Source organism: Camellia sinensis, chromosome 11, assembly GCF_055761805.1.
Source record: "Camellia sinensis isolate YWXY chromosome 11, ASM5576180v1, whole genome shotgun sequence".
NCBI classification, from domain to species: domain Eukaryota; kingdom Viridiplantae; phylum Streptophyta; class Magnoliopsida; order Ericales; family Theaceae; genus Camellia; species Camellia sinensis.
In genome coordinates, this window is record NC_138971.1 from 1,244,730 (window position 1) to 1,316,818 (window position 72,089).

Consider the following 72,089-nt stretch of genomic DNA (forward strand, 5'->3'; position numbering starts at 1 on the left):
GCGCAAGAAATGGTATGTAAACCCCGTATTTACATATCTGCCACTGTGCAGGAGAATCCGTATAGGTGTTTGAGTGTTCGAACCGTAATGCGCAAGAAATGGTACCGAAACCCCGTATTTACATATCTGCCACTGTGCAGGAGAATCCGGATAGGTGTTCGAGTGTTCGAACCGTATTGCACAAGAAATGGTATGTAAACCCCGTATTTAGATATCCGCCACTGTGCAGGAGAATCCGTATAGGTGTTCGAGTGTTCGAACCGTAATGCGCAAGAAATGGTATGGAAACCCCGTATTTACATATCTGCCACTGTGCAGGAGAATCCGTATAGGTGTTCGAGTGTTCGAACCGTAATGCGCAAGAAATGGTACGGAAACCCCGTATTTACATATCTGCCACTGTGCAGGAGAATCCGTATAGGTGTTCGAGTGTTCGAACCGTAATGCGCAAGAAATGGTGCCGAAACCCTGTATTTACATATCTGCCACTGTGCAGGAGAATCCGCATAGGTGTTCGAGTGTTCGAACCGTAATGCGCAAGAAATGGTATGTAAACCCCGTATTTACATATCTGCCACTGTGCAGGAGAATCCGTATAGGTGTTCGAGTGTTCGAACCGTAATGCGCAAGAAATGGTACGGAAACCCCGTATTTACATATCTGCCACTGTGCAGGAGAATCCGCATAGGTGTTCGAGTGTTCGAACCGTAATGCGCAAGAAATGGTATGTAAACCCCGTATTTACATATCTGCCACTGTGCAGGAGAATCCGCATAGGTGTTCGAGTGTTCGAACCGTAATGCGCAAGAAATGGTACGGAAACCCCGTATTTACATATCTGCCACTGTGCAGGAGAATCCGTATAGGTGTTCGAGTGTTCCAACCGTAATGCGCAAGAAATGGTACCGAAACCCCGTATTTACATATCTGCCACTGTGCAGGAGAATCCGTATAGGTGTTCGAGTGTTCGAACCGTAATGCGCAAGAAATGGTACCGAAACCCCGTATTTACATATCTGCCACTGTGCAGGAGAATCCACATAGGTGTTCTAGTGTTCGAACCGTAATGCGCAAGAAATGGTATGTAAACCCCGTATTTACATATCTGCCACTGTGCAGGAGAATCCGTATAGGTGTTCGAGTGTTCGAACCGTAATGCGCAAGAAATGGTACCGAAACCCCGTATTTACATATCTGCCACTGTGCAGGAGAATCCGTATAGGTGTTCGAGTGTTCGAACCGTAATGCGCAAGAAATGGTACCGAAACCCCGTATTTACATATCTGCCACTGTGCAGGAGAATCCACATAGGTGTTCGAGTGTTCGAACCGTAATGCGCAAGAAATGGTATGTAAACCCCGTATTTACATATCTGCCACTGTGCAGGAGAATCCGTATAGGTGTTCGAGTGTTCGAACCGTAATGCGCAAGAAATGGTACGGAAACCCCGTATTTACATATCTGCCACTGTGCAGGAGAATCCGCATAGGTGTTCGAGTGTTCGAACCGTAATGCGCAAGAAATGGTATGTAAACCCCGTATTTACATATCTGCCACTGTGTAGGAGAATCCGCATAGGTGTTCGAGTGTTTGAACCGTAATGCGCAAGAAATGGTATGTAAACCCCGTATTTACATATCTGCCACTGTGCAGGAGAATCCGTATAGGTGTTCGAGTGTTCGAACCGTAATGCGCAAGAAATGGTACCGAAACCCCGTATTTACATATCTGCCACTGTTTAGGAGAATCCGTATAGGTGTTCGAGTGTTCGAACCGTAATGCGCAAGAAATGGTACCGAAACCCCGTATTTACATATCTGCCACTGTGCAGGAGAATCCGCATAGGTGTTCGAGTGTTCGAACCGTAATGCGCAAGAAATGGTACGGAAACCCCGTATTTACATATCTGCCACTGTGCAGGAGAATCCGCATAGGTGTTCGAGTGTTCGAACCGTAATGCGCAAGAAATGGTATGTAAACCCCGTATTTACATATCTGCCACTGTGCAGGAGAATCCGTATAGGTGTTCGAGTGTTCGAACCGTAATGCGCAAGAAATGGTACCGAAACCCCGTATTTACATATCTGCCACTGTTTAGGAGAATCCGTATAGGTGTTCGAGTGTTCGAACCGTAATGCGCAAGAAATGGTACCGAAACCCCGTATTTACATATCTGCCACTGTGCAGGAGAATCCGGATAGGTGTTCGAGTGTCCGAACCGTAATGCGCAAGAAACGGTACCGAAACCCCGTATTTACATATCTGCCACTGTGCAGGAGAATCCGCATAGGTGTTCGAGTGTTCGAACCGTAATGCGCCAGAAATGGTATGTAAACCCCGTATTTACATATCTGCCACTGTGCAGGAGAATCCGCATAGGTGTTCGAGTGTTAGAACCGTAATGCGCAAGAAATGATATGTAAACCCCGTATTTACATATCTGCCACTGTGCAGGAGAATCCGTATAGGTGTTCGAGTGTTCGAACCGTAATGCGCAAGAAATGGTGCCGAAACCCTGTATTTACATATCTGCCACTGTGCAGGAGAATCCGCATAGGTGTTCGAGTGTTCGAACCGTAATGCGCAAGAAATGGTATGTAAACCCCGTATTTACATATCTGCCACTGTGCAGGAGAATCCGTATAGGTGTTCGAGTGTTCGAACCGTAATGCGCAAGAAATGGTACGGAAACCCCGTATTTACATATCTGCCACTGTGCAGGAGAATCCGCATAGGTGTTCGAGTGTTCGAACCGTAATGCGCAAGAAATGGTATGTAAACCCCGTATTTACATATCTGCCACTGTGCAGGAGAATCCGCATAGGTGTTCGAGTGTTCGAACCGTAATGCGCAAGAAATGGTACGGAAACCCCGTATTTACATATCTGCCACTGTGCAGGAGAATCCGTATAGGTGTTCGAGTGTTCCAACCGTAATGCGCAAGAAATGGTACCGAAACCCCGTATTTACATATCTGCCACTGTGCAGGAGAATCCGTATAGGTGTTCGAGTGTTCGAACCGTAATGCGCAAGAAATGGTACCGAAACCCCGTATTTACATATCTGCCACTGTGCAGGAGAATCCACATAGGTGTTCTAGTGTTCGAACCGTAATGCGCAAGAAATGGTATGTAAACCCCGTATTTACATATCTGCCACTGTGCAGGAGAATCCGTATAGGTGTTCGAGTGTTCGAACCGTAATGCGCAAGAAATGGTACCGAAACCCCGTATTTACATATCTGCCACTGTGCAGGAGAATCCGTATAGGTGTTCGAGTGTTCGAACCGTAATGCGCAAGAAATGGTACGGAAACCCCGTATTTACATATCTGCCACTGTGCTGGAGAATCCGCATAGGTGTTCGAGTGTTCGAACCGTAATACGCAAGAAATGGTATGTAAACCCCGTATTTACATATCTGCCACTGTGCAGGAGAATCCGCATAGGTGTTCGAGTGTTCGAACCGTAATGCGCAAGAAATGGTATGTAAACCCCGTATTTACATATCTGCCACTGTGCAGGAGAATCCGTATAGGTGTCCGAGTGTTCCAACCGTAATGCGCAAGAAATGGTACCGAAACCCCGTATTTACATATCTGCCACTGTGCAGGAGAATCCGTATAGGTGTTCGAGTGTTCGAACCGTAATGCGCAAGAAATGGTACCGAAACCCCGTATTTACATATCTGCCACTGTGCAGGAGAATCCGGATAGGTGTTTGAGTGTTCGAACCGTAATGCGCAAGAAATGGTACCGAAACCCCGTATTTACATATCTGCCACTGTGCAGGAGAATCCGCATAGGTGTTCGAGTGTTCGAACCGTAATGCGCAAGAAATGGTATGTAAACCCCGTATTTACATAGCTGCCACTGTGCAGGAGAATCCGCATAAGTGTCCGAGTGTTCCAACCGTAATGCGCAAGAAATTGTACCGAAACCCCGTATTTACATATCTGCCACTGTGCAGGAGAATCCGTATAGGTGTTCGAGTGTTCAAACCGTAATGCGGAAGAAATGGTGCCGAAACCCCGTATTTACATATCTGCCACTGTGCAGGAGAATCCGCATAGGTGTTCGAGTGTTCGAACCGTAATGCGCAAGAAATGGTATGTAAACCCCGTATTTACATATCTGCCACTATGCAGGAGAATCCGCATAGGTGTTCGAGTGTTCGAACCGTAATGCGAAAGAAATGGTACGGAAACCCCGTATTTACATATCTGCCACTGTTTAGGAGAATCCGCATAGGTGTTCGAGTGTTCGAACCGTAATGCGCAAGAAATGGTACCGAAACCCCGTATTTACATATCTGCCACTGTGCAGGAGAATCCGTATAGGTGTTCGAGTGTTCGAACCGTAATGCGCAAGAAATGGTACCGAAACCCCGTATTTACATATCTGCCACTGTGCAGGAGAATCCGCATAGGTGTTCGAGTGTTCGAACCGTATTGCGCAAGAAATGGTTTGTAAACCCCGTATTTACATATCTGCCACTATGCAGGAGAATCCGTATAGGTTTTCGAGTGTTCGAACCGTAATGCGCAAGAAATGGTACGGAAACCCCGTATTTACATATCTGCCACTGTGCAGGAGAATCCGCATAGGTGTTCGAGTGTTCGAACCGTAATGCGCAAGAAATGGTATGTAAACCCCGTATTTACATATCTGCCACTGTGCAGGAGAATCCGTATAGGTGTTCGAGTGTTCGAACCGTAATGCGCAAGAAATGGTACCGAAACCCCGTATTTACATATCTGCCACTGTTTAGGAGAATCCGTATAGGTGTTCGAGTGTTCGAACCGTAATGCGCAAGAAATGGTACCGAAACCCCGTATTTACATATCTGCCACTGTGCAGGAGAATCCGCATAGGTGTTCGAGTGTTCGAACCGTAATGCGCAAGAAATGGTACGGAAACCCCGTATTTACATATCTGCCACTGTGCAGGAGAATCCGCATAGGTGTTCGAGTGTTCGAACCGTAATGCGCAAGAAATGGTATGTAAACCCCGTATTTACATATCTGCCACTGTGCAGGAGAATCCGCATAGGTGTTCGAGTGTTCTAACCGTAATGCGCAAGAAATGGTGCCGAAACCCCGTATTTACATATCTGCCACTGTGCAGGAGAATCCGCATAGGTGTTCGAGTGTTCGAACCGTAATGCGCAAGAAATGGTATGTAAACCCCGTATTTACATATCTGCCACTATGCAGGAGAATCCGCATAGGTGTTCGAGTGTTCGAACCGTAATGCGCAAGAAATGGTACGGAAACCCCGTATTTACATATCTGCCACTGTTTAGGAGAATCCGCATAGGTGTTCGAGTGTTCGAACCGTAATGCGCAAGAAATGGTACCGAAACCCCGTATTTACATATCTGCCACTGTGCAGGAGAATCCGTATAGGTGTTCGAGTGTTCGAACCGTAATGCGCAAGAAATGGTACCGAAACCCCGTATTTACATATCTGCCACTGTGCAGGAGAATCCGCATAGGTGTTCGAGTGTTCGAACCGTATTGCGCAAGAAATGGTTTGTAAACCCCGTATTTACATATCTGCCACTATGCAGGAGAATCCGTATAGGTTTTCGAGTGTTCGAACCGTAATGCGCAAGAAATGGTACGGAAACCCCGTATTTACATATCTGCCACTGTGCAGGAGAATCCGCATAGGTGTTCGAGTGTTCAAACCGTAATGCGCAAGAAATGGTATGTAAACCCCGTATTTACATATCTGCCACTGTGCAGGAGAATCCGTATAGGTGTTCGAGTGTTCGAACCGTAATGCGCAAGAAATGGTACCGAAACCCCGTATTTACATATCTGCCACTGTTTAGGAGAATCCGCATAGGTGTTCGAGTGTTCGAACCGTAATGCGCAAGAAATGGTACCGAAACCCCGTATTTACATATCTGCCACTGTGCAGGAGAATCCGTATAGGTGTTCGAGTGTTCGAACCGTAATGCGCAAGAAATGGTACCGAAACCCCGTATTTACATATCTGCCACTGTGCAGGAGAATCCGCATAGGTGTTCGAGTGTTCGAACCGTATTGCGCAAGAAATGGTTTGTAAACCCCGTATTTACATATCTGCCACTATGCAGGAGAATCCGTATAGGTTTTCGAGTGTTCGAACCGTAATGCGCAAGAAATGGTACGGAAACCCCGTATTTACATATCTGCCACTGTGCAGGAGAATCCGCATAGGTGTTCGAGTGTTCAAACCGTAATGCGCAAGAAATGGTATGTAAACCCCGTATTTACATATCTGCCACTGTGCAGGAGAATCCGTATAGGTGTTCGAGTGTTCGAACCGTAATGCGCAAGAAATGGTACCGAAACCCCGTATTTACATATCTGCCACTGTGCAGGAGAATCCGTATAGGTGTTCGAGTGTTCGAACCGTAATGCGCAAGAAATGGTACCGAAACCCCGTATTTACATATCTGCCACTGTGCAGGAGAATCCGGATAGGTGTTTGAGTGTTCGAACCGTAATGCGCAAGAAATGGTACCGAAACCCCGTATTTACATATCTGCCACTGTGCAGGAGAATCCGCATAGGTGTTCGAGTGTTCGAACCGTAATGCGCAAGAAATGGTATGTAAACCCCGTATTTACATAGCTGCCACTGTGCAGGAGAATCCGCATAAGTGTCCGAGTGTTCCAACCGTAATGCGCAAGAAATTGTACCGAAACCCCGTATTTACATATCTGCCACTGTGCAGGAGAATCCGTATAGGTGTTCGAGTGTTCAAACCGTAATGCGGAAGAAATGGTGCCGAAACCCCGTATTTACATATCTGCCACTGTGCAGGAGAATCCGCATAGGTGTTCGAGTGTTCGAACCGTAATGCGCAAGAAATGGTATGTAAACCCCGTATTTACATATCTGCCACTATGCAGGAGAATCCGCATAGGTGTTCGAGTGTTCGAACCGTAATGCGAAAGAAATGGTACGGAAACCCCGTATTTACATATCTGCCACTGTTTAGGAGAATCCGCATAGGTGTTCGAGTGTTCGAACCGTAATGCGCAAGAAATGGTACCGAAACCCCGTATTTACATATCTGCCACTGTGCAGGAGAATCCGTATAGGTGTTCGAGTGTTCGAACCGTAATGCGCAAGAAATGGTACCGAAACCCCGTATTTACATATCTGCCACTGTGCAGGAGAATCCGCATAGGTGTTCGAGTGTTCGAACCGTATTGCGCAAGAAATGGTTTGTAAACCCCGTATTTACATATCTGCCACTATGCAGGAGAATCCGTATAGGTTTTCGAGTGTTCGAACCGTAATGCGCAAGAAATGGTACGGAAACCCCGTATTTACATATCTGCCACTGTGCAGGAGAATCCGCATAGGTGTTCGAGTGTTCGAACCGTAATGCGCAAGAAATGGTATGTAAACCCCGTATTTACATATCTGCCACTGTGCAGGAGAATCCGTATAGGTGTTCGAGTGTTCGAACCGTAATGCGCAAGAAATGGTACCGAAACCCCGTATTTACATATCTGCCACTGTTTAGGAGAATCCGTATAGGTGTTCGAGTGTTCGAACCGTAATGCGCAAGAAATGGTACCGAAACCCCGTATTTACATATCTGCCACTGTGCAGGAGAATCCGCATAGGTGTTCGAGTGTTCGAACCGTAATGCGCAAGAAATGGTACGGAAACCCCGTATTTACATATCTGCCACTGTGCAGGAGAATCCGCATAGGTGTTCGAGTGTTCGAACCGTAATGCGCAAGAAATGGTATGTAAACCCCGTATTTACATATCTGCCACTGTGCAGGAGAATCCGCATAGGTGTTCGAGTGTTCTAACCGTAATGCGCAAGAAATGGTGCCGAAACCCCGTATTTACATATCTGCCACTGTGCAGGAGAATCCGCATAGGTGTTCGAGTGTTCGAACCGTAATGCGCAAGAAATGGTATGTAAACCCCGTATTTACATATCTGCCACTATGCAGGAGAATCCGCATAGGTGTTCGAGTGTTCGAACCGTAATGCGCAAGAAATGGTACGGAAACCCCGTATTTACATATCTGCCACTGTTTAGGAGAATCCGCATAGGTGTTCGAGTGTTCGAACCGTAATGCGCAAGAAATGGTACCGAAACCCCGTATTTACATATCTGCCACTGTGCAGGAGAATCCGTATAGGTGTTCGAGTGTTCGAACCGTAATGCGCAAGAAATGGTACCGAAACCCCGTATTTACATATCTGCCACTGTGCAGGAGAATCCGCATAGGTGTTCGAGTGTTCGAACCGTATTGCGCAAGAAATGGTTTGTAAACCCCGTATTTACATATCTGCCACTATGCAGGAGAATCCGTATAGGTTTTCGAGTGTTCGAACCGTAATGCGCAAGAAATGGTACGGAAACCCCGTATTTACATATCTGCCACTGTGCAGGAGAATCCGCATAGGTGTTCGAGTGTTCAAACCGTAATGCGCAAGAAATGGTATGTAAACCCCGTATTTACATATCTGCCACTGTGCAGGAGAATCCGTATAGGTGTTCGAGTGTTCGAACCGTAATGCGCAAGAAATGGTACCGAAACCCCGTATTTACATATCTGCCACTGTTTAGGAGAATCCGTATAGGTGTTCGAGTGTTCGAACCGTAATGCGCAAGAAATGGTACCGAAACCCCGTATTTACATATCTGCCACTGTGCAGGAGAATCCGCATAGGTGTTCGAGTGTTCGAACCGTAATGCGCAAGAAATGGTACGGAAACCCCGTATTTACATATCTGCCACTGTGCAGGAGAATCCGCATAGGTGTTCGAGTGTTCGAACCGTAATGCGCAAGAAATGGTATGTAAACCCCGTATTTACATATCTGCCACTGTGCAGGAGAATCCGCATAGGTGTTCGAGTGTTCGAACCGTAATGCGCAAGAAATGGTATGTAAACCCCGTATTTACATATCTGCCACTGTGCAGGAGAATCCGTATAGGTGTTTGAGTGTTCGAACCGTAATGCGCAAGAAATGGTACCGAAACCCCGTATTTACATATCTGCCACTGTGCAGGAGAATCCGGATAGGTGTTCGAGTGTTCGAACCGTATTGCACAAGAAATGGTATGTAAACCCCGTATTTAGATATCCGCCACTGTGCAGGAGAATCCGTATAGGTGTTCGAGTGTTCGAACCGTAATGCGCAAGAAATGGTATGGAAACCCCGTATTTACATATCTGCCACTGTGCAGGAGAATCCGTATAGGTGTTCGAGTGTTCGAACCGTAATGCGCAAGAAATGGTACGGAAACCCCGTATTTACATATCTGCCACTGTGCAGGAGAATCCGTATAGGTGTTCGAGTGTTCGAACCGTAATGCGCAAGAAATGGTGCCGAAACCCTGTATTTACATATCTGCCACTGTGCAGGAGAATCCGCATAGGTGTTCGAGTGTTCGAACCGTAATGCGCAAGAAATGGTATGTAAACCCCGTATTTACATATCTGCCACTGTGCAGGAGAATCCGTATAGGTGTTCGAGTGTTCGAACCGTAATGCGCAAGAAATGGTACGGAAACCCCGTATTTACATATCTGCCACTGTGCAGGAGAATCCGCATAGGTGTTCGAGTGTTCGAACCGTAATGCGCAAGAAATGGTATGTAAACCCCGTATTTACATATCTGCCACTGTGCAGGAGAATCCGCATAGGTGTTCGAGTGTTCGAACCGTAATGCGCAAGAAATGGTACGGAAACCCCGTATTTACATATCTGCCACTGTGCAGGAGAATCCGTATAGGTGTTCGAGTGTTCCAACCGTAATGCGCAAGAAATGGTACCGAAACCCCGTATTTACATATCTGCCACTGTGCAGGAGAATCCGTATAGGTGTTCGAGTGTTCGAACCGTAATGCGCAAGAAATGGTACCGAAACCCCGTATTTACATATCTGCCACTGTGCAGGAGAATCCACATAGGTGTTCTAGTGTTCGAACCGTAATGCGCAAGAAATGGTATGTAAACCCCGTATTTACATATCTGCCACTGTGCAGGAGAATCCGTATAGGTGTTCGAGTGTTCGAACCGTAATGCGCAAGAAATGGTACCGAAACCCCGTATTTACATATCTGCCACTGTGCAGGAGAATCCGTATAGGTGTTCGAGTGTTCGAACCGTAATGCGCAAGAAATGGTACCGAAACCCCGTATTTACATATCTGCCACTGTGCAGGAGAATCCACATAGGTGTTCGAGTGTTCGAACCGTAATGCGCAAGAAATGGTATGTAAACCCCGTATTTACATATCTGCCACTGTGCAGGAGAATCCGTATAGGTGTTCGAGTGTTCGAACCGTAATGCGCAAGAAATGGTACGGAAACCCCGTATTTACATATCTGCCACTGTGCAGGAGAATCCGCATAGGTGTTCGAGTGTTCGAACCGTAATGCGCAAGAAATGGTATGTAAACCCCGTATTTACATATCTGCCACTGTGTAGGAGAATCCGCATAGGTGTTCGAGTGTTTGAACCGTAATGCGCAAGAAATGGTATGTAAACCCCGTATTTACATATCTGCCACTGTGCAGGAGAATCCGTATAGGTGTTCGAGTGTTCGAACCGTAATGCGCAAGAAATGGTACCGAAACCCCGTATTTACATATCTGCCACTGTTTAGGAGAATCCGTATAGGTGTTCGAGTGTTCGAACCGTAATGCGCAAGAAATGGTACCGAAACCCCGTATTTACATATCTGCCACTGTGCAGGAGAATCCGCATAGGTGTTCGAGTGTTCGAACCGTAATGCGCAAGAAATGGTACGGAAACCCCGTATTTACATATCTGCCACTGTGCAGGAGAATCCGCATAGGTGTTCGAGTGTTCGAACCGTAATGCGCAAGAAATGGTATGTAAACCCCGTATTTACATATCTGCCACTGTGCAGGAGAATCCGTATAGGTGTTCGAGTGTTCGAACCGTAATGCGCAAGAAATGGTACCGAAACCCCGTATTTACATATCTGCCACTGTTTAGGAGAATCCGTATAGGTGTTCGAGTGTTCGAACCGTAATGCGCAAGAAATGGTACCGAAACCCCGTATTTACATATCTGCCACTGTGCAGGAGAATCCGGATAGGTGTTCGAGTGTCCGAACCGTAATGCGCAAGAAACGGTACCGAAACCCCGTATTTACATATCTGCCACTGTGCAGGAGAATCCGCATAGGTGTTCGAGTGTTCGAACCGTAATGCGCCAGAAATGGTATGTAAACCCCGTATTTACATATCTGCCACTGTGCAGGAGAATCCGCATAGGTGTTCGAGTGTTAGAACCGTAATGCGCAAGAAATGATATGTAAACCCCGTATTTACATATCTGCCACTGTGCAGGAGAATCCGTATAGGTGTTCGAGTGTTCGAACCGTAATGCGCAAGAAATGGTGCCGAAACCCTGTATTTACATATCTGCCACTGTGCAGGAGAATCCGCATAGGTGTTCGAGTGTTCGAACCGTAATGCGCAAGAAATGGTATGTAAACCCCGTATTTACATATCTGCCACTGTGCAGGAGAATCCGTATAGGTGTTCGAGTGTTCGAACCGTAATGCGCAAGAAATGGTACGGAAACCCCGTATTTACATATCTGCCACTGTGCAGGAGAATCCGCATAGGTGTTCGAGTGTTCGAACCGTAATGCGCAAGAAATGGTATGTAAACCCCGTATTTACATATCTGCCACTGTGCAGGAGAATCCGTATAGGTGTTCGAGTGTTCCAACCGTAATGCGCAAGAAATGGTACCGAAACCCCGTATTTACATATCTGCCACTGTGCAGGAGAATCCGTATAGGTGTTCGAGTGTTCGAACCGTAATGCGCAAGAAATGGTACCGAAACCCCGTATTTACATATCTGCCACTGTGCAGGAGAATCCACATAGGTGTTCTAGTGTTCGAACCGTAATGCGCAAGAAATGGTATGTAAACCCCGTATTTACATATCTGCCACTGTGCAGGAGAATCCGTATAGGTGTTCGAGTGTTCGAACCGTAATGCGCAAGAAATGGTACCGAAACCCCGTATTTACATATCTGCCACTGTGCAGGAGAATCCGTATAGGTGTTCGAGTGTTCGAACCGTAATGCGCAAGAAATGGTACGGAAACCCCGTATTTACATATCTGCCACTGTGCTGGAGAATCCGCATAGGTGTTCGAGTGTTCGAACCGTAATACGCAAGAAATGGTATGTAAACCCCGTATTTACATATCTGCCACTGTGCAGGAGAATCCGCATAGGTGTTCGAGTGTTCGAACCGTAATGCGCAAGAAATGGTATGTAAACCCCGTATTTACATATCTGCCACTGTGCAGGAGAATCCGTATAGGTGTCCGAGTGTTCCAACCGTAATGCGCAAGAAATGGTACCGAAACCCCGTATTTACATATCTGCCACTGTGCAGGAGAATCCGTATAGGTGTTCGAGTGTTCGAACCGTAATGCGCAAGAAATGGTACCGAAACCCCGTATTTACATATCTGCCACTGTGCAGGAGAATCCGGATAGGTGTTTGAGTGTTCGAACCGTAATGCGCAAGAAATGGTACCGAAACCCCGTATTTACATATCTGCCACTGTGCAGGAGAATCCGCATAGGTGTTCGAGTTTTCGAACCGTAATGCGCAAGAAATGGTATGTAAACCCCGTATTTACATAGCTGCCACTGTGCAGGAGAATCCGCATAAGTGTCCGAGTGTTCCAACCGTAATGCGCAAGAAATTGTACCGAAACCCCGTATTTACATATCTGCCACTGTGCAGGAGAATCCGTATAGGTGTTCGAGTGTTCAAACCGTAATGCGGAAGAAATGGTGCCGAAACCCCGTATTTACATATCTGCCACTGTGCAGGAGAATCTGCATAGGTGTTCGAGTGTTCGAACCGTAATGCGCAAGAAATGGTATGTAAACCCCGTATTTACATATCTGCCACTATGCAGGAGAATCCGCATAGGTGTTCGAGTGTTCGAACCGTAATGCGAAAGAAATGGTACGGAAACCCCGTATTTACATATCTGCCACAGTTTAGGAGAATCCGCATAGGTGTTCGAGTGTTCGAACCGTAATGCGCAAGAAATGGTACCGAAACCCCGTATTTACATATCTGCCACTGTGCAGGAGAATCCGTATAGGTGTTCGAGTGTTCGAACCGTAATGCGCAAGAAATGGTACCGAAACCCCGTATTTACATATCTGCCACTGTGCAGGAGAATCCGCATAGGTGTTCGAGTGTTCGAACCGTATTGCGCAAGAAATGGTTTGTAAACCCCGTATTTACATATCTGCCACTATGCAGGAGAATCCGTATAGGTTTTCGAGTGTTCGAACCGTAATGCGCAAGAAATGGTACGGAAACCCCGTATTTACATATCTGCCACTGTGCAGGAGAATCCGCATAGGTGTTCGAGTGTTCGAACCGTAATGCGCAAGAAATGGTATGTAAACCCCGTATTTACATATCTGCCACTGTGCAGGAGAATCCGTATAGGTGTTCGAGTGTTCGAACCGTAATGCGCAAGAAATGGTACCGAAACCCCGTATTTACATATCTGCCACTGTTTAGGAGAATCCGTATAGGTGTTCGAGTGTTCGAACCGTAATGCGCAAGAAATGGTACCGAAACCCCGTATTTACATATCTGCCACTGTGCAGGAGAATCCGCATAGGTGTTCGAGTGTTCGAACCGTAATGCGCAAGAAATGGTACGGAAACCCCGTATTTACATATCTGCCACTGTGCAGGAGAATCCGCATAGGTGTTCGAGTGTTCGAACCGTAATGCGCAAGAAATGGTATGTAAACCCCGTATTTACATATCTGCCACTGTGCAGGAGAATCCGCATAGGTGTTCGAGTGTTCTAACCGTAATGCGCAAGAAATGGTATGTAAACCCCGTATTTACATATCTGCCACTGTGCAGGAGAATCCGTATAGGTGTTTGAGTGTTCGAACCGTAATGCGCAAGAAATGGTACCGAAACCCCGTATTTACATATCTGCCACTGTGCAGGAGAATCCGGATAGGTGTTCGAGTGTTCGAACCGTATTGCACAGGAAATGGTATGTAAACCCCGTATTTAGATATCCGCCACTGTGCAGGAGAATCCGTATAGGTGTTCGAGTGTTCGAACCGTAATGCGCAAGAAATGGTATGGAAACCCCGTATTTACATATCTGCCACTGTGCAGGAGAATCCGTATAGGTGTTCGAGTGTTCGAACCGTAATGCGCAAGAAATGGTACGGAAACCCCGTATTTACATATCTGCCACTGTGCAGGAGAATCCGTATAGGTGTTCGAGTGTTCGAACCGTAATGCGCAAGAAATGGTGCCGAAACCCTGTATTTACATATCTGCCACTGTGCAGGAGAATCCGCATAGGTGTTCGAGTGTTCGAACCGTAATGCGCAAGAAATGGTATGTAAACCCCGTATTTACATATCTGCCACTGTGCAGGAGAATCCGTATAGGTGTTCGAGTGTTCGAACCGTAATGCGCAAGAAATGGTACGGAAACCCCGTATTTACATATCTGCCACTGTGCAGGAGAATCCGCATAGGTGTTCGAGTGTTCGAACCGTAATGCGCAAGAAATGGTATGTAAACCCCGTATTTACATATCTGCCACTGTGCAGGAGAATCCGTATAGGTGTTCGAGTGTTCGAACCGTAATGCGCAAGAAATGGTACCGAAACCCCGTATTTACATATCTGCCACTGTGCAGGAGAATCCGCATAGGTGTTCGAGTGTTCGAACCGTAATGCGCAAGAAATGGTACGGAAACCCCGTATTTACATATCTGCCACTGTGCAGGAGAATCCGCATAGGTGTTCGAGTGTTCGAACCGTAATGCGCAAGAAATGGTATGTAAACCCCGTATTTACATATCTGCCACTGTGCAGGAGAATCCGTATAGGTGTTCGAGTGTTCGAACCGTAATGCGCAAGAAATGGTACCGAAACCCCGTATTTACATATCTGCCACTGTGCAGGAGAATCCGCATAGGTGTTCGAGTGTTCGAACCGTAATGCGCAAGAAATGGTACGGAAACCCCGTATTTACATATCTGCCACTGTGCAGGAGAATCCGCATAGGTGTTCGAGTGTTCGAACCGTAATGCGCAAGAAATGGTATGTAAACCCCGTATTTACATATCTGCCACTGTGCAGGAGAATCCGCATAGGTGTTCGAGTGTTCTAACCGTAATGCGCAAGAAATGGTATGTAAACCCCGTATTTACATATCTGCCACTGTGCAGGAGAATCCGTATAGGTGTTTGAGTGTTCGAACCGTAATGCGCAAGAAATGGTACCGAAACCCCGTATTTACATATCTGCCACTGTGCAGGAGAATCCGGATAGGTGTTCGAGTGTTCGAACCGTATTGCACAGGAAATGGTATGTAAACCCCGTATTTAGATATCCGCCACTGTGCAGGAGAATCCGTATAGGTGTTCGAGTGTTCGAACCGTAATGCGCAAGAAATGGTATGGAAACCCCGTATTTACATATCTGCCACTGTGCAGGAGAATCCGTATAGGTGTTCGAGTGTTCGAACCGTAATGCGCAAGAAATGGTACGGAAACCCCGTATTTACATATCTGCCACTGTGCAGGAGAATCCGTATAGGTGTTCGAGTGTTCGAACCGTAATGCGCAAGAAATGGTGCCGAAACCCTGTATTTACATATCTGCCACTGTGCAGGAGAATCCGCATAGGTGTTCGAGTGTTCGAACCGTAATGCGCAAGAAATGGTATGTAAACCCCGTATTTACATATCTGCCACTGTGCAGGAGAATCCGTATAGGTGTTCGAGTGTTCGAACCGTAATGCGCAAGAAATGGTACGGAAACCCCGTATTTACATATCTGCCACTGTGCAGGAGAATCCGCATAGGTGTTCGAGTGTTCGAACCGTAATGCGCAAGAAATGGTATGTAAACCCCGTATTTACATATCTGCCACTGTGCAGGAGAATCCGTATAGGTGTTCGAGTGTTCGAACCGTAATGCGCAAGAAATGGTACCGAAACCCCGTATTTACATATCTGCCACTGTGCAGGAGAATCCGTATAGGTGTTCGAGTGTTCGAACCGTAATGCGCAAGAAATGGTACGGAAACCCCGTATTTACATATCTGCCACTGTGCTGGAGAATCCGCATAGGTGTTCGAGTGTTCGAACCGTAATACGCAAGAAATGGTATGTAAACCCCGTATTTACATATCTGCCACTGTGCAGGAGAATCCGCATAGGTGTTCGAGTGTTCGAACCGTAATGCGCAAGAAATGGTATGTAAACCCCGTATTTACATATCTGCCACTGTGCAGGAGAATCCGTATAGGTGTCCGAGTGTTCCAACCGTAATGCGCAAGAAATGGTACCGAAACCCCGTATTTACATATCTGCCACTGTGCAGGAGAATCCGTATAGGTGTTCGAGTGTTCGAACCGTAATGCGCAAGAAATGGTACCGAAATCCCGTATTTACATATCTGCCACTGTGCAGGAGAATCCGGATTGGTGTTTGAGTGTTCGAACCGTAATGCGCAAGAAATGGTACCGAAACCCCGTATTTACATATCTGCCACTGTGCAGGAGAATCCGCATAGGTGTTCGAGTGTTCGAACCGTAATGCGCAAGAAATGGTATGTAAACCCCGTATTTACATAGCTGCCACTGTGCAGGAGAATCCGCATAAGTGTCCGAGTGTTCCAACCGTAATGCGCAAGAAATTGTACCGAAACCCCGTATTTACATATCTGCCACTGTGCAGGAGAATCCGTATAGGTGTTCGAGTGTTCAAACCGTAATGCGGAAGAAATGGTGCCGAAATCCCGTATTTACATATCTGCCACTGTGCAGGAGAATCCGCATAGGTGTTCGAGTGTTCGAACCGTAATGCGCAAGAAATGGTATGTAAACCCCGTATTTACATATCTGCCACTATGCAGGAGAATCCGCATAGGTGTTCGAGTGTTCGAACCGTAATGCGAAAGAAATGGTACGGAAACCCCGTATTTACATATCTGCCACTGTTTAGGAGAATCCGCATAGGTGTTCGAGTGTTCGAACCGTAATGCGCAAGAAATGGTACCGAAACCCCGTATTTACATATCTGCCACTGTGCAGGAGAATCCGTATAGGTGTTCGAGTGTTCGAACCGTAATGCGCAAGAAATGGTACCGAAACCCCGTATTTACATATCTGCCACTGTGCAGGAGAATCCGCATAGGTGTTCGAGTGTTCGAACCGTATTGCGCAAGAAATGGTTTGTAAACCCCGTATTTACATATCTGCCACTATGCAGGAGAATCCGTATAGGTTTTCGAGTGTTCGAACCGTAATGCGCAAGAAATGGTACGGAAACCCCGTATTTACATATCTGCCACTGTGCAGGAGAATCCGCATAGGTGTTCGAGTGTTCGAACCGTAATGCGCAAGAAATGGTATGTAAACCCCGTATTTACATATCTGCCACTGTGCAGGAGAATCCGTATAGGTGTTCGAGTGTTCGAACCGTAATGCGCAAGAAATGGTACCGAAACCCCGTATTTACATATCTGCCACTGTTTAGGAGAATCCGTATAGGTGTTCGAGTGTTCGAACCGTAATGCGCAAGAAATGGTACCGAAACCCCGTATTTACATATCTGCCACTGTGCAGGAGAATCCGCATAGGTGTTCGAGTGTTCGAACCGTAATGCGCAAGAAATGGTACGGAAACCCCGTATTTACATATCTGCCACTGTGCAGGAGAATCCGCATAGGTGTTCGAGTGTTCGAACCGTAATGCGCAAGAAATGGTATGTAAACCCCGTATTTACATATCTGCCACTGTGCAGGAGAATCCGCATAGGTGTTCGAGTGTTCGAACCGTAATGCGCAAGAAATGGTATGTAAACCCCGTATTTACATATCTGCCACTGTGCAGGAGAATCCGTATAGGTGTTTGAGTGTTCGAACCGTAATGCGCAAGAAATGGTACCGAAACCCCGTATTTACATATCTGCCACTGTGCAGGAGAATCCGGATAGGTGTTCGAGTGTTCGAACCGTATTGCACAGGAAATGGTATGTAAACCCCGTATTTAGATATCCGCCACTGTGCAGGAGAATCCGTATAGGTGTTCGAGTGTTCGAACCGTAATGCGCAAGAAATGGTATGGAAACCCCGTATTTACATATCTGCCACTGTGCAGGAGAATCCGTATAGGTGTTCGAGTGTTCGAACCGTAATGCGCAAGAAATGGTACGGAAACCCCGTATTTACATATCTGCCACTGTGCAGGAGAATCCGTATAGGTGTTCGAGTGTTCGAACCGTAATGCGCAAGAAATGGTGCCGAAACCCTGTATTTACATATCTGCCACTGTGCAGGAGAATCCGCATAGGTGTTCGAGTGTTCGAACCGTAATGCGCAAGAAATGGTATGTAAACCCCGTATTTACATATCTGCCACTGTGCAGGAGAATCCGTATAGGTGTTCGAGTGTTCGAACCGTAATGCGCAAGAAATGGTACGGAAACCCCGTATTTACATATCTGCCACTGTGCAGGAGAATCCGCATAGGTGTTCGAGTGTTCGAACCGTAATGCGCAAGAAATGGTATGTAAACCCCGTATTTACATATCTGCCACTGTGCAGTAGAATCCGCATAGGTGTTCGAGTGTTCGAACCGTAATGCGCAAGAAATGGTACGGAAACCCCGTATTTACATATCTGCCACTGTGCAGGAGAATCCGTATAGGTGTTCGAGTGTTCCAACCGTAATGCGCAAGAAATGGTACCGAAACCCCGTATTTACATATCTGCCACTGTGCAGGAGAATCCGTATAGGTGTTCGAGTGTTCGAACCGTAATGCGCAAGAAATGGTACCGAAACCCCGTATTTACATATCTGCCACTGTGCAGGAGAATCCACATAGGTGTTCTAGTGTTCGAACCGTAATGCGCAAGAAATGGTATGTAAACCCCGTATTTACATATCTGCCACTGTGCAGGAGAATCCGTATAGGTGTTCGAGTGTTCGAACCGTAATGCGCAAGAAATGGTACCGAAACCCCGTATTTACATATCTGCCACTGTGCAGGAGAATCCGTATAGGTGTTCGAGTGTTCGAACCGTAATGCGCAAGAAATGGTATCGAAACCCCGTATTTACATATCTGCCACTGTGCAGGAGAATCCGTATAGGTGTTCGAGTGTTCGAACCGTAATGCGCAAGAAATGGTACCGAAACCCCGTATTTACATATCTGCCACTGTGCAGGAGAATCCACATAGGTGTTCGAGTGTTCGAACCGTAATGCGCAAGAAATGGTATGTAAACCCCGTATTTACATATCTGCCACTGTGCAGGAGAATCCGTATAGGTGTTCGAGTGTTCGAACCGTAATGCGCAAGAAATGGTACGGAAACCCCGTATTTACATATCTGCCACTGTGCAGGAGAATCCGCATAGGTGTTCGAGTGTTCGAACCGTAATGCGCAAGAAATGGTATGTAAACCCCGTATTTACATATCTGCCACTGTGTAGGAGAATCCGCATAGGTGTTCGAGTGTTCGAACCGTAATGCGCAAGAAATGGTATGTAAACCCCGTATTTACATATCTGCCACTGTGCAGGAGAATCCGTATAGGTGTTCGAGTGTTCGAACCGTAATGCACAAGAAATGGTACCGAAACCCCGTATTTACATATCTGCCACTGTGCAGTAGAATCCGCATAGTTGTTCGAGTGTTCGAACCGTATTGCGCAAGAAATGGTATGTAAACCCCGTATTTACATATCTGCCACTGTGCAGGAGAATCCGTATAGGTGTTCGAGTGTTCGAACCGTAATGCGCAAGAAAAGGTATGGAAACCCCGTATTTACATATCTGCCACTGTGCAGGAGAATCCGTATAGGTGTTCGAGTGTTCGAACCGTAATGCGCAAGAAATGGTACCGAAACCCCGTATTTACATATCTGCCACTGTGCAGGAGAATCCACATAGGTGTTCGAGTGTTCGAACCGTAATGCGCAAGAAATGGTATGTAAACCCCGTATTTACATATCTGCCACTGTGCAGGAGAATCCGTATAGGTGTTCGAGTGTTCGAACCGTAATGCGCAAGAAATTGTACGGAAACCCCGTATTTACATATCTGCCACTGTGCAGGAGAATCCGCATAGGTGTTCGAGTGTTCGAACCGTAATGCGCAAGAAATGGTATGTAAACCCCGTATTTACATATCTGCCACTGTGTAGGAGAATCCGCATAGGTGTTCGAGTGTTCGAACCGTAATGCGCAAGAAATGGTATGTAAACCCCGTATTTACATATCTGCCACTGTGCAGGAGAATCCGTATAGGTGTCCGAGTGTTCCAACCGTAATGCGCAAGAAATGGTACCGAAACCCCGGATTTACATATCTGCCACTGTGCAGGAGAATCCGTATAGGTGTTCGAGTGTTCGAACCGTAATGCGCAAGAAATGGTACCGAAACCCCGTATTTACATATCTGCCACTGTGCAGGAGAATCCGGATAGGTGTTTGAGTGTTCGAACCGTAATGCGCAAGAAATGGTACCGAAACCCCGTATTTACATATCTGCCACTGTGCAGGAGAATCCGCATAGGTGTTCGAGTGTTCGAACCGTAATGCGCAAGAAATGGTATGTAAACCCCGTATTTACATAGCTGCCACTGTGCAGGAGAATCCGCATAGGTGTCCGAGGGTTCCAACCGTAATGCGCAAGAAATGGTACCGAAACCCCGTATTTACATATCTGCCACTGTGCAGGAGAATCCGTATAGGTGTTCGAGTGTTCAAACCGTAATGCGCAAGAAATGGTGCCGAAACCCCGTATTTACATATCTGCCACTGTGCAGGAGAATCCGCATAGGTGTTCTAGTGTTCGAACCGTAATGCGCAAGAAATGGTATGTAAACGCCGTATTTACATATCTGTCACTGTGCAGGAGAATCCGCATAGGTGTTCGAGTGTTCGAACCGTAATGCGCAAGAAATGGTTCCGAAACCCCGTATTTACATATCTGCCACTGTGCAGGAGAATCCGTATAGGTGTTCGAGTGTACGAACCGTAATGCGCAAGAAATGGTACCGAAACCCCGTATTTACATATCTGCCACTGTGCAGGAGAATCCGCATAGGTGTTCGAGTGTTCGAACCGTATTGCGCAAGAAATGGTTTGTAAACCCCGTATTTACATATCTGCCACTATGCAGGAGAATCCGTATAGGTTTTCGAGTGTTCGAACCGTAATGCGCAGGAAATGGTACGGAAACCCCGTATTTACATATCTGCCACTGTGCAGGAGAATCCGCATAGGTGTTCGAGTGTTCGAACCGTAATGCGCAAGAAATGGTATGTAAACCCCGTATTTACATATCTGCCACTGTGCAGGAGAATCCGTATAGGTGTTCGAGTGTTCGAACCGTAATGCGCAAGAAATGGTACCGAAACCCCGTATTTACATAGCTGCCACTGTTTAGGAGAATCCGCATAGGTGTTCGAGTGTTCGAACCGTAATGCGCAAGAAATGGTTCCGAAACCCCGTATTTACATATCTGCCACTGTGCAGGAGAATCCGTATAGGTGTTCGAGTGTACGAACCGTAATGCGCAAGAAATGGTACCGAAACCCCGTATTTACATATCTGCCACTGTGCAGGAGAATCCGCATAGGTGTTCGAGTGTTCGAACCGTATTGCGCAAGAAATAGTTTGTAAACCCCGTATTTACATATCTGCCACTATGCAGGAGAATCCGTATAGGTTTTCGAGTGTTCGAACCGTAATGCGCAGGAAATGGTACGGAAACCCCGTATTTACATATCTGCCACTGTGCAGGAGAATCCGCATAGGTGTTCGAGTGTTCGAACCGTAATGCGCAAGAAATGGTATGTAAACCCCGTATTTACATATCTGCCACTGTGTAGGAGAATCCGTATAGGTGTTCGAGTGTTCGAACCGTAATGCGCAAGAAATGGTACCGAAACCCCGTATTTACATATCGGCCACTGTTTAGGAGAATCCGTATAGGTGTTCGAGTGTTCGAACCGTAATGCGCAAGAAATGGTACCGAAACCCCGTATTTACATATCTGCCACTGTGCAGGAGAATCCGTATAGGTGTTCGAGTGTTCGAACCGTAATGCGCAAGAAATGGTGCCGAAACCCCGTATTTACATATCTGCCACTGTGCAGGAGAATCCGCATAGGTGTTCGAGTGTTCGAACCGTAATGCGCAAGAAATGGTATGTAAACCCCGTATTTACATATCTGCCACTGTGCAGGAGAATCCGCATAGGTGTTCGAGTGTTCGAACCGTAATGCGCAAGAAATGGTACGGAAACCCCGTATTTACATATCTGCCACTGTTTAGGAGAATCCGCATAGGTGTTCGAGTGTTCGAACCGTAATGCGCAAGAAATGGTATGTAAACCCCGTATTTACATATCTGCCACTGTGCAGGAGAATCCGTATAGGTGTTCGAGTGTTCGAACCGTAATGCGCAAGAAATGGTACCGAAACCCCGTATTTACATATCTGCCACTGTGCAGTAGAATCCGCAGAGTTGTTCGAGTGTTCGAACCGTATTGCGCAAGAAATGGTATGTAAACCCCGTATTTACATATCTGCCACTGTGCAGGAGAATCCGTATAGGTGTTCGAGTGTTCGAACCGTAATGCGCAAGAAAAGGTATGGAAACCCCGTATTTACATATCTGCCACTGTGCAGGAGAATCCGTATAGGTGTTCGAGTGTTCGAACCGTAATGCGCAAGAAATGGTACCGAAACCCCGTATTTACATATCTGCCACTGTGCAGGAGAATCCACATAGGTGTTCGAGTGTTCGAACCGTAATGCGCAAGAAATGGTATGTAAACCCCGTATTTACATATCTGCCACTGTGCAGGAGAATCCGTATAGGTGTTCGAGTGTTCGAACCGTAATGCGCAAGAAATGGTACGGAAACCCCGTATTTACATATCTGCCACTGTGCAGGAGAATCCGCATAGGTGTTCGAGTGTTCGAACCGTAATGCGCAAGAAATGGTATGTAAACCCCGTATTTACATATCTGCCACTGTGCAGGAGAATCCGCATAGGTGTTCGAGTGTTCGAACCGTAATGCGCAAGAAATGGTATGTAAACCCCGTATTTACATATCTGCCACTGTGCAGGAGAATCCGTATAGGTGTCCGAGTGTTCCAACCGTAATGCGCAAGAAATGGTACCGAAACCCCGGATTTACATATCTGCCACTGTGCAGGAGAATCCGTATAGGTGTTCGAGTGTTCGAACCGTAATGCGCAAGAAATGGTACCGAAACCCCGTATTTACATATCTGCCACTGTGCAGGAGAATCCGGATAGGTGTTTGAGTGTTCGAACCGTAATGCGCAAGAAATGGTACCGAAACCCCGTATTTACATATCTGCCACTGTGCAGGAGAATCCGCATAGGTGTTCGAGTGTTCGAACCGTAATGCGCAAGAAATGGTATGTAAACCCCGTATTTACATAGCTGCCACTGTGCAGGAGAATCCGCATAGGTGTCCGAGTGTTCCAACCGTAATGCGCAAGAAATGGTACCGAAACCCCGTATTTACATATCTGCCACTGTGCAGGAGAATCCGTATAGGTGTTCGAGTGTTCAAACCGTAATGCGCAAGAAATGGTGCCGAAACCCCGTATTTACATATCTGCCACTGTGCAGGAGAATCCGCATAGGTGTTCGAGTGTTCGAACCGTAATGCGCAAGAAATGGTATGTAAACGCCGTATTTACATATCTGTCACTGTGCAGGAGAATCCGCATAGGTGTTCGAGTGTTCGAACCGTAATGCGCAAGAAATGGTTCCGAAACCCCGTATTTACATATCTGCCACTGTGCAGGAGAATCCGTATAGGTGTTCGAGTGTACGAACCGTAATTCGCAAGAAATGGTACCGAAACCCCGTATTTACATATCTGCCACTGTGCAGGAGAATCCGCATAGGTGTTCGAGTGTTCGAACCGTATTGCGCAAGAAATGGTTTGTAAACCCCGTATTTACATATCTGCCACTATGCAGGAGAATCCGTATAGGTTTTCGAGTGTTCGAACCGTAATGCGCAGGAAATGGTACGGAAACCCCGTATTTACATATCTGCCACTGTGCAGGAGAATCCGCATAGGTGTTCGAGTGTTCGAACCGTAATGCGCAAGAAATGGTATGTAAACCCCGTATTTACATATCTGCCACTGTGCAGGAGAATCCGTATAGGTGTTCGAGTGTTCGAACCGTAATGCGCAAGAAATGGTACCGAAACCCCGTATTTACATAGCTGCCACTGTTTAGGAGAATCCGCATAGGTGTTCGAGTGTTCGAACCGTAATGCGCAAGAAATGGTTCCGAAACCCCGTATTTACATATCTGCAACTGTGCAGGAGAATCCGTATAGGTGTTCGAGTGTACGAACCGTAATGCGCAAGAAATGGTACCGAAACCCCGTATTTACATATCTGCCACTGTGCAGGAGAATCCGCATAGGTGTTCGAGTGTTCGAACCGTATTGCGCAAGAAATGGTTTGTAAACCCCGTATTTACATATCTGCCACTATGCAGGAGAATCCGTATAGGTTTTCGAGTGTTCGAACCGTAATGCGCAGGAAATGGTACGGAAACCCCGTATTTACATATCTGCCACTGTGCAGGAGAATCCGTATAGGTTTTCGAGTGTTCGAACCGTAATGCGCAGGAAATGGTACGGAAACCCCGTATTTACATATCTGCCACTGTGCAGGAGAATCCGCATAGGTGTTCGAGTGTTCGAACCGTAATGCGCAAGAAATGGTATGTAAACCCCGTATTTACATATCTGCCACTGTGCAGGAGAATCCGTATAGGTGTTCGAGTGTTCGAACCGTAATGCGCAAGAAATGGTACCGAAACCCCGTATTTACATATCGGCCACTGTTTAGGAGAATCCGTATAGGTGTTCGAGTGTTCGAACCGTAATGCGCAAGAAATGGTACCGAAACCCCGTATTTACATATCTGCCACTGTGCAGGAGAATCCGTATAGGTGTTCGAGTGTTCGAACCGTAATGCGCAAGAAATGGTGCCGAAACCCCGTATTTACATATCTGCCACTGTGCAGGAGAATCCGCATAGGTGTTCGAGTGTTCGAACCGTAATGCGCAAGAAATGGTATGTAAACCCCGTATTTACATATCTGCCACTGTGCAGGAGAATCCGCATAGGTGTTCGAGTGTTCGAACCGTAATGCGCAAGAAATGGTACGGAAACCCCGTATTTACATATCTGCCACTGTTTAGGAGAATCCGCATAGGTGTTCGAGTGTTCGAACCGTAATGCGCAAGAAATGGTATGTAAACCCCGTATTTACATATCTGCCACTGTGCAGGAGAATCCGTATAGGTGTTCGAGTGTTCGAACCGTAATGCGCAAGAAATGGTACCGAAACCCCGTATTTACATATCTGCCACTGTGCAGTAGAATCCGCATAGTTGTTCGAGTGTTCGAACCGTATTGCGCAAGAAATGGTATGTAAACCCCGTATTTACATATCTGCCACTGTGCAGGAGAATCCGTATAGGTGTTCGAGTGTTCGAACCGTAATGCGCAAGAAAAGGTATGGAAACCCCGTATTTACATATCTGCCACTGTGCAGGAGAATCCGTATAGGTGTTCGAGTGTTCGAACCGTAATGCGCAAGAAATGGTACCGAAACCCCGTATTTACATATCTGCCACTGTGCAGGAGAATCCACATAGGTGTTCGAGTGTTCGAACCGTAATGCGCAAGAAATGGTATGTAAACCCCGTATTTACATATCTGCCACTGTGCAGGAGAATCCGTATAGGTGTTCGAGTGTTCGAACCGTAATGCGAAAGAAATGGTACGGAAACCCCGTATTTACATATCTGCCACTGTGCAGGAGAATCCGCATAGGTGTTCGAGTGTTCGAACCGTAATGCGCAAGAAATGGTATGTAAACCCCGTATTTACATATCTGCCACTGTGCAGGAGAATCCGCATAGGTGTTCGAGTGTTCGAACCGTAATGCGCAAGAAATGGTATGTAAACCCCGTATTTACATATCTGCCACTGTGCAGGAGAATCCGTATAGGTGTCCGAGTGTTCCAACCGTAATGCGCAAGAAATGGTACCGAAACCCCGGATTTACATATCTGCCACTGTGCAGGAGAATCCGTATAGGTGTTCGAGTGTTCGAACCGTAATGCGCAAGAAATGGTACCGAAACCCCGTATTTACATATCTGCCACTGTGCAGGAGAATCCGGATAGGTGTTTGAGTGTTCGAACCGTAATGCGCAAGAAATGGTACCGAAACCCCGTATTTACATATCTGCTACTGTGCAGGAGAATCCGCATAGGTGTTCGAGTGTTCGAACCGTAATGCGCAAGAAATGGTATGTAAACCCCGTATTTACATAGCTGCCACTGTGCAGGAGAATCCGCATAGGTGTCCGAGTGTTCCAACCGTAATGCGCAAGAAATGGTACCGAAACCCCGTATTTACATATCTGCCACTGTGCAGGAGAATCCGTATAGGTGTTCGAGTGTTCAAACCGTAATGCGCAAGAAATGGTGCCGAAACCCCGTATTTACATATCTGCCACTGTGCAGGAGAATCCGCATAGGTGTTCGAGTGTTCGAACCGTAATGCGCAAGAAATGGTATGTAAACGCCGTATTTACATATCTGTCACTGTGCAGGAGAATCCGCATAGGTGTTCGAGTGTTCGAACCGTAATGCGCAAGAAATGGTTCTGAAACCCCGTATTTACATATCTGCCACTGTGAAGGAGAATCCGTATAGGTGTTCGAGTGTACGAACCGTAATGCGCAAGAAATGGTACCGAAACCCCGTATTTACATATCTGCCACTGTGTAGGAGAATCCGCATAGGTGTTCGAGTGTTCGAACCGTATTGCGCAAGAAATGGTTTGTAAACCCCGTATTTACATATCTGCCACTATGCAGGAGAATCCGTATAGGTTTTCGAGTGTTCGAACCGTAATGCGCAGGAAATGGTACGGAAACCCCGTATTTACATATCAGCCACTGTGCAGGAGAATCCGCATAGGTGTTCGAGTGTTCGAACCGTAATGCGCAAGAAATGGTATGTAAACCCCGTATTTACATATCTGCCACTGTGCAGGAGAATCCGTATAGGTGTTCGAGTGTTCGAACCGTAATGCGCAAGAAATGGTACCGAAACCCCGTATTTACATAGCTGCCACTGTTTAGGAGAATCCGCATAGGTGTTCGAGTGTTCGAACCGTAATGCGCAAGAAATGGTTCCGAAACCCCGTATTTACATATCTGCCACTGTGCAGGAGAATCCGTATAGGTGTTCGAGTGTACGAACCGTAATGCGCAAGAAATGGTACCGAAACCCCGTATTTACATATCTGCCACTGTGCAGGAGAATCCGCATAGGTGTTCGAGTGTTCGAACCGTATTGCGCAAGAAATGGTTTGTAAACCCCGTATTTACATATCTGCCACTATGCAGGAGAATCCGTATAGGTTTTCGAGTGTTCGAACCGTAATGCGCAGGAAATGGTACGGAAACCCCGTATTTAGATATCTGCCACTGTGCAGGAGAATCCGCATAGGTGTTCGAGTGTTCGAACCGTAATGCGCAAGAAATGGTATGTAAACCCCGTATTTACATATCTGCCACTGTGCAGGAGAATCCGTATAGGTGTTCGAGTGTTCGAACCGTAATGCGCAAGAAATGGTACCGAAACCCCGTATTTACATATCGGCCACTGTTTAGGAGAATCCGTATAGGTGTTCGAGTGTTCGAACCGTAATGCGCAAGAAATGGTACCGAAACCCCGTATTTACATATCTGCCACTGTGCAGGAGAATCCGTATAGGTGTTCGAGTGTTCGAACCGTAATGCGCAAGAAATGGTGCCGAAACCCCGTATTTACATATCTGCCACTGTGCAGGAGAATCCGCATAGGTGTTCGAGTGTTCGAACCGTAATGCGCAAGAAATGGTATGTAAACCCCGTATTTACATATCTGCCACTGTGCAGGAGAATCCGCATAGGTGTTCGAGTGTTCGAACCGTAATGCGCAAGAAATGGTACGGAAACCCCGTATTTACATATCTGCCACTGTTTAGGAGAATCCGCATAGGTGTTCGAGTGTTCGAACCGTAATGCGCAAGAAATGGTACCGAAACCCCGTATTTACATATCTGCCACTGTGCAGGAGAATCCGTATAGGTGTTCGAGTGTTCGAACCGTAATGCGCAAGAAATGGTACCGAAACCCCGTATTTACATATCTGCCACTGTGCAGGAGAATCCGCATAGGTGTTCGAGTGTTCGAACCGTAATGCGCAAGAAATGGTATGTAAACCCCGTATTTACATATCTGCCACTGTGCAGGAGAATCCGCATAGGTGTTCGAGTGTTCGAACTGTAATGCGCAAGAAATGGTACGGAAACCCCGTATTTACATATCTGCCACTGTTTAGGAGAATCCGCATAGGTGTTCGAGTGTTCGAACCGTAATGCGCAAGAAATGGTACCGAAACCCCGTATTTACATATCAGCCACTGTGCAGGAGAATCCGTATAGGTGTTCGAGTGTTCGAACCGTAATGCGCAAGAAATGGTACCGAAACCCCGTATTTACATATCTGCCACTGTGCAGGAGAATCCGCATAGGTGTTCGAGTGTTCGAACCGTATTGCGCAAGAAATGGTTTGTAAACCCCGTATTTACATATCTGCCACTGTGTAGGAGAATCCGTATAGGTGTTCGAGTGTTCGAACCGTAATGCGCAAGAAATGGTACGGAAACCCCGTATTTACATATCTGCCACTGTGTAGGAGAATCCGCATAGGTGTTCGAGTGTTCGAACCGTAATGCGCAAGAAATGGTATGTAAACCCCGTATTTACATATTTGCCACTGTGCAGGAGAATCCGTATAGGTGTTCGAGTGTTCGAACCGTAATGCGCAAGAAATGGTACCGAAACCCCGTATTTACATATCTGCCACTGTTTAGGAGAATCCGTATAGGTGTTCGAGTGTTCGAACCGTAATGCGCATGAAATGGTACCGAAACCCCGTATTTACATATCTGCCACTGTGCAGGAGAATCCGGATAGGTGTTCGAGTGTTCGAACCGTAATGCGCAAGAAACGGTACCGAAACCCCGTATTTACATATCTGCCACTGTGCAGGAGAATCCGCATAGGTGTTCCAGTGTTCGAACCGTAATGCGCCAGAAATGGAATGTAAACCCCGTATTTACATATCTGCCACTGTGCAGGAGAATCCGAATAGGTGTTCGAGTGTTCGAACCGTAATGCGCAAGAAATGGTATGTAAACCCCGTATTTACATATTTGCCACTGTGCAGGAGAATCCGTATAGGTGTTCGAGTGTTCGAACCGTAATGCGCAAGAAATGGTACCGAAACCCCGTATTTACATATCTGCCACTGTTTAGGAGAATCCGTATAGGTGTTCGAGTGTTCGAACCGTAATGCGCATGAAATGGTACCGAAACCCCGTATTTACATATCTGCCACTGTGCAGGAGAATCCGGATAGGTGTTCGAGTGTTCGAACCGTAATGCGCAAGAAACGGTACCGAAACCCCGTATTTACATATCTGCCACTGTGCAGGAGAATCCGCATAGGTGTTCCAGTGTTCGAACCGTAATGCGCCAGAAATGGTATGTAAACCCCGTATTTACATATCTGCCACTGTGCAGGAGAATCCGAATAGGTGTTCGAGTGTTCGAACCGTAATGCGCAAGAAATGGTATGTAAACCCCGTATTTCCATATCTGCCACTGTGCAGGAGAATCCGTATAGGTGTTCGAGTGTTCGAACCGTAATGCGCAAGAAATGGTACGGAAACCCCGTATTTATATATCTGCCACTGTGCAGTAGAATCCGCATAGGTGTTCGAGTGTTCGAACCGTAATGTGCAAGAAATGGTATGTAAACCCCGTATTTACATATCTGCCACTGTGCAGGAGAATCCGTATAGGTGTTCGAGTGTTCGAACCGTAATGCGCAAGAAATGGTACCGAAACCCCGTATTTACATATCTGCCACTGTTTAGGAGAATCCGTATAGGTGTTCGAGTGTTCGAACCGTAATGCGCAAGAAATGGTACCGAAACCCCGTATTTACATATCTGCCACTGTGCAGGAGAATCCGGATAGGTGTTCGAGTGTTCGAACCGTAATGCGCAAGAAATGGTACCGAAACCCCGTATTTACATATCTGCCACTGTTTAGGAGAATCCGTATAGGTGTTCGAGTGTTCGAACCGTAATGCGCAAGAAATGGTACCGAAACCCCGTATTTACATATCTGCCACTGTGCAGGAGAATCCGGATAGGTGTTCGAGTGTTCGAACCGTAATGCGCAAGAAACGGTACCGAAACCCCGTATTTACATATCTGCCACTGTGCAGGAGAATCCGCATAGGTGTTCCAGTGTTCGAACCGTAATGCGCCAGAAATGGAATGTAAACCCCGTATTTACATATCTGCCACTGTGCAGGAGAATCCGAATAGGTGTTCGAGTGTTCGAACCGTAATGCGCAAGAAATGGTATGTAAACCCCGTATTTACATATTTGCCACTGTGCAGGAGAATCCGTATAGGTGTTCGAGTGTTCGAACCGTAATGCGCAAGAAATGGTACCGAAACCCCGTATTTACATATCTGCCACTGTTTAGGAGAATCCGTATAGGTGTTCGAGTGTTCGAACCGTAATGCGCATGAAATGGTACCGAAACCCCGTATTTACATATCTGCCACTGTGCAGGAGAATCCGGATAGGTGTTCGAGTGTTCGAACCGTAATGCGCAAGAAACGGTACCGAAACCCCGTATTTACATATCTGCCACTGTGCAGGAGAATCCGCATAGGTGTTCCAGTGTTCGAACCGTAATGCGCCAGAAATGGTATGTAAACCCCGTATTTACATATCTGCCACTGTGCAGGAGAATCCGAATAGGTGTTCGAGTGTTCGAACCGTAATGCGCAAGAAATGGTATGTAAACCCCGTATTTCCATATCTGCCACTGTGCAGGAGAATCCGTATAGGTGTTCGAGTGTTCGAACCGTAATGCGCAAGAAATGGTACGGAAACCCCGTATTTATATATCTGCCACTGTGCAGTAGAATCCGCATAGGTGTTCGAGTGTTCGAACCGTAATGTGCAAGAAATGGTATGTAAACCCCGTATTTACATATCTGCCACTGTGCAGGAGAATCCGTATAGGTGTTCGAGTGTTCGAACCGTAATGCGCAAGAAATGGTACCGAAACCCCGTATTTACATATCTGCCACTGTTTAGGAGAATCCGTATAGGTGTTCGAGTGTTCGAACCGTAATGCGCAAGAAATGGTACCGAAACCCCGTATTTACATATCTGCCACTGTGCAGGAGAATCCGGATAGGTGTTCGAGTGTTCGAACCGTAATGCGCAAGAAACGGTACCAAAACCCCGTATTTACATATCTGCCACTGTGCAGGAGAATCCGCATAGGTGTTCGAGTGTTCGAACCGTAATGCGCCAGAAATGGTATGTAAACCCCGTATTTACATATCTGCCACTGTGCAGGAGAATCCGCATAGGTGTTCGAGTGTTCGAACCGTAATGCGCAAGAAATGGTATGTAAACCCCGTATTTACATATCTGCCACTGTGCAGGAGAATCCGTATAGGTGTTCGAGTGTTCGAACCGTAATGCGCAAGAAATGGTACAGAAACCCCGTATTTACATATCTGCCACTGTGCAGGAGAATCCGTATAGGTGTTCAAGTGTTCCAACCGTAATGCGCAAGAAATGGTACCGAAACCCCGTATTTACATATCTGCCACTGTGCAGGAGAATCCGCATAGGTGTTCGAGTGTTCGAACCGTAATGCGCAAGAAATGGTATGTAAACCCCGTATTTACATATCTGCCACTGTGCAGGAGAATCCGCATAGGTGTTCGAGTGTTCGAACTGTAATGCGCAAGAAATGGTACGGAAACCCCGTATTTACATATCTGCCACTGTTTAGGAGAATCCGCATAGGTGTTCGAGTGTTCGAACCGTAATGCGCAAGAAATGGTACCGAAACCCCGTATTTACATATCTGCCACTGTGCAGGAGAATTCGTATAGGTGTTCGAGTGTTCGAACCGTAATGCGCAAGAAATGGTACCGAAACCCCGTATTTACATATCTGCCACTGTGCAGGAGAATCCGCATAGGTGTTCGAGTGTTCGAACCGTATTGCGCAAGAAATGGTTTGTAAACCCCGTATTTACATATCTGCCACTGTGCAGGGGAATCCGTATAGGTGTTCGAGTGTTCGAACCGTAATGCGCAAGAAATGGTACGGAAACCCCGTATTTACATATCTGCCACTGTGCAGGAGAATCCGCATAGGTGTTCGAGTGTTCGAACCGTAATGCGCAAGAAATGGTATGTAAACCCCGTATTTACATATCTGCCACTATGCAGGAGAATCCGTATAGGTGTTCGAGTGTTCGAACCGTAATGCGCAAGAAATGGTACCGAAACCCCGTATTTACATATCTGCCACTGTTTAGGAGAATCCGTATAGGTGTTCGAGTGTTCGAACCGTAATGCGCAAGAAATGGTACCGAAACCCCGTATTTACATATCTGCCACTGTGCAGGAGAATCCGGATAGGTGTTCGAGTGTCCGAACCGTAATGCGCAAGAAACGGTACCGAAACCCCGTATTTACATATCTGCCACTGTGCAGGAGAATCCGCATAGGTGTTCGAGTGTTCGAACCGTAATGCGCCAGAAATGGTATGTAAACCCCGTATTTACATATCTGCCACTGTGCAGGAGAATCCGCATAGGTGTTCGAGTGTTCGAACCGTAATGCGCAAGAAATGATATGTAAACCCCGTATTTACATATCTGCCACTGTGCAGGAGAATCCGTATTGGTGTTCGAGTGTTCGAACCGTAATGCGCAAGAAATGGTATGTAAACCCCGTATTTACATATCTGCCACTGTGCAGGAGAATCCGCATAGGTGTTCGAGTGTTCGAACCATAATACGCAAGAAATGGTACCGAAACCCCGTATTTACATATCTGCCACTGTGCAGGAGAATCCGTATAGGTGTTCGAGTGTTCGAACCGTAATGCGCAAGAAATGGTACCGAAACCCCGTATTTACATATCTGCCACTGTGCAGAAGAATCCGCATAGGTGGTCGAGTGTTCGAACCGTATTGCGCAAGAAATGGTTTGTAAACCCCGTATTTACATATCTGCCACTGTGCAGGAGAATCCGTATAGGTGTTCGAGTGTTCGAACCGTAATGCGCCAGAAATGGTATGTAAACCCCGTATTTACATATCTGCCACTGTGCAGGAGAATCCGCATAGGTGTTCGAGTGTTCGAACCGTAATGCGCAAGAAATGGTATGTAAACCCCGTATTTACATATCTGCCACTGTGCAGGAGAATCCGTATAGGTGTTCGAGTGTTCGAACCGTAATGCGCAAGAAATGGTACAGAAACCCCGTATTTACATATCTGCCACTGTGCAGGAGAATCCGTATAGGTGTTCAAGTGTTCCAACCGTAATGCGCAAGAAATGGTACCGAAACCCCGTATTTACATATCTGCCACTGTGCAGGAGAATCCGCATAGGTGTTCGAGTGTTCGAACCGTAATGCGCAAGAAATGGTATGTAAACCCCGTATTTACATATCTGCCACTGTGCAGGAGAATCCGCATAGGTGTTCGAGTGTTCGAACTGTAATGCGCAAGAAATGGTACGGAAACCCCGTATTTACATATCTGCCCCTGTTTAGGAGAATCCGCATAGGTGTTCGAGTGTTCGAACCGTAATGCGCAAGAAATGGTACCGAAACCCCGTATTTACATATCTGCCACTGTGCAGGAGAATTCGTATAGGTGTTCGAGTGTTCGAACCGTAATGCGCAAGAAATGGTACCGAAACCCCGTATTTACATATCTGCCACTGTGCAGGAGAATCCGCATAGGTGTTCGAGTGTTCGAACCGTATTGCGCAAGAAATGGTTTGTAAACCCCGTATTTACATATCTGCCACTGTGCAGGAGAATCCGTATAGGTGTTCGAGTGTTCGAACCGTAATGCGCAAGAAATGGTACGGAAACCCCGTATTTACATATCTGCCACTGTGCAGGAGAATCCGCATAGGTGTTCGAGTGTTCGAACCGTAATGCGCAAGAAATGGTATGTAAACCCCGTATTTACATATCTGCCACTGTGCAGGAGAATCCGTATAGGTGTTCGAGTGTTCGAACCGTAATGCGCAAGAAATGGTACCGAAACCCCGTATTTACATATCTGCCACTGTTTAGGAGAATCCGTATAGGTGTTCGATTGTTCGAACCGTAATGCGCAAGAAATGGTACGGAAACCCCGTATTTACATATCTGCCACTGTTTAGGAGAATCCGGATAGGTGTTCGAGTGTTCGAACCGTAATGCGCAAGAAATGGTACCGAAACCCCGTATTTACATATCAGCCACTGTGCAGGAGAATCCGTATAGGTGTTCGAGTGTTCGAACCGTAATGCGCAAGAAATGGTACCGAAACCCCGTATTTACATATCTGCCACTGTTTAGGAGAATCCGTATAGGTGTTCGAGTGTTCGAACCGTAATGCGCATGAAATGGTACCGAAACCCCGTATTTACATATCTGCCACTGTGCAGGAGAATCCGGATAGGTGTTCGAGTGTTCGAACCGTAATGCGCAAGAAACGGTACCGAAACCCCGTATTTACATATCTGCCACTGTGCAGGAGAATCCGCATAGGTGTTCCAGTGTTCGAACCGTAATGCGCCAGAAATGGTATGTAAACCCCGTATTTACATATCTGCCACTGTGCAGGAGAATCCGAATAGGTGTTCGAGTGTTCGAACCGTAATGCGCAAGAAATGGTATGTAAACCCCGCATTTACATATCTGCCACTGTGCAGGAGAATCCGTATAGGTGTTCGAGTGTTCGAACCGTAATGCGCAAGAAATGGTACGGAAACCCCGTATTTATATATCTGCCACTGTGCAGTAGAATCCGCATAGGTGTTCGAGTGTTCGAACCGTAATGCGCAAGAAATGGTATGTAAACCCCGTATTTACATATCTGCCACTGTGCAGGAAAATCCGTATAGGTGTTCGAGTGTTCGAACCGTAATGCGCAAGAAATGGTACCGAAACCCCGTATTTACATATCTGCCACTGTGCAGGAGAATCCGGATAGGTGTTCGAGTGTTCGAACCGTAATGCGCAAGAAACGGTACCGAAACCCCGTATTTACATATCTGCCACTGTGCAGGAGAATCCGCATAGGTGTTCGAGTGTTCGAACCGTAATGCGCCAGAAATGGTATGTAAACCCCGTATTTACATATCTGCCACTGTGCAGGAGAATCCGCATAGGTGTTCGAGTGTTCGAACCGTAATGCGCAAGAAATGGTATGTAAACCCCGTATTTACATATCTGCCACTGTGCAGGAGAATCCGTATAGGTGTTCGAGTGTTCGAAACGTAATGCGCAAGAAATGGTACAGAAACCCCGTATTTACATATCTGCCACTGTGCAGGAGAATCCGTATAGGTGTTCAAGTGTTCCAACCGTAATGCGCAAGAAATGGTACCGAAACCCCGTATTTACATATCTGCCACTGTGCAGGAGAATCCGCATAGGTGTTCGAGTGTTCGAACCGTAATGCGCAAGAAATGGTATGTAAACCCCGTATTTACATATCTGCCACTGTGCAGGAGAATCCGCATAGGTGTTCGAGTGTTCGAACTGTAATGCGCAAGAAATGGTACGGAAACCCCGTATTTACATATCTGCCACTGTTTAGGAGAATCCGCATAGGTGTTCGAGTGTTCGAACCGTAATGCGCAAGAAATGGTACCGAAACCCCGTATTTACATATCTGCCACTGTGCAGGAGAATTCGTATAGGTGTTCGAGTGTTCGAACCGTAATGCGCAAGAAATGGTACCGAAACCCCGTATTTACATATCTGCCACTGTGCAGGAGAATCCGCATAGGTGTTCGAGTGTTCGAACCGTATTGCGCAAGAAATGGTTTGTAAACCCCGTATTTACATATCTGCCACTGTACAGGAGAATCCGTATAGGTGTTCGAGTGTTCGAACCGTAATGCGCAAGAAATGGTACGGAAACCCCGTATTTACATATCTGCCACTGTGCAGGAGAATCCGCATAGGTGTTCGAGTGTTCGAACCGTAATGCGCAAGAAATGGTATGTAAACCCCGTATTTACATATCTGCCACTGTGCAGGAGAATCCGTATAGGTGTTCGAGTGTTCGAACCGTAATGCGCAAGAAATGGTACCGAAACCCCGTATTTACATATCTGCCACTTTTTAGGAGAATCCGTATAGGTGTTCGAGTGTTCGAACCGTAATGCGCAAGAAATGGTACCGAAACCCCGTATTTACATATCTGCCACTGTGCAGGAGAATCCGGATAGGTGTTCGAGTGTCCGAACCGTAATGCGCAAGAAACGGTACCGAAACCCCGTATTTACATATCTGCCACTGTGCAGGAGAATCCGCATAGGTGTTCGAGTGTTCGAACCGTAATGCGCCAGAAATGGTATGTAAACCCCGTATTTACATATCTGCCACTGTGCAGGAGAATCCGCATAGGTGTTCGAGTGTTCGAACCGTAATGCGCAAGAAATGATATGTAAACCCCGTATTTACATATCTGCCACTGTGCAGGAGAATCCGTATTGGTGTTCGAGTGTTCGAACCGTAATGCGCAAGAAATGGTATGTAAACCCCGTATTTACATATCTGCCACTGTGCAGGAGAATCCGCATAGGTGTTCGAGTGTTCGAACCATAATGCGCAAGAAATGGTACCGAAACCCCGTATTTACATATCTGCCACTGTGCAGGAGAATCCGTATAGGTGTTCGAGTGTTCGAACCGTAATGCGCAAGAAATGGTACCGAAACCCCGTATTTACATATCTGCCACTGTGCAGGAGAATCCGCATAGGTGTTCGAGTGTTCGAACCGTATTGCGCAAGAAATGGTTTGTAAACCCCGTATTTACATATCTGCCACTGTGCAGGAGAATCCGTATAGGTGTTCGAGTGTTCGAACCGTAATGCGCAAGAAATGGTACGGAAACCACGTATTTACATATCTGCCACTGTGCAGGAGAATCCGCATAGGTGTTCGAGTGTTCGAACTGTAATGCGCAAGAAATGGTACGGAAACCCCGTATTTACATATCTGCCACTGTTTAGGAGAATCCGCATAGGTGTTCGAGTGTTCGAACCGTAATGCGCAAGAAATGGTACCGAAACCCCGTATTTACATATCTGCCACTGTGCAGGAGAATTCGTATAGGTGTTCGAGTGTTCGAACCGTAATGCGCAAGAAATGGTACCGAAACCCTGTATTTACATATCTGCCACTGTGCAGGAGAATCCGCATAGGTGTTCGAGTGTTCGAACCGTATTGCGCAAGAAATGGTTTGTAAACCCCGTATTTACATATCTGCCACTGTGCAGGAGAATCCGTATAGGTGTTCGAGTGTTCGAACCGTAATGCGCCAGAAATGGTATGTAAACCCCGTATTTACATATCTGCCACTGTGCAGGAGAATCCGCATAGGTGTTCGAGTGTTCGAACCGTAATGCGCAAGAAATGGTATGTAAACCCCGTATTTACATATCTGCCACTGTGCAGGAGAATCCGTATAGGTGTTCGAGTGTTCGAACCGTAATGCGCAAGAAATGGTACAGAAACCCCGTATTTACATATCTACCACTGTGCAGGAGAATCCGTATAGGTGTTCAAGTGTTCCAACCGTAATGCGCAAGAAATGGTACCGAAACCCCGTATTTACATATCTGCCACTGTGCAGGAGAATCCGCATAGGTGTTCGAGTGTTCGAACCGTAATGCGCAAGAAATGGTATGTAAACCCCGTATTTACATATCTGCCACTGTGCAGGAGAATCCGCATAGGTGTTCGAGTGTTCGAACTGTAATGCGCAAGAAATGGTACGGAAACCCCGTATTTACATATCTGCCCCTGTTTAGGAGAATCCGCATAGGTGTTCGAGTGTTCGAACCGTAATGCGCAAGAAATGGTACCGAAACCCCGTATTTACATATCTGCCACTGTGCAGGAGAATTCGTATAGGTGTTCGAGTGTTCGAACCGTAATGCGCAAGAAATGGTACCGAAAATCCGTATTTACATATCTGCCACTGTGCAGGAGAATCCGCATAGGTGTTCGAGTGTTCGAACCGTATTGCGCAAGAAATGGTTTGTAAACCCCGTATTTACATATCTGCCACTGTACAGGAGAATCCGTATAGGTGTTCGAGTGTTCGAACCGTAATGCGCAAGAAATGGTACGGAAACCCCGTATTTACATATCTGCCACTGTGCAGGAGAATCCGCATAGGTGTTCGAGTGTTCGAACCGTAATGCGCAAGAAATGGTATGTAAACCCCGTATTTACATATCTGCCACTGTGCAGGAGAATCCGTATAGGTGTTCGAGTGTTCGAACCGTAATGCGCAAGAAATGGTACCGAAACCCCGTATTTACATATCTGCCACTTTTTAGGAGAATCCGTATAGGTGTTCGAGTGTTCGAACCGTAATGCGCAAGAAATGGTACCGAAACCCCGTATTTACATATCTGCCACTGTGCAGGAGAATCCGGATAGGTGTTCGAGTGTCCGAACCGTAATGCGCAAGAAACGGTACCGAAACCCCGTATTTACATATCTGCCACTGTGCAGGAGAATCCGCATAGGTGTTCGAGTGTTCGAACCGTAATGCGCCAGAAATGGTATGTAAACCCCGTATTTACATATCTGCCACTGTGCAGGAGAATCCGCATAGGTGTTCGAGTGTTCGAACCGTAATGCGCAAGAAATGATATGTAAACCCCGTATTTACATATCTGCCACTGTGCAGGAGAATCCGTATTGGTGTTCGAGTGTTCGAACCGTAATGCGCAAGAAATGGTATGTAAACCCCGTATTTACATATCTGCCACTGTGCAGGAGAATCCGCATAGGTGTTCGAGTGTTCGAACCATAATGCGCAAGAAATGGTACCGAAACCCCGTATTTACATATCTGCCACTGTGCAGGAGAATCCGTATAGGTGTTCGAGTGTTCGAACCGTAATGCGCAAGAAATGGTACCGAAACCCCGTATTTACATATCTGCCACTGTGCAGGAGAATCCGCATAGGTGTTCGAGTGTTCGAACCGTATTGCGCAAGAAATGGTTTGTAAACCCCGTATTTACATATCTGCCACTGTGCAGGAGAATCCGTATAGGTGTTCGAGTGTTCGAACCGTAATGCGCAAGAAATGGTACGGAAACCACGTATTTACATATCTGCCACTGTGCAGGAGAATCCGCATAGGTGGTCGAGTGTTCGAACTGTAATGCGCAAGAAATGGTACGGAAACCCCGTATTTACATATCTGCCACTGTTTAGGAGAATCCGCATAGGTGTTCGAGTGTTCGAACCGTAATGCGCAAGAAATGGTACCGAAACCCCGTATTTACATATCTGCCACTGTGCAGGAGAATTCGTATAGGTGTTCGAGTGTTCGAACCGTAATGCGCAAGAAATGGTACCGAAACCCTGTATTTACATATCTGCCACTGTGCAGGAGAATCCGCATAGGTGTTCGAGTGTTCGAACCGTATTGCGCAAGAAATGGTTTGTAAACCCCGTATTTACATATCTGCCACTGTGCAGGAGAATCCGTATAGGTGTTCGAGTGTTCGAACCGTAATGCGCCAGAAATGGTATGTAAACCCCGTATTTACATATCTGCCACTGTGCAGGAGAATCCGCATAGGTGTTCGAGTGTTCGAACCGTAATGCGCAAGAAATGGTATGTAAACCCCGTATTTACATATCTGCCACTGTGCAGGAGAATCCGTATAGGTGTTCGAGTGTTCGAACCGTAATGCGCAAGAAATGGTACAGAAACCCCGTATTTACATATCTACCACTGTGCAGGAGAATCCGTATAGGTGTTCAAGTGTTCCAACCGTAATGCGCAAGAAATGGTACCGAAACCCCGTATTTACATATCTGCCACTGTGCAGGAGAATCCGCATAGGTGTTCGAGTGTTCGAACCGTAATGCGCAAGAAATGGTATGTAAACCCCGTATTTACATATCTGCCACTGTGCAGGAGAATCCGCATAGGTGTTCGAGTGTTCGAACTGTAATGCGCAAGAAATGGTACGGAAACCCCGTATTTACATATCTGCCCCTGTTTAGGAGAATCCGCATAGGTGTTCGAGTGTTCGAACCGTAATGCGCAAGAAATGGTACCGAAACCCCGTATTTACATATCTGCCACTGTGCAGGAGAATTCGTATAGGTGTTCGAGTGTTCGAACCGTAATGCGCAAGAAATGGTACCGAAAATCCGTATTTACATATCTGCCACTGTGCAGGAGAATCCGCATAGGTGTTCGAGTGTTCGAACCGTATTGCGCAAGAAATGGTTTGTAAACCCCGTATTTACATATCTGCCACTGTGCAGGAGAATCCGTATAGGTGTTCGAGTGTTCGAACCGTAATGCGCAAGAAATGGTACGGAAACCCCGTATTTACATATCTGCCACTGTGCAGGAGAATCCGCATAGGTGTTCGAGTGTTCGAACCGTAATGCGCAAGAAATGGTATGTAAACCCCGTATTTACATATCTGCCACTGTGCAGGAGAATCCGTATAGGTGTTCGAGTGTTCGAACCGTAATGCGCAAGAAATGGTACCGAAACCCCGTATTTACATATCTGCCACTGTTTAGGAGAATCCGTATAGGTGTTCGAGTGTTCGAACCGTAATGCGCAAGAAATGGTACCGAAACCCCGTATTTACATATCTGCCACTGTGCAGGAGAATCCGGATAGGTGTTCGAGTGTCCGAACCGTAATGCGCAAGAAACGGTACCGAAACCCCGTATTTACATATCTGCCACTGTGCAGGAGAATCCGCATAGGTGTTCGAGTGTTCGAACCGTAATGCGCCAGAAATGGTATGTAAACCCCGTATTTACATATCTGCCACTGTGCAGGAGAATCCGCATAGGTGTTCGAGTGTTAGAACCGTAATGCGCAAGAAATGATATGTAAACCCCGTATTTACATATCTGCCACTGTGCAGGAGAATCCGTATAGGTGTTCGAGTGTTCGAACCGTAATGCGCAAGAAATGGTATGTAAACCCCGTATTTACATATCTGCCACTGTGCAGGAGAATCCGTATAGGTGTTCGAGTGTTCGAACCGTAATGCGCAAGAAATGGTACAGAAACCCCGTATTTACATATCTGCCACTGTGCAGGAGAATCCGTATAGGTGTTCAAGTGTTCCAACCGTAATGCGCAAGAAATGGTACCGAAACCCCGTATTTACATATCTGCCACTGTGCAGGAGAATCCGCATAGGTGTTCGAGTGTTCGAACCGTAATGCGCAAGAAATGGTATGTAAACCCCGTATTTACATATCTGCCACTGTGCAGGAGAATCCGCATAGGTGTTCGAGTGTTCGAACTGTAATGCGCAAGAAATGGTACGGAAACCCCGTATTTACATATCTGCCACTGTTTAGGAGAATCCGCATAGGTGTTCGAGTGTTCGAACCGTAATGCGCAAGAAATGGTATCGAAACCCCGTATTTACATATCTGCCACTGTGCAGGAGAATTCGTATAGGTGTTCGAGTGTTCGAACCGTAATCCGCAAGAAATGGTACCGAAACCCCGTATTTACATATCTGCCACTGTGCAGGAGAATCCGCATAGGTGTTCGAGTGTTCGAACCGTATTGCGCAAGAAATGGTTTGTAAACCCCGTATTTACATATCTGCCACTGTGCAGGAGAATCCGTATAGGTGTTCGAGTGTTCGAACCGTAATGCGCAAGAAATGGTACGGAAACCCCGTATTTACATATCTGCCACTGTGCAGGAGAATCCGCATAGGTGTTCGAGTGTTCGAACCGTAATGCGCAAGAAATGGTATGTAAACCCCGTATTTACATATCTGCCACTGTGCAGGAGAATCCGTATAGGTGTTCGAGTGTTCGAACCGTAATGCGCAAGAAATGGTACCGAAACCCCGTATTTACATATCTGCCACTGTTTAGGAGAATCCGTATAGGTGTTCGAGTGTTCGAACCGTAATGCGCAAGAAATGGTACCGAAACCCCGTATTTACATATCTGCCACTGTGCAGGAGAATCCGGATAGGTGTTCGAGTGTCCGAACCGTAATGCGCAAGAAACGGTACCGAAACCCCGTATTTACATATCTGCCACTGTGCAGGAGAATCCGCATAGGTGTTCGAGTGTTCGAACCGTAATGCGCCAGAAATGGTATGTAAACCCCGTATTTACATATCTGCCACTGTGCAGGAGAATCCGCATAGGTGTTCGAGTGTTCGAACCGTAATGCGCAAGAAATGATATGTAAACCCCGTATTTACATATCTGCCACTGTGCAGGAGAATCCGTATTGGTGTTCGAGTGTTCGAACCGTAATGCGTAAGAAATGGTATGTAAACCCCGTATTTACATATCTGCCACTGTGCAGGAGAATCCGCATAGGTGTTCGAGTGTTCGAACCATAATGCGCAAGAAATGGTACCGAAACCCCGTATTTACATATCTGCCACTGTGCAGGAGAATCCGTATAGGTGTTCGCGTGTTCGAACCGTAATGCGCAAGAAATGGTACCGAAACCCCGTATTTACATATCTGCCACTGTGCAGGAGAATCCGCATAGGTGTTCGAGTGTTCGAACCGTATTGCGCAAGAAATGGTTTGTAAACCCCGTATTTACATATCTGCCACTGTGCAGGAGAATCCGTATAGGTGTTCGAGTGTTCGAACCGTAATGCGCAAGAAATGGTACGGAAACCACGTATTTACATATCTGCCACTGTGCAGGAGAATCCGCATAGGTGTTCGAGTGTTCGAACTGTAATGCGCAAGAAATGGTACGGAAACCCCGTATTTACATATCTGCCACTGTTTAGGAGAATCCGCATAGGTGTTCGAGTGTTCGAACCGTAATGCGCAAGAAATGGTACCGAAACCCCGTATTTACATATCTGCCACTGTGCAGGAGAATTCGTATAGGTGTTCGAGTGTTCGAACCGTAATGCGCAAGAAATGGTACCGAAACCCTGTATTTACATATCTGCCACTGTGCAGGAGAATCCGCATAGGTGTTCGAGTGTTCGAACCGTATTGCGCAAGAAATGGTTTGTAAACCCCGTATTTACATATCTGCCACTGTGCAGGAGAATCCGTATAGGTGTTCGAGTGTTCGAACCGTAATGCGCCAGAAATGGTATGTAAACCCCGTATTTACATATCTGCCACTGTGCAGGAGAATCCGCATAGGTGTTCGAGTGTTCGAACCGTAATGCGCAAGAAATGGTATGTAAACCCCGTATTTACATATCTGTCACTGTGCAGGAGAATCCGTATAGGTGTTCGAGTGTTCGAACCGTAATGCGCAAGAAATGGTACAGAAACCCCGTATTTACATATCTACCACTGTGCAGGAGAATCCGTATAGGTGTTCAAGTGTTCCAACCGTAATGCGCAAGAAATGGTACCGAAACCCCGTATTTACATATCTGCCACTGTGCAGGAGAATCCGCATAGGTGTTCGAGTGTTCGAACCGTAATGCGCAAGAAATGGTATGTAAACCCCGTGTTTACATATCTGCCACTGTGCAGGAGAATCCGCATAGGTGTTCGAGTGTTCGAACTGTAATGCGCAAGAAATGGTACGGAAACCCCGTATTTACATATCTGCCCCTGTTTAGGAGAATCCGCATAGGTGTTCGAGTGTTCGAACCGTAATGCGCAAGAAATGGTACCGAAACCCCGTATTTACATATCTGCCACTGTGCAGGAGAATTCGTATAGGTGTTCGAGTGTTCGAACCGTAATGCGCAAGAAATGGTACCGAAACTCCGTATTTACATATCTGCCACTGTGCAGGAGAATCCGCATAGGTGTTCGAGTGTTCGAACCGTATTGCGCAAGAAATGGTTTGTAAACCCCGTATTTACATATCTGCCACTGTGCAGGAGAATCCGTATAGGTGTTCGAGTGTTCGAACCGTAATGCGCAAGAAATGGTACGGAAACCCCGTATTTACATATCTGCCACTGTGCAGGAGAATCCGCATAGGTGTTCGAGTGTTCGAACCGTAATGCGCAAGAAATGGTATGTAAACCCCGTATTTACATATCTGCCACTGTGCAGGAGAATCCGTATAGGTGTTCGAGTGTTCGAACCGTAATGCGCAAGAAATGGTACCGAAACCCCGTATTTACATATCTGCCACTGTTTAGGAGAATCCGTATAGGTGTTCGAGTGTTCGAACCGTAATGCGCAAGAAATGGTACCGAAACCCCGTATTTACATATCTGCCACTGTGCAGGAGAATCCGGATAGGTGTTCGAGTGTCCGAACCGTAATGCGCAAGAAACGGTACCGAAACCCCGTATTTACATATCTGCCACTGTGCAGGAGAATCCGCATAGGTGTTCGAGTGTTCGAACCGTAATGCGCCAGAAATGGTATGTAAACCCCGTATTTACATATCTGCCACTGTGCAGGAGAATCCGCATAGGTGTTCGAGTGTTAGAACCGTAATGCGCAAGAAATGATATGTAAACCCCGTATTTACATATCTGCCACTGTGCAGGAGAATCCGTATAGGTGTTCGAGTGTTCGAACCGTAATGCGCAAGAAATGGTATGTAAACCCCGTATTTACATATCTGCCACTCTGCAGGAGAATCCGTATAGGTGTTCGAGTGTTCGAACCGTAATGCGCAAGAAATGGTACAGAAACCCCGTATTTACATATCTGCCACTGTGCAGGAGAATCCGTATAGGTGTTCAAGTGTTCCAACCGTAATGCGCAAGAAATGGTACCGAAACCCCGTATTTACATATCTGCCACTGTGCAGGAGAATCCGCATAGGTGTTCGAGTGTTCGAACCGTAATGCGCAAGAAATGGTATGTAAACCCCGTATTTACATATCTGCCACTGTGCAGGAGAATCCGCATAGGTGTTCGAGTGTTCGAACTGTAATGCGCAAGAAATGGTACGGAAACCCCGTATTTACATATCTGCCACTGTTTAGGAGAATCCGCATAGGTGTTCGAGTGTTCGAACCGTAATGCGCAAGAAATGGTACCGAAACCCCGTATTTACATATCTGCCACTGTGCAGGAGAATTCGTATAGGTGTTCGAGTGTTCGAACCGTAATCCGCAAGAAATGGTACCGAAACCCCGTATTTACATATCTGCCACTGTGCAGGAGAATCCGCATAGGTGTTCGAGTGTTCGAACCGTATTGCGCAAGAAATGGTTTGTAAACCCCGTATTTACATATCTGCCACTGTGCAGGAGAATCCGTATAGGTGTTCGAGTGTTCGAATCGTAATGCGCAAGAAATGGTACGGAAACCCCGTATTTACATATCTGCCACTGTGCAGGAGAATCCGCATAGGTGTTCGAGTGTTCGAACCGTAATGCGCAAGAAATGGTATGTAAACCCCGTATTTACATATCTGCCACTGTGCAGGAGAATCCGTATAGGTGTTCGAGTGTTCGAACCGTAATGCGCAAGAAATGGTACCGAAACCCCGTATTTACATATCTGCCACTGTTTAGGAGAATCCGTATAGGTGTTCGAGTGTTCGAACCGTAATGCGCAAGAAATGGTACCGAAACCCCGTATTTACATATCTGCCACTGTGCAGGAGAATCCGGATAGGTGTTCGAGTGTCCGAACCGTAATGCGCAAGAAACGGTACCGAAACCCCGTATTTACATATCTGCCACTGTGCAGGAGAATCCGCATAGGTGTTCGAGTGTTCGAACCGTAATGCGCCAGAAATGGTATGTAAACCCCGTATTTACATATCTGCCACTGTGCAGGAGAATCCGCATAGGTGTTCGAGTGTTCGAACCGTAATGCGCAAGAAATGATATGTAAACCCCGTATTTACATATCTGCCACTGTGCAGGAGAATCCGTATTGGTGATCGAGTGTTCGAACCGTAATGCGCAAGAAATGGTATTTAAACCCCGTATTTACATATCTGCCACTGTGCAGGAGAATCCGCATAGGTGTTCGAGTGTTCGAACCATAATGCGCAAGAAATGGTACCGAAACCCCGTATTTACATATCTGCCACTGTGCAGGAGAATCCGTATAGGTGTTCGAGTGTTCGAACCGTAATGCGCAAGAAATGGTACCGAAACCCCGTATTTACATATCTGCCACTGTGCAGGAGAATCCGCATATGTGTTCGAGTGTTCGAACCGTATTGCGCAAGAAATGGTTTGTAAACCCCGTATTTACATATCTGCCACTGTGCAGGAGAATCCGTATAGGTGTTCGAGTGTTCGAACCGTAATGCGCAAGAAATGGTACGGAAACCACGTATTTACATATCTGCCACTGTGCAGGAGAATCCGCATAGGTGTTCGAGTGTTCGAACTGTAATGCGCAAGAAATGGTACGGAAACCCCGTATTTACATATCTGCCACTGTTTAGGAGAATCCGCATAGGTGTTCGAGTGTTCGAACCGTAATGCGCAAGAAATGGTACGGAAACCCCGTATTTACATATCTGCCACTGTGCAGGAGAATCCGCATAGGTGTTCGAGTGTTCGAACCGTAATGCGCAAGAAATGGTATGTAAACCCCGTATTTACATATCTGCCACTGTGCAGGAGAATCCGTAAAGGTGTTCGAGTGTTCGAACCGTATTGCGCAAGAAATGGTTTGTAAACCCCGTATTTACATATCTGCCACTGTGCAGGAGAATCCGTATAGGTGTTCGAGTGTTCGAACCGTAATGCGCCAGAAATGGTATGTAAACCCCGTATTTACATATCTGCCACTGTGCAGGAGAATCCGCATAGGTGTTCGAGTGTTCGAACCGTAATGCGCAAGAAATGGTATAAACCCCGTATTTACATATCTGCCACTGTGCAGGAGAATCCGTATAGGTGTTCGAGTGTTCGAACCGTAATGCGCAAGAAATGGTACAGAAACCCCGTATTTACATATCTGCCACTGTGCAGGAGAATCCGTATAGGTGTTCAAGTGTTCCAACCGTAATGCGCAAGAAATGGTACCGAAACCCCGTATTTACATATCTGCCACTGTGCAGGAGAATCCGCATAGGTGTTCGAGTGTTCGAACCGTAATGCGCAAGAAATGGTATGTAAACCCCGTATTTACATATCTGCCACTGTGCAGGAGAATCCGCATAGGTGTTCGAGTGTTCGAACTGTAATGCGCAAGAAATGGTACGGAAACCCCGTATTTACATATCTGCCACTGTTTAGGAGAATCCGCATAGGTGTTCGAGTGTTCGAACCGTAATGCGCAAGAAATGGTACCGAAACCCCGTATTTACATATCTGCCACTGTGCAGGAGAATTCGTATAGGTGTTCGAGTGTTCGAACCGTAATGCGCAAGAAATGGTACCGAAACCCCGTATTTACATATCTGCCACTGTGCAGGAGAATCCGCATAGGTGTTCGAGTGTTCGAACCGTATTGCGCAAGAAATGGTTTGTAAACCCCGTATTTACATATCTGCCACTGTGCAGGAGAATCCGTATAGGTGTTCGAGTGTTCGAACCGTAATGCGCAAGAAATGGTACGGAAACCACGTATTTACATATCTGCCACTGTGCAGGAGAATCCGCATAGGTGTTCGAGTGTTCGAACTGTAATGCGCAAGAAATGGTACGGAAACCCCGTATTTACATATCTGCCACTGTTTAGGAGAATCCGCATAGGTGTTCGAGTGTTCGAACCGTAATGCGCAAGAAATGGTACCGAAACCCCGTATTTACATATCTGCCACTGTGCAGGAGAATTCGTATAGGTGTTCGAGTGTTCGAACCGTAATGCGCAAGAAATGGTACCGAAACCCCGTATTTACATATCTGCCACTGTGCAGGAGAATCCGCATAGGTGTTCGAGTGTTCGAACCGTATTGCGCAAGAAATGGTTTGTAAACCCCGTATTTACATATCTGCCACTGTGCAGGAGAATCCGTATAGGTGTTCGAGTGTTCGAACCGTAATGCGCAAGAAATGGTACGGAAACCCCGTATTTACATATCTGCCACTGTGCAGGAGAATCCGCATAGGTGTTCGAGTGTTCGAACCGTAATGCGCAAGAAATGGTATGTAAACCCCGTATTTACATATCTGCCACTGTGCAGGAGAATCCGTAAAGGTGTTCGAGTGTTCGAACCGTAATGCGCAAGAAATGGTACCGAAACCCCGTATTTACATTTCTGCCACTGTTTAGGAGAATCCGTATAGGTGTTCGAGTGTTCGAACCGTAATGCGCAAGAAATGGTACCGAAACCCCGTATTTACATATCTGCCACTGTGCAGGAGAATCCGGATAGGTGTTCGAGTGTCCGAACCGTAATGCGCAAGAAACGGTACCGAAACCCCGTATTTACATATCTGCCACTGTGCAGGAGAATCCGCATAGGTGTTCGAGTGTTCGAACCGTAATGCGCCAGAAATGGTATGTAAACCCCGTATTTACATATCTGCCACTGTGCAGGAGAATCCGCATAGGTGTTCGAGTGTTCGAACCGTAATGCGCAAGAAATGATATGTAAACCCCGTATTTACATATCTGCCACTGTGCAGGAGAATCCGTATTGGTGTTCGAGTGTTCGAACCGTAATGCGCAAGAAATGGTATGTAAACCCCGTATTTACATATCTGCCACTGTGCAGGAGAATCCGCATAGGTGTTCGAGTGTTCGAACCATAATGCGCAAGAAATGGTACCGAAACCCCGTATTTACATATCTGCCACTGTGCAGGAGAATCCGTATAGGTGTTCGAGTGTTCGAACCGTAATGCGCAAGAAATGGTACCGAAACCCCGTATTTACATATCTGCCACTGTGCAGGAGAATCCGCATAGGTGTTCGAGTGTTCGAACCGTATTGCGCAAGAAATGGTTTGTAAACCCCGTATTTACATATCTGCCACTGTGCAGGAGAATCCGTATAGGTGTTCGAGTGTTCGAACCGTAATGCGCCAGAAATGGTATGTAAACCCCGTATTTACATATCTGCCACTGTGCAGGAGAATCCGCATAGGTGTTCGAGTGTTCGAACCGTAATGCGCAAGAAATGGTATGTAAACCCCGTATTTACATATCTGCCACTGTGCAGGAGAATCCGCATAGGTGTTCGAGTGTTCGAACCATAATGCGCAAGAAATGGTACCGAAACCCCGTATTTACATATCTGCCACTGTGCAGGAGAATCCGTATAGGTGTTCGAGTGTTCGAACCGTAATGCGCAAGAAATGGTACCGAAACCCCGTATTTACATATCTGCCACTGTGCAGGAGAATCCGCATAGGTGTTCGAGTGTTCGAACCGTATTGCGCAAGAAATGGTTTGTAAACCCCGTATTTACATATCTGCCACTGTGCAGGAGAATCCGTATAGGTGTTCGAGTGTTCGAACCGTAATGCGCCAGAAATTGTATGTAAACCCCGTATTTACATATCTGCCACTGTGCAGGAGAATCCGCATAGGTGTTCGAGTGTTCGAACCGTAATGCGCAAGAAATGGTATGTAAACCCCGTATTTACATATCTGCCACTGTGCAGGAGAATCCGTATAGGTGTTCGAGTGTTCGAACCGTAATGCGCAAGAAATGGTACAGAAACCCCGTATTTACATATCTGCCACTGTGCAGGAGAATCCGTATAGGTGTTCAAGTGTTCCAACCGTAATGCGCAAGAAATGGTACCGAAACCCCGTATTTACATATCTGCCACTGTGCAGGAGAATCCGCATAGGTGTTCGAGTGTTCGAACCGTAATGCGCAAGAAATGGTATGTAAACCCCGTATTTACATATCTGCCACTGTGCAGGAGAATCCGCATAGGTGTTCGAGTGTTCGAACTGTAATGCGCAAGAAATGGTACGGAAACCCCGTATTTACATATCTGCCACTGTTTAGGAGAATCCGCATAGGTGTTCGAGTGTTCGAACCGTAATGCGCAAGAAATGGTACCGAAACCCCGTATTTACATATCTGCCACTGTGCAGGAGAATTCGTATAGGTGTTCGAGTGTTCGAACCGTAATGCGCAAGAAATGGTACCGAAACCCCGTATTTACATATCTGCCACTGTGCAGGAGAATCCGCATAGGTGTTCGAGTGTTCGAACCGTATTGCGCAAGAAATGGTTTGTAAACCCCGTATTTACATATCTGCCACTGTGCAGGAGAATCCGTATAGGTGTTTGAGTGTTCGAACCGTAATGCGCAAGAAATGGTACGGAAACCCCGTATTTACATATCTGCCACTGTGCAGGAGAATCCGCATAGGTGTTCGAGTGTTCGAACCGTAATGCGCAAGAAATGGTATGTAAACCCCGTATTTACATATCTGCCACTGTGCAGGAGAATCCGTATAGGTGTTCGAGTGTTCGAACCGTAATGCGCAAGAAATGGTACCGAAACCCCGTATTTACATATCTGCCACTGTTTAGGAGAATCCGTATAGGTGTTCGAGTGTTCGAACCATAATGCGCAAGAAATGGTACCGAAACCCCGTATTTACATATCTGCCACTGTGCAGGAGAATCCGGATAGGTGTTCGAGTGTCCGAACCGTAATGCGCAAGAAACGGTACCGAAACCCCGTATTTACATATCTGCCACTGTGCAGGAGAATCCGCATAGGTGTTCGAGTGTTCGAACCGTAATGCGCCAGAAATGGTATGTAAACCCCGTATTTACATATCTGCCACTGTGCAGGAGAATCCGCATAGGTGTTCGAGTGTTCGAACCGTAATGCGCAAGAAATGATATGTAAACCCCGTATTTACATATCTGCCACTGTGCAGGAGAATCCGTATTGGTGTTCGAGTGTTCGAACCGTAATGCGCAAGAAATGGTATGTAAACCCCGTATTTACATATTTGCCACTGTGCAGGAGAATCCGCATAGGTGTTCGAGTGTTCGAACCGTAATGCGCAAGAAATGGTACCGAAACCCCGTATTTACATATCTGCCACTGTGCAGGAGAATCCGTATAGGTGTTCGAGTGTTCGAACTGTAATGCGCAAGAAATGGTACCGAAACCCCGTATTTACATATCTGCCACTGTGCAGGAGAATCCGCATAGGTGTTCGAGTGTTCGAACCGTAATGCGCAAGAAATGGTATGTAAACCCCGTATTTACATATCTGCCACTGTGCAGGAGAATCCGTATAGGTGTTCGAGTGTTCGAACCGTAATGCGCAAGAAATGGTACCGAAACCCCGTATTTACATATCTGCCACTGTTTAGGAGAATCCGTATAGGTGTTCGAGTGTTCGAACCATAATGCGCAAGAAATGGTACCGAAACCCCGTATTTACATATCTGCCACTGTGCAGGAGAATCCGGATAGGTGTTCGAGTGTCCGAACCGTAATGCGCAAGAAACGGTACCGAAACCCCGTATTTACATATCTGCCACTGTGCAGGAGAATCCGCATAGGTGTTCGAGTGTTCGAACCGTAATGCGCCAGAAATGGTATGTAAACCCCGTATTTACATATCTGCCACTGTGCAGGAGAATCCGCATAGGTGTTCGAGTGTTCGAACCGTAATGCGCAAGAAATGATATGTAAACCCCGTATTTACATATCTGCCACTGTGCAGGAGAATCCGTATTGGTGTTCGAGTGTTCGAACCGTAATGCGCAAGAAATGGTATGTAAACCCCGTATTTACATATTTGCCACTGTGCAGGAGAATCCGCATAGGTGTTCGAGTGTTCGAACCGTAATGCGCAAGAAATGGTACCGAAACCCCGTATTTACATATCTGCCACTGTGCAGGAGAATCCGTATAGGTGTTCGAGTGTTCGAACTGTAATGCGCAAGAAATGGTACCGAAACCCCGTATTTACATATCTGCCACTGTGCAGGAGAATCCGCATAGGTGTTCGAGTGTTCGAACCGTATTGCGCAAGAAATGGTTTGTAAACCCCGTATTTACATATCTGCCACTGTGCAGGAGAATCCGTATAGGTGTTCGAGTGTTCGAACCGTAATGCGCAAGAAATGGTACGGAAACCACGTATTTACATATCTGCCACTGTGCAGGAGAATCCGCATAGGTGTTCGAGTGTTCGAACCGTAATGCGCAAGAAATGGTAAGTAAACCCCGTATTTACATATCTGCCACTGTGCAGGAGAATCCGTATAGGTGTTCGAGTGTTCGAACCGTAATGCGCAAGAAATGGTACCGAAACCCCGTATTTACATATCTGCCACTGTTTAGGAGAATCCGTATAGGTGTTCGAGTGTTCGAACCGTAATGCGCAAGAAATGGTACCGAAACCCCGTATTTACATATCTGCCACTGTGCAGGAGAATCCGCATAGGTGTTCGAGTGTTCGAACCGTATTGCGCAAGAAATGGTTTGTAAACCCCGTATTTACATATCTGCCACTGTGCAGGAGAATCCGTATAGGTGTTTGAGTGTTCGAACCGTAATGCGCAAGAAATGGTACGGAAACCCCGTATTTACATATCTGCCACTGTGCAGGAGAATCCGCATAGGTGTTCGAGTGTTCGAACCGTAATGCGCAAGAAATGGTATGTAAACCCCGTATTTACATATCTGCCACTGTGCAGGAGAATCCGTATAGGTGTTCGAGTGTTCGAACCGTAATGCGCAAGAAATGGTACCGAAACCCCGTATTTACATATCTGCCACTGTTTAGGAGAATCCGTATAGGTGTTCGAGTGTTCGAACCGTAATGCGCAAGAAATGGTACCGAAACCCCGTATTTACATATCTGCCACTGTGCAGGAGAATCCGGATAGGTGTTCGAGTGTCCGAACCGTAATGCGCAAGAAACGGTACCGAAACCCCGTATTTACATATCTGCCACTGTGCAGGAGAATCCGCATAGGTGTTCGAGTGTTCGAACCGTAATGCGCCAGAAATGGTATGTAAACCCCGTATTTACATATCTGCCACTGTGCAGGAGAATCCGCATAGGTGTTCGAGTGTTCGAACCGTAATGCGCAAGAAATGATATGTAAACCCCGTATTTACATATCTGCCACTGTGCAGGAGAATCCGTATTGGTGTTCGAGTGTTCGAACCGTAATGCGCAAGAAATGGTATGTAAACCCCGTATTTACATATTTGCCACTGTGCAGGAGAATCCGCATAGGTGTTCGAGTGTTCGAACCGTAATGCGCAAGAAATGGTACCGAAACCCCGTATTTACATATCTGCCACTGTGCAGGAGAATCCGTATAGGTGTTCGAGTGTTCGAACCGTAATGCGCAAGAAATGGTACCGAAACCCCGTATTTACATATCTGCCACTGTGCAGGAGAATCCGCATAGGTGTTCGAGTGTTCGAACCGTATTGCGCAAGAAATGGTTTGTAAACCCCGTATTTACATATCTGCCACTGTGCAGGAGAATCCGTATAGGTGTTCGAGTGTTCGAACCGTAATGCGCAAGAAATGGTACGGAAACCACGTATTTACATATCTGCCACTGTGCAGGAGAATCCGCATAGGTGTTCGAGTGTTCGAACCGTAATGCGCAAGAAATGGTAAGTAAACCCCGTATTTACATATCTGCCACTGTGCAGGAGAATCCGTATAGGTGTTCGAGTGTTCGAACCGTAATGCGCAAGAAATGGTACCGAAACCCCGTATTTACATATCTGCCACTGTTTAGGAGAATCCGTATAGGTGTTCGAGTGTTCGAACCGTAATGCGCAAGAAATGGTACCGAAACCCCGTATTTACATATCTGCCTCTGTGCAGGAGAATCCGGATAGGTGTTCGAGTGTTCGAACCGTAATGCGCAAGAAACGGTACCGAAACCCCGTATTTACATATCTGCCACTGTGCAGGAGAATCCGCATAGGTGTTCGAGTGTTCGAACCGTAATGCGCCAGAAATGGTATGTAAACCCCGTATTTACATATCTGCCACTGTGCAGGAGAATCCGCATAGGTGTTCGAGTGTTCGAACCGTAATGCGCAAGAAATGGTATGTAAACCCCGTATTTACATATCTGCCACTGTGCAGGAGAATCCGTATAGGTGTTCGAGTGTTCGAACCGTAATGCGCAAGAAATGGTACAGAAACCCCGTATTTACATATCTGCCACTGTGCAGGAGAATCCGTATAGGTGTTCAAGTGTTCCAACCGTAATGCGCAAGAAATGGTACCGAAACCCCGTATTTACATATCTGCCACTGTGCAGGAGAATCCGCACAGGTGTTCGAGTGTTCGAACCGTAATGCGCAAGAAATGGTATGTAAACCCCGTATTTACATATCTGCCACTGTGCAGGAGAATCCGCATAGGTGTTCGAGTGTTCGAACTGTAATGCGCAAGAAATGGTACGGAAACCCCGTATTTACATATCTGCCACTGTTTAGGAGAATCCGCATAGGTGTTCGAGTGTTCGAACCGTAATGCGCAAGAAATGGTACCGAAACCCCGTATTTACATATCTGCCACTGTGCAGGAGAATCCGTATAGGTGTTCGAGTGTTCGAACCGTAATGCGCAAGAAATGGCACCGAAACCCCGTATTTACGTATCTGCTACTGTGCAGGAGAATCCGGATAGGTGTTCGAGTGTTCGAACCGTATTGCGCAAGAAATGGTTTGTAAACCCCGTATTTACATATCTGCCACTGTGCAGGAGAATCCGTATAGGTGTTCGAGTGTTCGAACCGTAATGCGCAAGAAATGGTACGGAAACCCCGTATTTACATATCTGCCACTGTGCAGGAGAATCCGCATAGGTGTTCGAGTGTTCGAACCGTAATGCGCAAGAAATGGTATGTAAACCCCGTATTTACATATCTGCCACTGTGCAGGAGAATCCGTATAGGTGTTCGAGTGTTCGAACCGTAATGCGCAAGAAATGGTACCGAAACCCCGTATTTACATATCTGCCACTGTTTAGGAGAATCCGTATAGGTGTTCGAGTGTTCGAACCGTAATGCGCAAGAAATGGTACCGAAACCCCGTATTTACATATCTGCCACTGTGCAGGAGAATCCGGATAGGTGTTCGAGTGTTCGAACCGTAATGCGCAAGAAACGGTACCGAAACCCCGTATTTACATATCTGCCACTGTGCAGGAGAATCCGCATAGGTTTTCGAGTGTTCGAACCGTAATGCGCCAGAAATGGTATGTAAACCCCGTATTTACATATCTGCCACTGCGCAGGAGAATCCGCATAGGTGTTCGAGTGTTCGAACCGTAATGCGCAAGAAATTGTATGTAAACCCCGTATTTACATATCTGCCACTGTGCAGGAGAATCCCTATAGGTGTTCGAGTGTTCGAACCGTAATGCGCAAGAAATGGTTCGGAAATCCCGTATTTACATATCTGCCACTGTGCAGGAGAATCCGTATAGGTGTTCAAGTGTTCCAACCGTAATGCGCAAGAAATGGTACCGAAACCCCGTATTTACATATCTGCCACTGTGCAGGAGAATCCGCATAGGTGTTCGAGTGTTCGAACCGTAATGCGCAAGAAATGGTACCGAAACCCCGTATTTACATATCTGCCACTGTGCAGGAGAATCCGTATAGGTGTTCGAGTGTTCGAACCGTAATGCGCAAGAAATGGTACCGAAACCCCGTATTTACATATTTGCCACTGTGCAGGAGAATCCGCATAGGTGTTCGAGTGTTCGAACCGTATTGCGCAAGAAATGGTTTGTAAACCCCGTATTTACATATCTGCCACTGTGCAGGAGAATCCGTATAGGTGTTCGAGTGTTCGAACCGTAATGCGCAAGAAATGGTACCGAAACCCCGTATTTACATATCTGCCACTGTTTAGGAGAATCCGTATAGGTGTTCGAGTGTTCGAACCGTAATGCGCAAGAAATGGTACCGAAACCCCGTATTTACATATCTGCCACTGTGCAGGAGAATCCGGATAGGTGTTCGAGTGTTCGAACCGTAATGCGCAAGAAATGGTATGTAAACCCCGTATTTACATATCTGCCACTGCGCAGGAGAATCCGCATAGGTGTTCGAGTGTTCGAACCGTAATGCGCAAGAAATGGTATGTAAACCCCGTATTTACATATCTGCCACTGTGCAGGAGAATCCGTATAGGTGTTCGAGTGTTCGAACCGTAATGTGCAAGAAATGGTACGGAAACCCCGTATTTACATATCTGCCATTGTGCAGGAGAATCCGTATAGGTGTTCAAGTGTTCCAACCGTAATGCGCAAGAAATGGTACCGAAACCCCGTATTTACATATCTGCCACTGTGCAGGAGAATCCGCATAGGTGTTCGAGTGTTCGAACCGTAATGCGCAAGAAATGGTACCGAAACCCCGTATTTACATATCTGCCACTGTGCAGGAGAATCCGTATAGGTGTTCGAGTGTTCGAACCGTAATGCGCAAGAAATGGTACCGAAACCCCGTATTTACATATCTGCCACTGTGCAGGAGAATCCGTATAGGTGTTCGAGTGTTCGAACCGTAATGCGCAAGAAATGGTATGTAAACCCCGTATTTACATATCTGCCACTGTGCAGGAGAATCCGTATAGGTGTTCGAGTGTTCGAACCGTAATGTGCAAGAAATGGTACGGAAACCCCGTATTTACATATCTGCCATTGTGCAGGAGAATCCGTATAGGTGTTCGAGTGTTCGAACCGTAATGCGCAAGAAATGGTACCGAAACCCCGTATTTACATATCTGCCACTGTGCAGGAGAATCCGTATAGGTGTTCGAGTGTTCGAACCGTAATGCGCAAGAAATGGTACCGAAACCCCGTATTTACATATCTGCCACTGTTTAGGAGAATCCGTATAGGTGTTCGAGTGTTCGAACCGTAATGCGCAAGAAATGGTACCGAAACCCCGTATTTACATATCTGCCACTGTGCAGGAGAATCCGTATAGGTGTTCGAGTGTTCGAACCGTAATGCGCAAGAAATGGTACCGAAACCCCGTATTTACATATCTGCCACTGTGCAGGAGAATCCGTATAGGTGTTCGAGTGTTCGAACCGTAATGCGCAAGAAATGGTACCGAAACCCCGTATTTACATATCTGCCACTGTTTAGGAGAATCCGTATAGGTGTTCGAGTGTTCGAACCGTAATGCGCAAGAAATGGTACGGAAACCCCGTATTTACATATCTGCCACTGTGCAGGAGAATCCATATAGGTGTTCGAGTGTTTGAACCGTAATGCGCAAGAAATGGTATGTAAACCCCGTATTTACATATCTGCCACTGTGCAGGAGAATCCGTATAGGTGTTCGAGTGTTCGAACCGTAATGCGCAAGAAATGGTACCGAAACCCCGTATTTACATATCTGCCACTGTTTAGGAGAATCCGTATAGGTGTTTGAGTGTTCGAACCGTAATGCGCAAGAAATGGTACCGAAACCCCGTATTTACATATCTGCCACTGTGCAGGAGAATCCGGATAGGTGTTCGAGTGTTCGAACCGTAATGCGCAAGAAACGGTACCGAAACCCCGTATTTACATATCTGCCACTGTGCAGGAGAATCCGCATAGGTGTTCGAGTGTTCGAACCGTAATGCGCCAGAAATGGTATGTAAACCCCGTATTTACATATCTGCCACTGTGCAGGAGAATCCGCATAGATGTTCGAGTGTTCGAACCGTAATGCGCAAGAAATGGTATGTAAACCCCGTATTTACATATCTGCCACTGTGCAGGAGAATCCGTATAGGTGTTCGAGTGTTCGAACCGTAATGCGCAAGAAATGGTACGGAAACCCCGTATTTACATATCTGCTACTGTGCAGGAGAATCCGTATAGGTGTTCAAGTGTTCCAACCGTAATGCGCAAGAAATGGTACCGAAACCCCGTATTTACATATCTGCCACTGTGCAGGAGAATCCGCATAGGTGTTCGAGTGTTCGAACCGTAATGCGCAAGAAATGGTATGTAAACCCCGTATTTACATATCTGCCACTGTGCAGGAGAATCCGCATAGATGTTCGAGTGTTCGAACTGTAATGCGCAAGAAATGGTACGGAAACCCCGTATTTACATATCTGCCACTGTTTAGGAGAATCCGCATAGGTGTTCGAGTGTTCGAACCGTAATGCGCAAGAAATGGTACCGAAACCCCGTATTTACATATCTGCCACTGTGCAGGAGAATCCGTATAGGTGTTCGAGTGTTCGAACCGTAATGCGCAAGAAATGGTACCGAAACCCCGTATTTACATATCTGCCACTGTGCAGGAGAATCCGCATAGGTGTTCGAGTTTTCGAACCGTATTGCGCAAGAAATGGTTTGTAAACCCCGTATTTACATATCTGCCACTGTGCAGGAGAATCCGTATAGGTGTTCGAGTGTTCGAACCGTAATGCGCAAGAAATGGTACGGAAACCCCGTATTTACATATCTGCCACTGTGCAGGAGAATCCGCATAGGTGTTCGAGTGTTCGAACCGTAATGCGCAAGAAATGGTATGTAAACCCCGTATTTACATATCTGCCACTGTGCAGACGAATCCGTATAGGTGTTCGAGTGTTCGAACCGTAATGCGCAAGAAATGGTATCGAAACCCCGTATTTACATATCTGCCACTGTTTAGGAGAATCCGTATAGGTGTTCGAGTGTTCGAACCGTAATGCGCAAGAAATGGTACCGAAACCCCGTATTTACATATCTGCCACTGTGCAGGAGAATCCGGATAGGTGTTCGAGTGTTCGAACCGTAATGCGCAAGAAACGGTACCGAAACCCCGTATTTACATATCTGCCACTGTGCAGGAGAATCCGCATAGGTGTTCGAGTGTTCGAACCGTAATGCGCCAGAAATGGTATGTAAACCCCGTATTTACATATCTGCCACTGTGCAGGAGAATCCACAAAGGTGTTCGAGTGTTCGAACCGTAATGCGCAAGAAATGGTATGTAAACCCCGTATTTACATATCTGCCACTGTGCAGGAGAATCCGTATAGGTGTTCGAGTGTTCGAACCGTAATGCGCAAGAAATGGTACGGAAACCCCGTATTTACATATCTGCCACTGTGCAGGAGAATCCGTATAGGTGTTCCAGTGTTCCAACCGTAATGCGCAAGAAATGGTACCGAAACCCCGTATTTTCATATCTGCCACTGTGCAGGAGAATCCGCATAGGTGTTCGAGTGTTCGAACCGTAATGCGTAAGAAATGGTATGTAAACCCCGTATTTACATATCTGCCACTGTGCAGGAGAATCCGTATAGGTGTTCGAGTGTTCGAACCGTAATGCGCAAGAAACGGTACCGAAACCCCGTATTTACATATCTGCCACTGTGCAGGAGAATCCGGATAGGTGTTCGAGTGTTCGAACCGTAATGCGCAAGAAACGGTACCGAAACCCCGTATTTACATATCTGCCACTGTGCAGGAGAATCCGCATAGGTGTTCGAGTGTTCGAACCGTAATGCGCAAGAAATGGTATGTAAACCCCGTATTTACATATCTGCCACTGTGCAGGAGAATCCGCATAGATGTTCGAGTGTTCGAACTGTAATGCGCAAGAAATGGTACGGAAACCCCGTATTTACATATCTGCCACTGTTTAGGAGAATCCGCATAGGTGTTCGAGTGTTCGAACCGTAATGCGCAAGAAATGGTACCGAAACCCCGTATTTACATATCTGCCACTGTGCAGGAGAATCCGTATAGGTGTTCGAGTGTTCGAACCGTAATGCGCAAGAAATGGTACCGAAACCCCGTATTTACATATCTGCCACTGTGCAGGAGAATCCGCATAGGTGTTCGAGTGTTCGAACCGTATTGCGCAAGAAATGGTTTGTAAACCCCGTATTTACATATCTGCCACTGTGCAGGAGAATCCGTATAGGTGTTCGAGTGTTCGAACCGTAATGCGCAAGAAATGGTACGGAAACCCCGTATTTACATATCTGCCACTGTGCAGGAGAATCCGCATAGGTGTTCGAGTGTTCGAACCGTAATGCGCAAGAAATGGTATGTAAACCCCGTATTTACATATCTGCCACTGTGCAGACGAATCCGTATAGGTGTTCGAGTGTTCGAACCGTAATGCGCAAGAAATGGTATCGAAACCCCGTATTTACATATCTGCCACTGTTTAGGAGAATCCGTATAGGTGTTCGAGTGTTCGAACCGTAATGCGCAAGAAATGGTACCGAAACCCCGTATTTACATATCTGCCACTGTGCAGGAGAATCCGGATAGGTGTTCGAGTGTTCGAACCGTAATGCGCAAGAAACGGTACCGAAACCCCGTATTTACATATCTGCCACTGTGCAGGAGAATCCGCATAGGTGTTCGAGTGTTCGAACCGTAATGCGCCAGAAATGGTATGTAAACCCCGTATTTACATATCTGCCACTGTGCAGGAGAATCCACAAAGGTGTTCGAGTGTTCGAACCGTAATGCGCAAGAAATGGTATGTAAACCCCGTATTTACATGTCTGCCACTGTGCAGGAGAATCCGTATAGATGTTCGAGTGTTCGAACCGTAATGCGCAAGAAATGGTACGGAAACCCCGTATTTACATATCTGCCACTGTGCAGGAGAATCCGTATAGGTGTTCCAGTGTTCCAACCGTAATGCGCAAGAAATGGTACCGAAACCCCGTATTTTCATATCTGCCACTGTGCAGGAGAATCCGCATAGGTGTTCGAGTGTTCGAACCGTAATGCGTAAGAAATGGTATGTAAACCCCGTATTTACATATCTGCCACTGTGCAGGAGAATCCGTATAGGTGTTCGAGTGTTCGAACCGTAATGCGCAAGAAACGGTACCGAAACCCCGTATTTACATATCTGCCACTGTGCAGGAGAATCCGGATAGGTGTTCGAGTGTTCGAACCGTAATGCGCAAGAAACGGTACCGAAACCCCGTATTTACATATCTGCCACTGTGCAGGAGAATCCGCATAGGTGTTCGAGTGTTCGAACCGTAATGCGCCAGAAATGGTATGTAAACCCCGTATTTACATATCTGCCACTGTGCAGGAGAATCCGCATTGGTGTTCGAGTGTTCGAACCGTAATGCGCAAGAAATGGTATGTAAACCCCGTATTTACATATCTGCCACTGTGCAGGAGAATCCGTATAGGTGTTCGAGTGTTCGAACCGTAATGCGCAAGAAATGGTACGGAAACCACGTATTTACATATCTGCTACTGTGCAGGAGAATCCGTATAGGTGTTCAAGTGTTCCAACCGTAATGCGCAAGAAATGGTACCGAAACCCCGTATTTACATATCTGCCACTGTGCAGGAGAATCCGCATAGGTGTTCGAGTGTTCGAACCGTAATGCGCAAGAAATGGTATGTAAACCCCGTATTTACATATCTGCCACTGTGCAGGAGAATCCGCATAGATGTTCGAGTGTTCGAACTGTAATGCGCAAGAAATGGTACGGAAACCCCGTATTTACATATCTGCCACTGTTTAGGAGAATCCGCATAGGTGTTCGAGTGTTCGAACCGTAATGCGCAAGAAATGGTACCGAAACCCCGTATTTACATATCTGCCACTGTGCAGGAGAATCCGTATAGGTGTTCGAGTGTTCGAACCGTAATGCGCAAGAAATGGTACCGAAACCCCGTATTTACATATCTGCCACTGTGCAGGAGAATCCGCATAGGTGTTCGAGTGTTCGAACCGTATTGCGCAAGAAATGGTTTGTAAACCCCGTATTTACATATCTGCCACTGTGCAGGAGAATCCGTATAGGTGTTCGAGTGTTCGAACCGTAATGCGCAAGAAATGGTACGGAAACCCCGTATTTACATATCTGCCACTGTGCAGGAGAATCCGCATAGGTGTTCGAGTGTTCGAACCGTAATGCGCAAGAAATGGTATGTAAACCCCGTATTTACATATCTGCCACTGTGCAGAAGAATCCGTATAGGTGTTCGAGTGTTCGAACCGTAATGCGCAAGAAATGGTATCGAAACCCCGTATTTACATATCTGCCACTGTTTAGGAGAATCCGTATAGGTGTTCGAGTGTTCGAACCGTAATGCGCAAGAAATGGTACCGAAACCCCGTATTTACATATCTGCCACTGTGCAGGAGAATCCGGATAGGTGTTCGAGTGTTCGAACCGTAATGCGCAAGAAACGGTACCGAAACCCCGTATTTACATATCTGCCACTGTGCAGGAGAATCCGCATAGGTGTTCGAGTGTTCGAACCGTAATGCGCCAGAAATGGTATGTAAACCCCGTATTTACATATCTGCCACTGTGCAGGAGAATCCGCAAAGGTGTTCGAGTGTTCGAACCGTAATGCGCAAGAAATGGTATGTAAACCCCGTATTTACATATCTGCCACTGTGCAGGAGAATCCGTATAGGTGTTCGAGTGTTCGAACCGTAATGCGCAAGAAATGGTACGGAAACCCCGTATTTACATATCTGCCACTGTGCAGGAGAATCCGTATAGGTGTTCCAGTGTTCCAACCGTAATGCGCAAGAAATGGTACCGAAACCCCGTATTTACATATCTGCCACTGTGCAGGAGAATCCGCATAGGTGTTCGAGTGTTCGAACCGTAATGCGTAAGAAATGGTATGTAAACCCCGTATTTACATATCTGCCACTGTGCAGGAGAATCCGTATAGGTGTTCGAGTGTTCGAACCGTAATGCGCAAGAAACGGTACCGAAACCCCGTATTTACATATCTGCGACTGTGCAGGAGAATCCGGATAGGTGTTCGAGTGTTCGAACCGTAATGCGCAAGAAACGGTACCGAAACCCCGTATTTACATATCTGCCACTGTGCAGGAGAATCCGCATAGGTGTTCGAGTGTTCGAACCGTAATGCGCCAGAAATGGTATGTAAACCCCGTATTTACATATCTGCCACTGTGCAGGAGAATCCGCATAGGTGTTCGAGTGTTCGAACCGTAATGCGCAAGAAATGGTATGTAAACCCCGTATTTACATATCTGCCACTGTGCAGGAGAATCCGTATAGGTGTTCGAGTGTTCGAACCGTAATGCGCAAGAAATGGTACGGAAACCCCGTATTTACATATCTGCCACTGTGCAGGAGAATCCGGATAGGTGTTCAAGTGTTCGAACCGTAATGCGCAAAAAATGGTATGTAAACCCCGTATTTACATATCTGCCACTGTGCAGGAGAATCCGCATAGGTGTTCGAGTGTTCGAACCGTAATGCGCAAGAAATGGTATGTAAACCCCGTATTTACATATCTGCCACTGTGCAGGAGAATCCGTATAGGTGTTCGAGTGTTCGAACCGTAATGCGCAAGAAATGGTACGGAAACCCCGTATTTACATATCTGCCACAGTGCAGGAGAATCCGCATAGGTGTTCGAGTGTTCGAACCGTAATGCGCAAGAAATGGTATGTAAACCCCGTATTTACATATCTGCCACTGTGCAGGAGAATCCGTATAGGTGTTCGAGTGTTCGAACCGTAATGCGCAAGAAATGGTACCAAAACCCGTATTTACATATCTGCCACTGTTTAGGAGAATCCGTATAGGTGTTCGAGTGTTCGAACCGTAATGCGCAAGAAATGGTACCGAAACCCCGTATTTACATATCTGCCACTGTGCAGGAGAATCCGGATAGGTGTTCGAGTGTTCGAACCGTAATGCGCAAGAAACGGTACCGAAACCTCGTATTTACATATCTGCCACTGTGCAGGAGAATCCGCATAGGTGTTCGAGTGTTCGAACCGTAATGCGCCAGAAATGGTATGTAAACCCCGTATTTACATATCTGCCACTGTGCAGGAGAATCCGCATAGGTGTTCGAGTGTTCGAACCGTAATGCGCAAGAAATGGTATGTAAACCCCGTATTTACATATCTGCCACTGTGCAGGAGAATTCGTATAGGTGTTCGAGTGTTCGAACCGTAATGCGCAAGAAATGGTACGGAAACCCCGTATTTACATATCTGCCACTGTGCAGGAGAATCCGTATAGGTGTTCAAGTGTTCCAACCGTAATGCGCAAGAAATGGTACCGAAACCCCGTATTTACATATCTGCCACTGTGCAGGAGAATCCGGATAGGTGTTCGAGTGTTCGAACCGTAATGCGCAAGAAATGGTACGGAAACCCCGTATTTACATATCTGCCACTGTGCAGGAGAATCCGCATAGGTGTTCGAGTGTTCGAACACCTAATGCACAAGAAATGGTATGTAAACCCCGTATTTACATATCTGCCACTGTGCAGGAGAATCCGTATAGGTGTTCGAGTGTTCGAACCGTAATGCGCGAGAAATGGTACCGAAACCCCGTATTTACATATCTGCCACTGTTTAGGAGAATCCGTATAGGTGTTCGAGTGTTCGAACCGTAATGCGCAAGAAATGGTACCGAAACCCCGTATTTACATATCTGCCACTGTGCAGGAGAATCCGGATAGGTGTTCGAGTGTTCGAACCGTAATGCGCAAGAAACGGTACCGAAACCCCGTATTTACATATCTGCCACTGTGCAGGAGAATCCGCATAGGTGTTCGAGTGTTCGAACCGTAATGCGCCAGAAATGGTATGTAAACCCCGTATTTACATATCTGCCACTGTGCAGGAGAATCCGCATAGGTGTTCGAGTGTTCGAACCGTAATGCGCAAGAAATGGTATGTAAACCCCGTATTTACATATCTGCCACTGTGCAGGAGAATCCGTATAGGTGTTCGAGTGTTCGAACCGTAATGCGCAAGAAATGGTACGGAAACCCCGTATTTACATATCTGCCACTGTGTAGGAGAATCCGTATAGGTGTTCAAGTGTTCCAACCGTAATGCGCAAGAAATGGTACCGAAACCCCGTATTTACATATCTGCCACTGTGCAGGAGAATCCGCATAGGTGTTCGAGTGTTCGAACCGTAATGCGCAAGAAATGGTATGTAAACCCCGTATTTACATATCTGCCACTGTGCAGGAGAATCCGTATAGGAGTTCGAGTGTTCGAACCGTAATGCGCAAGAAACGGTACCGAAACCCCGTATTTACATATCTGCCACTGTGCAGGAGGATCCGGATAGGTGTTCGAGTGTTCGAACCGTAATGCGCAAGAAATGGTTTGTAAACCCCGTATTTACATATCTGCCATTGTGCAGAAGAATCCGTATAGGTGTTCGAGTGTTCGAACCGTAATGCGCAAGAAATGGTATCGAAACCCCGTATTTACATATCTGCCACTGTTTAGGAGAATCCGTATAGGTGTTCGAGTGTTCGAACCGTAATGCGCAAGAAATGGTACCGAAACCCCGTATTTACATATCTGCCACTGTGCAGGAGAATCCGGATAGGTGTTCGAGTGTTCGAACCGTAATGCGCAAGAAACGGTACCGAAACCCCGTATTTACATATCTGCCACTGTGCAGGAGAATCCGCATAGGTGTTCGAGTGTTCGAACCGTAATGCGCCAGAAATGGTATGTAAACCCCGTATTTACATATCTGCCACTGTGCAGGAGAATCCGCAAAGGTGTTCGAGTGTTCGAACCGTAATGCGCAAGAAATGGTATGTAAACCCCGTATTTACATATCTGCCACTGTGCAGGAGAATCCGTATAGGTGTTCGAGTGTTCGAACCGTAATGCGCAAGAAATGGTACGGAAACCCCGTATTTACATATCTGCCACTGTGCAGGAGAATCCGTATAGGTGTTCCAGTGTTCCAACCGTAATGCGCAAGAAATGGTACCGAAACCCCGTATTTACATATCTGCCACTGTGCAGGAGAATCCGCATAGGTGTTCGAGTGTTCGAACCGTAATGCGTAAGAAATGGTATGTAAACCCCGTATTTACATATCTGCCACTGTGCAGGAGAATCCGTATAGGTGTTCGAGTGTTCGAACCGTAATGCGCAAGAAACGGTACCGAAACCCCGTATTTACATATCTGCCACTGTGCAGGAGAATCCGGATAGGTGTTCGAGTGTTCGAACCGTAATGCGCAAGAAACGGTACCGAAACCCCGTATTTACATATCTGCCACTGTGCAGGAGAATCCGCATAGGTGTTCGAGTGTTCGAACCGTAATGCGCCAGAAATGGTATGTAAACCCCGTATTTACATATATGCCACTGTGCAGGAGAATCCGCATAGGTGTTCGAGTGTTCGAACCGTAATGCGCAAGAAATGGTATGTAAACCCCGTATTTACATATCTGCCACTGTGCAGGAGAATCCGTATAGGTGTTCGAGTGTTCGAACCGTAATGCGCAAGAAATGGTACGGAAACCCCGTATTTACATATCTGCCACTGTGCAGGAGAATCCGGATAGGTGTTCAAGTGTTCGAACCGTAATGCGCAAGAAATGGTATGTAAACCCCGTATTTACATATCTGCCACTGTGCAGGAGAATCCGCATAGGTGTTCGAGTGTTCGAACCGTAATGCGCAAGAAATGGTATGTAAACCCCGTATTTACATATCTGCCACTGTGCAGGAGAATCCGTATAGGTGTTCGAGTGTTCGAACCGTAATGCGCAAGAAATGGTACGGAAACCCCGTATTTACATATCTGCCACAGTGCAGGAGAATCCGCATAGGTGTTCGAGTGTTCGAACCGTAATGCGCAAGAAATGGTATGTAAACCCCGTATTTACATATCTGCCACTGTGCAGGAGAATCCGTATAGGTGTTCGAGTGTTCGAACCGTAATGCGCAAGAAATGGTACGGAAACCCCGTATTTACATATCTGCCACTGTGCAGGAGAATCCGGATAGGTGTTCAAGTGTTCGAACCGTAATGCGCAAGAAATGGTATGTAAACCCCGTATTTACATATCTGCCACTGTGCAGGAGAATCCGCATAGGTGTTCGAGTGTTCGAACCGTAATGCGCAAGAAATGGTAGGTAAACCCCGTATTTACATATCTGCCACTGTGCAGGAGAATCCGTATAGGTGTTCGAGTGTTCGAACCGTAATGCGCAAGAAATGGTACGGAAACCCCGTATTTACATATCTGCCACAGTGCAGGAGAATCCGCATAGGTGTTCGAGTGTTCGAACCGTAATGCGCAAGAAATGGTATGTAAACCCCGTATTTACATATCTGCCACTGTGCAGGAGAATCCGTATAGGTGTTCGAGTGTTCGAACCGTAATGCGCAAGAAATGGTACCGAAACCCGTATTTACATATCTGCCACTGTTTAGGAGAATCCGTATAGGTGTTCGAGTGTTCGAACCGTAATGCGCAAGAAATGGTACCGAAACCCCGTATTTACATATCTGCCACTGTGCAGGAGAATCCGGATAGGTGTTCGAGTGTTCGAACCGTAATGCGCAAGAAACGGTACCGAAACCCCGTATTTACATATCTGCCACTGTGCAGGAGAATCCGCATAGGTGTTCGAGTGTTCGAACCGTAATGCGCCAGAAATGGTATGTAAACCCCGTATTTACATATCTGCCACTGTGCAGGAGAATCCGCATAGGTGTTCGAGTGTTCGAACCGTAATGCGCAAGAAATGGTATGTAAACCCCGTATTTACATATCTGCCACTGTGCAGGAGAATTCGTATAGGTGTTCGAGTGTTCGAACCGTAATGCGCAAGAAATGGTACGGAAACCCCGTATTTACATATCTGCCACTGTGCAGGAGAATCCGTATAGGTGTTCAAGTGTTCCAACCGTAATGCGCAAGAAATGGTACCGAAACCCCGTATTTACATATCTGCCACTGTGCAGGAGAATCCGGATAGGTGTTCGAGTGTTCGAACCGTAATGCGCAAGAAATGGTACGGAAACCCCGTATTTACATATCTGCCACTGTGCAGGAGAATCCGCATAGGTGTTCGAGTGTTCGAACCGTAATGCACAAGAAATGGTATGTAAACCCCGTATTTACATATCTGCCACTGTGCAGGAGAATCCGTATAGGTGTTCGAGTGTTCGAACCGTAATGCGCGAGAAATGGTACCGAAACCCCTTATTTACATATCTGCCACTGTTTAGGAGAATCCGTATAGGTGTTCGAGTGTTCGAACTGTAATGCGCAAGAAATGGTACCGAAACCCCGTATTTACATATCTGCCACTGTGCAGGAGAATCCGGATAGGTGTTCGAGTGTTCGAACCGTAATGCGCAAGAAACGGTACCGAAACCCCGTATTTACATATCTGCCACTGTGCAGGAGAATCCGCATAGGTGTTCGAGTGTTCGAACCGTAATGCGCCAGAAATGGTATGTAAACCCCGTATTTACATATCTGCCACTGTGCAGGAGAATCCGCATAGGTGTTCGAGTGTTCGAACCATAATGCGCAAGAAATGGTATGTAAACCCCGTATTTACATATCTGCCACTGTGCAGGAGAATCCGTATAGGTGTTCGAGTGTTCGAACCGTAATGCGCAAGAAATGGTACAGAAACCCCGTATTTACATATCTGCCACTGTGTAGGAGAATCCGTATAGGTGTTCAAGTGTTCCAACCGTAATGCGCAAGAAATGGTACCGAAACCCCGTATTTACATATCTGCCACTGTGCAGGAGAATCCGCATAGGTGTTCGAGTGTTCGAACCGTAATGCGCAAGAAATGGTATGTAAACCCCGTATTTACATATCTGCCACTGTGCAGGAGAATCCGTATAGGTGTTCGAGTGTTCGAACCGTAATGCGCAAGAAACGGTACCGAAACCCCGTATTTACATATCTGCCACTGTGCAGGAGGATCCGGATAGGTGTTCGAGTGTTCAAACCGTAATGCGCAAGAAATGGTTTGTAAACCCCGTATTTACATATCTGCCACTGTGCAGAAGAATCCGTATAGGTGTTCGAGTGTTCGAACCGTAATGCGCAAGAAATGGTATCGAAACCCCGTATTTACATATCTGCCACTGTTTAGGAGAATCCGTATAGGTGTTCGAGTGTTCGAACCGTAATGCGCAAGAAATGGTACCGAAACCCCGTATTTACATATCTGCCACTGTGCAGGAGAATCCGGATAGGTGTTCGAGTGTTCGAACCGTAATGCGCAAGAAACGGTACCGAAACCCCGTATTTACATATCTGCCACTGTGCAGGAGAATCCGCATAGGTGTTCGAGTGTTCGAACCGTAATGCGCCAGAAATGGTATGTAAACCACGTATTTACATATCTGCCACTGTGCAGGAGAATCCGCAAAGGTGTTCGAGTGTTCGAACCGTAATGCGCAAGAAATGGTATGTAAACCCCGTATTTACATATCTGCCACTGTGCAGGAGAATCCGTATAGGTGTTCGAGTGTTCGAACCGTAATGCGCAAGAAATGGTATGGAAACCCCGTATTTACATATCTGCCACTGTGCAGGAGAATCCGTATAGGTGTTCCAGTGTTCCAACCGTAATGCGCAAGAAATGGTACCGAAACCCCGTATTTATATATCTGCCACTGTGCAGGAGAATCCGCATAGGTGTTCGAGTGTTCGAACCGTAATGCGTAAGAAATGGTATGTAAACCCCGTATTTACATATCTGCCACTGTGCAGGAGAATCCGTATAGGTGTTCGAGTGTTCGAACCGTAATGCGCAAGAAACGGTACCGAAACCCCGTATTTACATATCTGCCACTGTGCAGGAGAATCCGGATAGGTGTTCGAGTGTTCGAACCGTAATGCGCAAGAAACGGTACCGAAACCCCGTATTTACATATCTGCCACTGTGCAGGAGAATCCGCATAGGTGTTCGAGTGTTCGAACCGTAATGCGCCAGAAATGGTATGTAAACCCCGTATTTACATATCTGCCACTGTGCAGGAGAATCCGCATAGGTGTTCGAGTGTTCGAACCGTAATGCGCAAGAAATGGTATGTAAACCCCGTATTTACATATCTGCCACTGTGCAGGAGAATCCGTATAGGTGTTCGAGTGTTCGAACCGTAATGCGCAAGAAATGGTACGGAAACCCCGTATTTACATATCTGCCACTGTGCAGGAGAATCCGGATAGGTGTTCAAGTGTTCGAACCGTAATGCGCAAGAAATGGTATGTAAACCCCGTATTTACATATCTGCCACTGTGCAGGAGAATCCGCATAGGTGTTCGAGTGTTCGAACCGTAATGCGCAAGAAATGGTATGTAAACCCCGTATTTACATATCTGCCACTGTGCAGGAGAATCCGTATAGGTGTTCGAGTGTTCGAACCGTAATGCGCAAGAAATGGCACGGAAACCCCGTATTTACATATCTGCCACAGTGCAGGAGAATCCGCATAGGTGTTCGAGTGTTCGAACCGTAATGCGCAAGAAATGGTATGTAAACCCCGTATTTACATATCTGCCACTGTGCAGGAGAATCCGTATAAGTGTTCGAGTGTTCGAACCGTAATGCGCAAGAAATGGTACCGAAACCCGTATTTACATATCTGCCACTGTTTAGGAGAATCCGTATAGGTGTTCGAGTGTTCGAACCGTAATGCGCAAGAAATGGTACCGAAACCCCGTATTTACATATCTGCCACTGTGCAGGAGAATCCGGATAGGTGTTCGAGTGTTCGAACCGTAATGCGCAAGAAACGGTACCGAAACCCCGTATTTACATATCTGCCACTGTGCAGGAGAATCCGGATAGGTGTTCGAGTGTTCGAACCGTAATGCGCAAGAAACGGTACCGAAACCCCGTATTTACATATCTGCCACTGTGCAGGAGAATCCGCATAGGTGTTCGAGTGTTCGAACCGTAATGCGCAAGAAATGGTATGTAAACCCCGTATTTACATATCTGCCACTGTGCAGGAGAATCCGTATAGGTGTTCGAGTGTTCGAACCGTAATGCGCAAGAAACGGTACCGAAACCCCGTATTTACATATCTGCCACTGTGCAGGAGGATCCGGATAGGTGTTCGAGTGTTCGAACCGTAATGTGCAAGAAATGGTATGTAAACCCCGTATTTACATATCTGCCACTGTGTAGGAGAATCCGCATAGGTGTTCGAGTGTTCGAACCGTAATGCGCAAGAAATGGTATGTAAACCCCGTATTTACATATCTGCCACTGTGCAGGAGAATCCGTATAGGTGTTCGAGTGTTCGAACCGTAATGCGCAAGAAATGGTACGGAAACCCCGTATTTACATATCTGCCACAGTGCAGGAGAATCCGCATAGGTGTTCGAGTGTTCGAACCGTAATGCGCAAGAAATGGTATGTAAACCCCGTATTTACATATCTGCCACTGTGCAGGAGAATCCGTATAGGTGTTCGAGTGTTCGAACCGTAATGCGCAAGAAATGGTACGGAAATCCCGTATTTACATATCTGCCACTGTGCAGGAGAATCCGGATAGGTGTTCAAGTGTTCGAACCGTAATGCGCAAGAAATGGTATGTAAACCCCGTATTTACATATCTGCCACTGTGCAGGAGAATCCGCATAGGTGTTCGAGTGTTCGAACCGTAATGCGCAAGAAATGGTATGTAAACCCCGTATTTACATATCTGCCACTGTGCAGGAGAATCCGGATAGGTGTTCGAGTGTTCGAACCGTAATGCGCAAGAAATGGTACGGAAACCCCGTATTTACATATCTGCCACAGTGCAGGAGAATCCGCATAGGTGTTCGAGTGTTCGAACCGTAATGCGCAAGAAATGGTATGTAAACCCCGTATTTACATATCTGCCACTGTGCAGGAGAATCCGTATAGGTGTTCGAGTGTTCGAACCGTAATGCGCAAGAAATGGTACCGAAACCCGTATTTACATATCTGCCACTGTTTAGGAGAATCCGTATAGGTGTTCGAGTGTTCGAACCGTAATGCGCAAGAAATGGTACCGAAACCCCGTATTTACATATCTGCCACTGTGCAGGAGAATCCGGATAGGTGTTCGAGTGTTCGAACCGTAATGCGCAAGAAACGGTACCGAAACCCCGTATTTACATATCTGCCACTGTGCAGGAGAATCCGCATAGGTGTTCGAGTGTTCGAACCGTAATGCGC